We start from the raw sequence: 71,651 nt of genomic DNA, 5'->3' as shown, positions 1-71,651 counted from the left end.
TGACAAGCTCAAAATACGTGAGACAAAGCCTTACCATCTTGCTATTAAGGAGCATTCTGGCTGTACTTCTTTCAAGACAGATTTGTTCATCCTTCTGGCAGTCCGTGGTATATACAACATTCTACACCAAGCCCATAATTCAAATGCTTCAATTCTTTGGTCTTCCTTGTTCATTGTCCAGCTTTCATACACACATGAGGCGATTGAAAACACCATGGCTTGGGTTAGGCCCACCTTAGTTCTCAAAGGGACATCTTTGCTTTTTAAAACTTTAAAGGGATCTTTTGCAGCAGATTTGCCCAATGCAATGCATCATTTGATTTCCTGACTGCTGTTTCCATGGGCATTGATTGTGGATCCAAGTAAAATGAAATTATTAAGCTTCACAGCATTCTGGCTGTACTTCTTCCAAGACAGATTTGTTGGTTATATACATATGTATAAATGAATCTACGTGTCCATGTGTGTATTCATATATATATAATAAACCTCATGGGACAAAGTTATGGATACCTCTTAAACATAGGGTTTTCTAAATTTGAAGGATTAGGACTATGGCCTTGTGGGACGTCTTGGTCAATCGGCATAACATAGTTCACAAAGCATACGTTCTAGGTCTTAGTGTGGGGAGTAGTGTCTGGGGTCTTAAAAGCTTGCAAGCAGCTATCTAAGATACAGCTATCAGTCTCCACTACTCTGGAGGAAAAGAGAGAGAAGGAAACCAAAGACTCAGAGAATAAGCTAGTGTACAGGATTAATAGCCTGCACAAACCATGGCCTCATCTACCCTGAGACCAGAAGAGCTAGATGGTGCCTGGCTACCACTACCATTCTGATCAGGGCCACAATAGATGAGCCCTGATAGAATGAGAGAAAAATGTGGAACAGAACTCAAATTCTTAAAAAGTCAGACTTACTGAACTGGTAGAGACTGGAGGACTCCCTGAGACTACTGGCCTGAGATACTCTTTTAAGCCTTAAACCAAAACTCTTCCCTGAGGTCACCTTTTTAGCTAAATAACAGATTGGCTCATAAAATAAAGAATATCACCCACGAGTACTGCACGCCTTTAAAAAATCATCTATATTGGACTAAATACCAAACCAAAAACCAAACCCAGACCCGTCGAGTCGATTCTGACTTGTAGGGACCCTATAGGACAGTAGAACTGCCCCATAGAGTTTCCAAGGAGCACCTGGTGGATTTGAACTGCTGACCTTTTGGTTAGCAGCCGTAGCTCTTAACCACTGTGCCACCAGGGTTTCCCATTGGACTAAATAGTCAACAATTACTCTAAAGCCAAAATAAAGGATAAGAGGACAGGGAAACCAGATTAAGGGAAGCAAAACATCCAGAAGGGAATGAATGAGAACGTTAACACATTGTGAAAAGTGTAGCCAATGTCTCTGAACCATATATGTACTGACTAGATGGGAAGCTAACCTGTTGTGTAAACTTTCACTGAAAACACATTACGGTATTATTAAAAAAAAAGACATAACAGAGAAATCTTTTGTCTACTTTGCCCATTTTCCCCCAGTGGTAACAAGGTCCCTGGGGGGTGCAGTTTGTGCTTGACTACTAACCTAAAGTTTGACAGTTTGAACTCACCAAGCGGCACTGTGGAAGAAAGGCCTGGCGACCTGCTTCCGTTAAGATTACAGCCAAGAAAACCCTCTGGAGCAGTTGTACTCTGTAACTTGTGGGGTCGCTCTGAGTTGGAACTGACTTGATGGCAATGGGCTGGGTTTTTTTTTCTTTTGATTATAGTATAGCATCATAACAAGAATATTTACATTTATACGATTCACCAATCTTATTCGGAATTCTCCAGTTTTACCTCCGTGTGTGTGTGTGTGTGTGCGTGTGTGTGAAGTTCTGTACACTTTACCACCTGTGTAGTTTGGTGTCTCCACCATCATGGTGAAGACGCTGAATACTTCCCACACCACAGGGATCCCTTGCTTTACCTTTTATAACCACATCTGCCTCCCTTCTGCCTACCTCCCAACCCCTTGGCAACCACTGATCTTTCCTCTATTCCCAAAGCTGTGTCATTTCAAATATGTTACATAAATGCTCTCATGCGGTCTGCACCCTTCTCCAATTGCTTCTTTTCACTCGGCGTAATTCCCTGGAGATTCATCTGAGTTACTCTGCTCATTCTCTGTGGTCGTTGAGCAGTGTTCCATGGCATGGGTGGGCCAGCGTGCTAACTGTTCACCTGTTGGTGGACGTCTGGGTTGGTTCCAGCTTTTGGCTATTAGAAATAAAGCCGTTACGAACCTTCATGTCCAGGTTTTTGTGTGAGCATAAATTTTCATTTCTCTGAAGTGAATGCCCAGGACTGCAATTACTGGGTCACCTGGTAGTTGCATGCTAAGATTTTTAAGAAACTGCCAAACTGATTTCCAGAGTGGCTGCACCATTTTACTTTCCCCCCAGTAATACGAGAATGATTCCAGCTTCTCGACACCCTCGTCGGCGTTTGGTGGGGGAACTGAGGCTCAGTGAGTGGAAGCAGAGTCCCTCCTGCTTGTGTCCCAGTCCACCTCTCCCTGGATGGTGGGACCCTCCCTCCATCTCTAACATTCCCAGTGAGGGTGGCTCCTGGTAGGGGAGGGTCTCCCATAGGCATCCCCCACCAAGGCCACCGGAACGCCCTGTCCAAGGGGAAGCTGCAAGGGTGAGGGTGAGACCATCTGTCTGGCACCTAGGGGTCCAGAGAGTACCCGCACCCCCATACTGCACACTGGCCACTGGGTGGGGGGCAGGAAACCTCTAAGAGGGCGGGAGACTGGAGCCACCTTCCTTGAATCCTCTCACCCAGGAAAGGAGAATTCATCCCTTCTGACCGTCATGCAGATCACTGGGTATTGGTGATTACCACACGCGCACATGGATCCTGCTGGGGTCCTGCTGGAAGGGGCAGGTGTCCAGGACTGAAGCCCTCCCCCTGCCAAACAGAAGCCGGCTTCCTACCACCTCTGTGTCTGGCTCTGCTGGAGCGATGGCAGAAGAAGGATTTTCTCTTTGCACCACCATGCTGGTTTGAGGTGCCAGTTGTCTGTGAGAGCCCTAGGCAGGAGAGGGCCCAGGTGGGCACAAAGGTATAGATGGTAGGGATATGCCCCGACAGAGCTCACAGTGTGGTGGTGGGGGGCTGAGGGGCCTCGAGGGGTCCTGAGCAGGTGGGAGAGCCTGGGGCAGAGGGGCGGGCTCGAGGGGCCTGTCACTAGGCTGCTTTTCAAGTTCCAGCTCCAGGAGCTACCCGTTGCTATTGGCCCCATGGGGAAGGTGGCCAGCTCCCCCTTTAAAGGTAAGGATACTGAGGCTTAAAGGGGAGAAGAGGAGAGGGCTGCCCCTCGCCTCAGGCTCTGTGCTGGAGGGGAGAGGCTGGCTGGGCCCCAGGGCAGCGGTGAGAGCGGGGGCTTTGGGGTGCAGTTCTGCCCCCCTAAACGGGAAAGTGGACTGTGCACGCCTCCACCAAGCTGCTCCTCCTGTGTGAAATGGGCTGATCAGGATCATGACAGCGATGGAAACTCACCTGCTCAGGTGAGCCAGGGCCGACAGTGAGGGAACCTGAGGCTTAGTTGGAGGGCCGTGCTGGGTGCCTTAGGGATTGGGGAGAGCCACTGCCTGCTGGGGTCCAGGTTTCAGACCTTGAAGGACCCCAAGAGGCTGCATCAGCTGGTCTCCTGGATGCAGACAGGTGAAGGCTTTAATGCCAGTTTTGCAGAGGGAGCACCTGAGGCCAGGGAGAGGGGTGGCATCTGGCCCCAGGTGGAACCCGGGGAGGCTCCCTGGACGCAAAGGCCAGGGTTGCCCAGGGCCCGTGGTGGCTGCTGCTACCCCAGCATCTTTCTTTTCTTTCAGGGGTTTCCTGACCCCCAGCTTCTCACTGGGGAGGCTTTTTGGGGGAGACTGCCACCTCTGCCTGCTGACTTAATTCCTGTTATCTCTCCCCCCCCCCGCCCCAAGCTGCTGCCCTTACCTGCAGGAGAGGGGCAGATGTGAAGTGTTGGGGGGTGGCAGCCCCTGGGTGGTGGCGGGAGCTGACTTTGGGCTGTGTAATACCCAAAATGAGGTCCCTGGGTGGTGTAAACGGTTGACGCGCTCGGCTGCTAACTGAACGGTTGGTGGTTCAAATCTACCCAGAGATGTTTTGGAAGAAAGTCCTGCTGATCTACTTCCAAAACACCAGCCGCTGAAAAGCCTGTAGAGGACGATTTTGCTCTCACACACGTGGGATCGCCATGAGTCGGGGTGGACAGCAAAGGGTTGGCTTGGTAATGCCCAACACATGTAGGTAATGAGTCACTCCTCCAACTGGAGACTCTCCATGGGACCAGCTCTGTCCCCTCTGCCTTGACCTCTTGCTGCCTCTGACCCCACCCTTCTGCTGTTTGAAGCTCCTGCCAGTCTATGCCAGGCCCCTTGCCAGGCATTTTGACCCCTCTGCCTGCTCCCCCGAGGCCGCCTGTGTGCTGTGTCTCAGGGATCTTCCTGGTGGCTTCTCCTCTCCCTGTACCCTCTCAGATTCTCCAGGGGGCTCTCCAGCCATCTCTCTAACCTGGACCTTACCTGGACCCCCCCCCCCCCGCACCGAGCCACATTGTAATAGTGTCCTGGGGCTACAGAGTACCACAAACTGAGTGGCTTAAAACAACAGAAATGTATTTTCTCATGGCTCTGGAGGCCAGAATCTGAATTCGGGGTGTGAGCAGAGCTGTGTTCTCCCTGAAGGCTCTACAAGAAGAGCCTTCCGTGCCTCTTCCGGCTCCTGGTAGCCCAGGTGTCCCTGGCTTGTGGCTGCCTCGTTCCAGTGTCTACCTCCATCTTCACGTGGCATCTCCCCATTGCATCTCTGTCTGTCTCTTCCCCCCTTATAAGGACTCCACTCAGATGGGATCAGGGCCCACCCTAGTCCAGTGCAAACTCCTGTGAACTAATTGCATCTGCAAAGACCCTATTTCCAAATATGGCCACGTTCTGAGTTTCCAGGGGTTAGGACTTCAGTACAGGGTTTTTGGGGACACAGTTCAACCCACAACACACATGCATTATGCAACACTTGTATCTCCATGTGGAGGTCCACAGGCCCTCAGCTCATTCCTAACCGAACCTGCCATCGTCCTGACTGCTCTCCTGTCCTCCTCTGGTGTCGCCATCTCAGCCCCCAACGCTGGACACCGGGCATCATGTTTGACCTCCTCCCTGCATCCATCAGCCCTCTTCCCAGCTCCATCCCTCAGCTCAGGCCTCGCCGTGCTCCCCTGCCCTCCTCTGCTTCCTAGCTGCTCAGCAGCCTCCACTCTCTCCACATATGAGCACAGTTGCCTGTGGATGGTCTGCTCAGACCGTGACGGGGGCAAGGACAGCCGGGGAAGACTACTGCCTTTGGGCAGGTGGCCTCAGTTTCCCAAATCTTGCTTCTTAAAAACAGATGCTTACTCTCTGATTTTCTCAGGTCACCACCAAAAAATCTGATATTTGAAACTGTTCTGTGAACCTAAAAGGGCAAGAGACATTTTAGAAGGGACGCAATAATAAATGTTTGTTGACTGGAAGGAGGAAAGGAGGAAGGACGGAAGGAGGAAAGAAGGAAGGGAGGAAGGAAAGAAGGAAGGATAGAAGGATGTGAGAAAGAAAGGAAGGAGGAAGGAAGGAAAAATGGGAAAATAGATGGAAGGAAGGAAGAAGAGAAGGAAGAATGGATGGGAGAAAGGAGGAGGGAAGGAAAGAAGAATGGATGGGAGGAAGGGAGGATAGAAGGGTGGAAGGAAAGGGGGAAAGGAAAGAGGGAGGGTGAGAAGAAAGAAGGTAGGGAAGGGGAAGGGAGGAAGAAAGAAAGGAAGAGAAGGAGGAAGAAAGGAAGAATAGATGGAAGGAAGGAAGAAGGAAGGAAGGATAGGTGAAAGGAAGAAAGGAGAAAGAATGGAAGGATAGATGGAAGGGAAGGAAGGAAGGATGGAAAAGAAGGAAGGAGGGATGGATGGAAGGAAAGAACAAAGAAGGGAGGGAGGAAAGATGGAAGGGAGGGAAGTAAGGAGGAAGGGAGGAAAGAAGGAAGGATGAAAGGAAAGGAAAGAAGGATGGAAGGAAAGAAGTAAGAAGGGAAAGAGGAAGGAAGGAAAGAAAAGTGGGAGGGAGAGAAGGAAGGAGGGAGGAAGGAAAGAAGAAAGAAGAAAGGCAGGGAGGAAGGAAGAACATGGGTGATAGTGGGGGTGCTGGAGGGCTGTTGGCTGGTGCCGCAGGAGAGTTGGCAGGGAGGCCAAGCTGGGTGGGTGCAGTGGGCAGCATGGGGGTGGGTGGCTGGGTCATGAGGACACTCTGCTGCGTGTCTCAAAGGCATCCTGCACCAACCAGAATCCCTTTGAATCTTTTGTTTCCAGCTTAGGTTCCCCCAAGAAGGTTTCCAGAGGTTTTTTTGTTTGTTTTAAAAGAAGGTCCAAAACACCAAGCAAGGACCTGGGTGGGGAAACCGAGGTGTGCGAACCCAGGCTCTGAGAACCTTCCAAAGGCACAGGGGCTGCTGATGGAGAGAGAGGTTCGTCTTTTTCTCACCTTCCATTTTAATAATATTCCAAGTGTTAATTAAAGCCTTTGTGCTCCTTTTGAAATACTGGCAATTATAAAGATGAATAATTGCATAATAAATATTAATTTCCATCATCATCATGAGGCCCAGAAGCACCCTGCTGTTAAGTGAGAATTTAGCTCTTTCCACTCCTGGGGTGGGGGTTGGGGGGGACTTCCACAGCCCATAGGGCTCCCAGAGGCCCAGTGCTGTGGTGGTCAGCAAGCTGGGTGGGTAGCCAGGGGCCCGAAGTCCACCCTGCTTCTGCAGCTGTCTCACCCTATGACAAACGGCACGCTACTTCCCTTCTCTGGGCCTCATTTTCCCCAAGTGAACAATGACAAAGTTGGAACGGATGATCACAGCCAGTCTAGGAGGTGACCAGAAGTTTCCGAGTTTTTAAGATTGCTTTGTTGTTGTTGTTGTAGTGAAAAAAAGAATATATATATATATATATATATATATATATATATATATATATATATATATATATATATATATATATCAAAACATTGCCAATTCAACGATTTTCACATGCACGGTTCAGTGACATTGCTTATGTTCATCATGTAATGCAACCATTACCACCAGCCTTTCCCAAACTATTCCACCACCATTAATAGAAGTTCAGTGTCCTCCAGGGTAAGATCCCCCCTTTCCCCCTGCCTTCCACCCCTGGTAACCAGTAATAAACTTTGGTCTCTGTACATTGGCCTCTTTCGGATAAGTGGGATCATACCATATTTGTCCTTTTATGACTGAAATTTCACTCAGCATCACCCATGTTGTAGCACATGTCAGGACTTCATTTCTCTTCATGGCTAAGTGATATCCACAATGGTTGGAGCACTCAGCTGCCTAACCAAAAGCTCGGTGGTTTGAACCCACCACCCATTCCTCGGGAGAAAGATGTGGCAGTCGGCTTCCATAAAGATTTACAGCCTTGGAAACCCTATGTACAGTTCTACTCTGTCCTGTAGGTTTGCTATGAGTTGGAAGTGACTAATAGCGATGGGTTTTTTGTTTTAATATTCCATCGTGTGTACGCACCCCATTTTGTTTATCCATTCATCTGCCGATGGACATTTAGGTTGTTTCTACCTTTTGGCTGTTGGGAAAAGTGCAGCAATGAGCACTGCTGCTGCTTACAGGTCTCTTGTCTATACACCTAGGAGTGGAACTGCTGAGTCAGATATTAACTCTGGAAACCCTGGTGGCGTAGTGGTTAAGTGCTATGGCTGCTAACCAAGAGGTCAGCAGTTTGAATCCGCCAGGCTCTCCTTGGAAACTCTATGGGCAGTTCTACTCTGCCTATAGGGTCGCTATAAGTCGGAATTGACTCGATGGCAATGGGTTTGGTTTTTTTTTTATATTAACTCTAACTTTTTGAAGAACCACCAAAATCTTTTCCACAGTGACTGCACCAATCCAAAGCAATGGATGAGGGTTCAAATTTCTCCACACCTTTGCCTACACCTGTAGTTTTCCCCAGTTTGTTGTAATCAGGTCCAACTCCATGTCTGGAACCCCCAACTCTCAGCAACAATCCCTGAGAAATCCATTCCCACACAACTGCCCCGTCTACATCATCCACTCCCAGCTTGCTTTCTCCCTATGCTGCCTTGTCTTTCTTCCTGGCCCTTGCCACTGTCCGATCCCGTATGCTACAGCTTTGCTTACTGTGGCTTCCCACACACTGGATCCAGAACCTTCCGAGGGCAAGATCATGTTGTTCACCGCAGAACCTTCAGCACCAAGGACAGTGCCTGTCATTCAGGAGACAATGACTGTTGAATAAATCATGATACTCCTCGGCCTGTGCACAGCAGAAAAACAGCTTCAAGAGCTGTGTTTCTTATTTCATCCTCATGAAAGCAAAACTGACAACTCGTCTGCCTCCAGTGAGAGCAAGTGTGGTCATCATAACCCACTGTCAGGAAAAAGCAAAAAGGCACTGAGGTAAAACATACCCAAACAACTGCAAAAAATGAAAGGCTCACTCTGTCTGGTTCTAATCCATCAAAGAAATGAGACCTTGAACCTGTACCATAAGTTGCTGTTTCTCCTAACGTTCTCCCTGGCTTTTGCAAAGCTTAGTGTCTGAAGATACGTGGCAACCTTTGACAATATGATGATCATGTAAGAAAATCATGATTTTTCCATCAGCAGTGAACTCAGTAAGCTTATGATCTCATGTCTTGCTTTTTCCTTTAAATCCTGTTGTCTTTTTTATTTGGTGAGCCATCCTTCCTAAATTTGCACTCCCTTGAAAATCTTTGGAAGTAAACAACTCCTCTAAATGTCTTCCTTTCATAGCTGAGGTTCCACTGGGATGCTAGGTTGGTTCTGCCAGAGCTGGCAAGTGCCTGGCCTGGAAGGGCTCTTTGTGTCTGACATACCGTCCTGGGTGGACCTCACACAGCAGAGCAGGGCGGCAATTCTCTGTGTGTTTGTGCATCCAACAGTTTCTTGTTCTGAAGAACAAGGCTGCTGTATTCCCATATTGGGAAACTGATTTTAATGGGCTGCCTTGTTCTCTGCTGGGGAGCAGAGGGGAGGGAGTTGGTTACCGTTATGGACTGAATTGTGTCCCCCCAAAATATGTATTGTAAATTTTAACCTTTATGCCTGTGGTTTTAATCCCATTTGGGAATGGGCTGTCTTTGTTATACTAATGAGGCAGGATTAGTGTAGGGTGTGTTTTTGAGTCAATCTCTTTTGAGATACAAAAGCAGAGATGGGGGAAGGCTGGTGCCAAGATCTCCATGGAACCAGGAAACAAGTGACAAGGACCTTCCCCCAGAGCCTACAGAGAAAAACCCTGCCTGAGAGCTGGTGCCCTGAATGCGGACTTCTAGCCTCCTAAGCTGTGAGAAAATAAATTTGTTTGTTAAAACCATCCACTTGTGGTATTTCTGTTACAGCAGCACTAGATGACTAAGACAGTTACATACTATGTTTGTTATTTTATTTTATTTTTTTTGCTTGTCTTGAGAATCCTGCTATTTCCTGGCATTAGTGACACCTGTCACTTTGTGGTGAGGTCCCAAGACACTGGTTTGGTTGGGTTGATGGCCAGTCTTGACCGTGGGCTTGGGAGGCCATTGTGTCTCATTCCACAGCACATATTAATATATTGTCTTACCTTTTTAATCATGCAAAGACTCCTCCGTGTTGTCTATCGCGTTTACATGTTCCTATGAGTTAAAGTCACTCCAGAAGTAAGTATTCTTGTCCACTGGGACAGAGAGGAGCCCTTTGAGGCCCTTTGGGTCTTGTTGACCTTCCTATTTCTGTAGCTGCAGCAGCCGACCAGTGAGATTTGTGTTGTGTGCTTACTTCTGACTCCCGGTTAAAGTCGTAAAACTGAAGGTATGAGTTCTCTTTGTGTGTAAAGGAAACAAGCATTTTTTTCCTCCTTGCTAAAAGCAAGTTCTTACCCTTCTCTGATAACCTTGGTAATGACAATCCTTTTCTTAGCTGCGGGCTGCTTGCTAACTCCTTGTATCACAACTATTGGCGATCAATTGGTAATAAAAAAATTGGCTTTTTTTTAATGCACTTTAGGGATTTCTAACACAGATTTCTATTAAAATGAGATGTTCTAATATTTTTTAAAATGTTAGAACTGTTTCTTCATACCTTGGAGGAGGTTTGCTTGGTTTGCGTAACAACTGTTTGAATGGGGCCAAATGTGTGTTGGGTGGGAAAGAACACTATTGGCTGGTCTGGAGCTTAGTGGCCTTGTAAGAAACCTCAGGTTCTGAGTGTTGTGATGTTCCCTCTCTCCCCTCTCGAGATAGGGACATTCCCTAGAGGTAAACAAACGATGTGAGGGAAGCTTCATGTGCCGACTACAAGGTGTTCGTATCTGCTTCTCCCTTCATATCTTCACAACCCTGGTTAGGAAGAAAGGGAGAAGTTAAGGTTAGCGTCCCCTCTGAGGGGGGCTGAGTAGGCAGAACTCTGAGAGGGTCTCCAACATTCTCACCGCTGGTGTGTAGCACCCCTTGTCACAGTTACTCAGTTAAACACCAATCTAAATGCTGCTGTAAACAGAGTTTGCAGGTGTAGTTAAGGCTTCATATTAGTTGGCGTTAAGAAAGCTATCCTTGGTGGGCCTGATATAATCAGGTGAGCCCTTCAAAGGGCTGGGCTCCCTCAAGGTGTGAGTGACTTGATGTGAGGAAAAATCTCTTTGCTGGCTTTGAAGACGATGCAGCCATGTGGTGGGGAATGTAGGCGGTCTTTAGGAACAGAGGCCACCAGCAGGGAAACTGGGACCACAGCTCTATAATCGTGGAATTGAATTCGACCACAACCAAGTGAGCTCTGAAGAGGCTCCCAAGTTCCAGTGAGAATGTAGCTGACCAACACATTATTTTTTCCACGCCATACCTGGACTTCTGATCTGCACAACCGTGAGCTAGTAGATGGCTGTTATTTAAAACTGCCAAATCTGTGGTCATTTGTTACACAGCCTAAGAAACTGATAAAGGAGCAGTGACTTGGCTAAGGTCACAAAACCCTGTTCCCATCACCCTCCCAGGCCATGGCTCTTTCTGCTCAGCTGAGATCAGTTTTGGACAGCACCCTCCTCCCCATCATCGAAAGTGGCACCCATGGTCAGCAGAGACTCCTCAGATACAATGGAGATTCAAGGCTTGGCCTCTGTAAGACCAGGCTGCAGGATCTGATTCCCCTGTGGCCAGCCTTGCCAAGTTAGGTTCTGTTTCATGTGGAAAATGGACACAGAGGCGGACAAGGACCTCCTCCCCGTGTAGGCGCAGTGAGAAGGTGGGATGCCCAGGTGTCTTTGGGGTTTTGTGATGTCAGGTCTGGAGGGAAGGGGTGGGGAGGACAAAGTGCACATCAGGATTTCCCAGGGAAGTCTGGGATGGAGGAGGCACAGGAGCAGCCGTGATGGGTGAGGGTGGGGTAGGAGGGAAAGGAGGATGGCAGAAGAAGTCTTGCTGAGGTCTAACGTATTTGAGAAATGGAAGCCAGGAACTGGGTTGTTTTGACATTTTTTTTGTTGCTGGCCTGAGCTCTGTAGGCACAGGGTCACTCAGAGACTGGACATCATGGGTCATGGCGTCTAAGTATCACAGATTATAAAGGTGGGGAAGCTGGCTGAGTCTTGGAGCCCACAGGGGTTTGTTAGGTGTGGATATTGTGTGGGGCGTTACAGGGAGAAGGGCACAAGCGTGGACTGGAGGGGTGAGAACGGCTGGAAATGGTGAGAGTTTAGGTTCAGATAAGACCTAGGGAGTTGGTTAGGGAGACATGGTGGGAGAGGTCAGCAGAGGTCAGGGCTCGAGGGCTCTTAGCCAGGTGTTACGGATTGAATGTGTCTCCCACACCCCAAAATATGTGTTGGAATCCAAACCCCTATACCTGTGGATATAACCCCATTTGGGAATTGGGTCTTCTTTGTTATGCTAATGAGGCCACATACCCACTCACTTTTCAGATATAAACAGATCAGGCACAGAGACAAGCACACTCAAGTGGTGGAAAGATAGACATCAGGTGAAGTGCCCCAAGGACCCAAGGAACGCCGGGGCTACGGAAGCTGAGACAAGGATTTCCCCTCAGAGCCGATAGAGAAAGAGCCTTCCCCTAGAGCCAGCACCCTGAATTTGGACTTTTAGCCTCCTAAACTGTGAGAAAATAAATTTCTGCTTTTAAAACCAACCTCTTGTGGTATTCCTGTTACAGCAGCAATAGGTAACTAAGACAGTTAGGTATTAGGTAACTAAGACAGTTAAGTATTAGGTAACTAAGACTATTAGGTACTAGGTAACTTAGACAGTTAGGTACTAGGTAACTAAGACTATTAGGTATTAGGTAACTAAGACAGTTAAATATTAGGTAACTAAGACAGTTAGGTACTAGGTAACTAAGACAGTTAGGTACTAGGTAACTAAGACAGGTACTAGGTAACTAAGACAGGTACTAGGTAACTAAGACAGTTAGGTGTTAGGTAACTGAGACAGTTAGGTATTAGGTAACTGAGACAGTTAGGTATTAGGTAACTGAGACAGTTAGGTATTAGGTAACTGAGACAGTTAGGTATTAGGTAACTGAGACAGTTAGGTATTAGGTAACTGAGACAGTTAGGTATTAGGTAACTGAGACAGTTAGGTATTAGGTAACTAAAACAGTTAGGTATTAGGTAACTAAGACAGGTATTAGGTAACTAAGACAGGTATTAGGTAACTGAGACAGTTAGGTATTAGGTAACTGAGACAGGTATTAGGTAACTAAGACTGTTAAGTACTAGGTAACTAAGACTGTTAAGTACTAGGGAACTAAGACAGTTAGGTACTAGGTAACTAAGACAGATACTAGGGAACTGAGGTGGTTAGGTACTAGGTAACTAAGAGAGCTAGGTAATAGGTAACTAAGATAGTTAAGCACCAGATAACTAAGACAGGTACTAAGTAACTAAGACAGGTACTAGGGTACTAAGACAGTTAGGTACTAAGTAACTAAGACAGTTAGGTACTAGGGAGCTAAGACACTAAGGCACCAGGCCCTCCTGGTGCAATGGGGAGCCATGGAAGGCATAGAGAAGGCCAGGTTTATGCAGGAGAGTGGCTCCTGTATTGGCCGTGAGGGTGATAATCCAAGAATAGACCAACAGGTAAGGCTCACAGAGGTGGGGAGACCAGTGAGGAGGGAGCTGCAATGGTCCAGGAGAGAAAAAATGGTTGCCGGGCCACTCTACCCTCCCCTGGCCCTGGCTCAACCCTTCACAGCATCTCCTGGGGGGCCCAGGGGAAGGAAGAGAAACTCTCTGGGTGGGCCCTGGCTGCTTGGATATAGAGTGACCATCCTGGGGGTGGGCCTCAGCTCTGAGATTTGTGAGCGGTCACTTCACCTCCCAGAGCCTCAGCTTTCCTTATCTGTAAAATGGGGATAAAACCCACTCCTCATTCACTGTGAGAAGATGGGTGGGAAAGTGCTTTGCAAACTGTAAAGTGGAGACCCTGCACCACCTGGTTCTGTGGCTGCTCTGGCCTCCCCTCCCCCTGCTGGCCCTGGGCCTCAGCACCCCAGTCCATGGCCCTTTCCTTTCCATAACTGCTCCTGCGGCCTCTGGCTGTCTCCCTCACGCAGGGCTGGCTCCTCCCACCCCTCAGCTCTCAGCAGCACACCCGTCATTTGAATGACATATCAAGTATGTTTCACTGTCTGTCTCCCCTGCTTGCACGTTCCACAAGGCCAGGGCCACTTGGCTTGACTTCCCATCATGACTTGGACAGTGCTTGGACACCTGTGGAAACAAATGCACCAGCTGGGTTGGTAAGATCCCACCTATTTCAGCTTGCATTGCATTTAGAAGGGCTCCCAGGTTCCCATCAGCTGAGAGCCAGGGGTTGTGGAGACCTTCCAGCCACGGGGAGGTGGGGCCCTGGATGAGGACCCCAGCCCTTGGAGCTGGCTAGAACTGGGATCCCCTTCCGTTTCTGCTGTCTGTATCCCAGCCACCTGATGTTTTCCCACCAACGGCAGGAATCAAGTCTTGGGGGCTTTTGAAGGCACAGAGCTTATTATTCCCAAGTAATTAAACCACAATTTGCATCCCTGTCTCTGCTGGGACTGACAGCATGGGCCCTGCTCACCCAGAACAACGAGGCCAGGGCAGGGGCTGCTGGCTGGCTGCTCTAGAGCCCACAGCCCCTCCCTGGGCTTCAGTGACCTCCTCCAAATCCCGTCAGCTCTGCCTTCTAAATACACCCCCCTGCTCAGCTTCTCCGTGGCCGCCCCCTGGTTTAGCCACACCTGGGTTATTGCAGTGGTCTCCTTACTCCCTCCACCCTTCACCCCTGAGACTTCCCTCCACGCACTGGTCAGAGCAAGCCTGTTGGAACATAAGACACGTCCTGTCCCATCAACCGGAACAGCCTCTGAGTGCTCCCAGCACAGAGCCAATGCCAAAGGTCTCACCTTGGTCAGCAGGAGCCTTCATCATGGTCTGACCCCTGGATGCTGGCCTCTTTTCTCTCCCCCTGCCTCTGCTGCCTCCCATTCAGCCCTGGCTATTCCCCAGGCAGGCCAGGCACAGAGCCACCCCAGGGGCTTTGCACTGGCTGTGCCCTGTGAACTGCCAGGGGGATGTCAAGCCCTCTCACCAGGCTGAGGTCAAGGGGAAGGAGCCCTTGCCTCCTTCGTGGCCAGGGTGGGGTACCCCTGAGTACCCCAACAACATGCTCAGAGAAATTCCCTGCTCGGCTTCTCATTTCCACCAACCACTTCACCTCCAGGAGAGATGCTTGGGGTTGAAAGTTCAAAAACAGACTTCCTTTGGAATTTGGAGGGTACCTGGAAGCTATGGGTTGTTTATTTTTAAACTAGATCTTTGGGAATTCTGCTGATCAGAGGCAGACAACTCTACAGTGCTATCCTTATCCATACAGCAATATACACCATGTGACATCACTGTCCCCTGGAGTTCCACTTGCTAAGCACCCTGGATCAAAGTGTCCGGGGCAGGGACTGGCTGGTTGACCACTGCTGAGTCCCCTGTTCTGGAACAGGCCTGGCACCTTGAAGGGCCCAGTCTTGTCTCTTGAGTAAATGGGTGATGGAACCCACAAAGCAGGCTCCTTGACGCCTCCATCTCCATCATCAGCGTCACAGAATCTAAAAACCTCGTTGGCTTGGCTACCATTCGTTGAGTGTGAACTGAGGGCTGGCAGGGGCAGCTCTTTGTGCCTGTGGCCTCCGGCTCATCCTCACCACAACCTGTGGGGTGTGAATTACCATCCAGTTTACAGTTGAGGAGGAGCCCTGGTGGCATAGTGGTTAAGCGCTTGGCTGTTAACTGAAAGGTTGGTGGTTAAAATCCACCTGCTGCTCCTCGTGAGAAAAATGTGACTGTCTGCTTCTGTAAAGATTTACTGCCTTGGAAACCCTATGGAGCAGTTGTACTCTGTCCTGTAATGTCACTATGGATCGGAATCTACTTGCTGGCAATGGGTTTACAGGGAAGGAGGGTGGGAGAGGAGCCGGTGGAAGTATGGGTGAGTGTGCTTGCTTTGTTGGTGTTAGTTGTTTTTAGGTGCTGTTGAGTCCATTCCGACTCACAGCGACCCTATGTGCATCAGAACAAAACACTGCCCGGTCCTGAGCCATCCTCACAATCATTGTTATGCTTGAGCCCATTGTTGCAGCCACTGTGTCAATCCATCTCGCTGAGGGTCTTCCTCTTTTCTGCTGACCCTGTACTTTACCTTCTCCATGATGTCCTTCTCCAGGGACTGATCCCTCCTGACAACATGTCCAAAGTGTGTAAGACGCAGTCTCCTCATCCTTGCTTCTAAGGAGCGTTCTGGTTGTACTTCTTCCAAGACAGATTTGTTCGTTCTTCTGGCAGTCCATGGTGTATTCAATATTCTTCACCAACACCATAATTTAAAGGCATCAATTCTTCTTTGGGCTTCCTTATGCACTGTCCAGCTTTCACATGCATATGATGCAATTGAAAATACCATGGATTGGGTCAGCCACACCTTAGTCCTTAAAGTGATATCTTTGCTTTTGAACACTTTAAAGAGGTCTACCAAGCATGGAGGATAGACATTTCTCACTCTTGGGGGCTGTATGAGTGTCGGAGGGCTGCTGTAACAAAATACTACAGAGTGGGTCGCTCACAAGAACAGAAATTTGTTTTCTCACTATCCTGGAGGCTCGGTATCCAAGATCAAGGTGTCGGCCATGTTGGTTCCTTCTGAGGCTCTGAGGGAGAACCTACCCCATGCGTCTCTCCTAGCCTCTGTTAGCTCCCAGCAATCCTTGTTCTGCAGCTGTATTGTCATATGGTGGCCTTCCTTTGTCTCGTCTCCCTTTTATAAAGGATTGTTATTGTTGTGTGCCGTTGAGTTGATTCTGACTCACAAAAAAAAAAAATTGCTGTCGAGACTCATAGCAACCCCACGTGACAGAGTGGAACTGCCCTATAGGGTTTCCTACACTGTAATCTTTACGGGAGCAGATGGCCAGGTCTTATCTCCTGCGGAGCTGCTGAGTGGGTTAGAACCTCCAACCTTTAGATTAGCAACCAAGCACTTAACCACTGTGCCACCAGGGCTCCTTCTTGTAAAGGATTAGGACCCACCCTGCTCCAGTATGCCCTCCTGTTAACCTAACCGAAAGCATCTTCAAAGACCCTATTTCCAAACAAGATCACGGTCATCGGTACCACGATTAGGGCTTCGACTCAATCCATAACTCAATCCATAACAGGGATTATTACCTGTAGACTGCGAACCTGGGTAGTTGTGCTGGAAGGGCCCCAGAGCCAGGTGCCTGCCCCCTGCACCCATCACCCCAGCCTGGCCCCATTCTGCTGTAGTAAAACCTGCAAAAGGCAGAACCTGTGTAAGGTGGAAACCTGTCAGAGAAGGAAAACTAAAATATTTCCCACTAATGGAGAGCAATAGAAAAGTGGTTAACTGCACTCTGTGAAAGGCGGAACACTTATGAGACCTGGAATAACACAGCAGTCCTGGTGAGGTCTGGCTCTCACAGGCTTTTATCCCTCATGGCTGAGGTACTGGGCCTGGGTGATCTTGAGGGCCCAGGAGACTTTCCGGAAGCCTTTGCTGAGGAGACAGAGGGTGGGGGTGGGCTGTGTTTGAGTCCAGACTGTACTCAGGAAGCTGCTCCAGTCCCCAAGGCAGGGCTGGGTGGGATCTAAGTGACAGGAGATCCCCAACGCAGGATGTACGGAGCTGCCCCCCGGCCCTGGGCAGGGTCTGAGCTCCTGTGTGCTGCATTGCCAGCGTCCCTATTCCCATCTCCCAAGGTGGCATGGCAGGGCCGGGCCTGTCTTCCCTATGTTGGGGGAGGCAGGAACAGCTGCTCCAGTGGGCTGTGAGTGTTTACCCGCTAAACCAAGCACCGGTCGCCATGGCAACCTGCCGTCTCCCAGCAGGCCCCACATCTGCTGGCACCTGGTGCCTCTCATGCCTGGGCTCATCCTGGCCCACAATGTGCCTTTGAGCTGGTTCTCCAAGATTCCAACCCACGTGTGGGGAAACTGAGGCTGGAGGAGGTGAGGGGATCAGCCCAAGGCCTCAGGGTGAGGCAGTGGCCTCCTGGCTTCCAGTATAGGCAGCCGGTCAGCACAGAGGGCCTTCCTGATGGTGGCCCCCCCACCCCACATCGGCCCCTTGGACTTGGCGTGTCCTGGAAGCCCACATGTCATTTGGGGAGAGGCCTCAGCTTGCTGCCCTGATGTCCCATAGAGGCCGGTGTGGGACCTGCTGGGGTGCACAGACGGCTTCCTGGGCCAGGGCCGTGTCCCCGAGGAGACAGGAAGTCACACAAGATTGGCGGTCCCTGCAGGTGCAGCGAAAACGAGGTCCAGCCACACCTGGGCCTGGGGCAGGCAGGGCAGGAGGTACAGTGGCCTCACTCTAACCAGGACCCTGGCTGGGTGACCTTGTGCAGTCACCTAACTTCCTGAGCCTCAGCTTCCTCATCTGTAAAAAGGGTATATTAATATCGACAGCGGCCTTTTTAGGGCTGATTTAAGGACTAAGTGAAAAACTAAATGCTTCCCTCACCTGATTGTTTCAGCCTCCTGGCTTCATGTCCTTGTTCCTCCCTCTCTCCCACCCCCCAACATTCCCCAGCCTCTCCTCTGGGCTGTTTTTTTTTTTTTTTCCCTCACCTGATTGTTTCAGCCTCCTGGCTTCATGCCCTTGTTCCTCCCTCTCTCCCACCCCCCAACATTCCCCAGCCTCTCCTCTGAGCTGGTCCTGCTCTGCAGCAGCCTGGGGGGCTCTGCTCAGCTGGCTGTGTGCCCCCAGCGGGCCCTCTCCCTCCCTCGGCTGGGCTGTTCCTGGGTCTCCGCAGAGGGACAGAGCGGCCCCAGCAGCTGGGCCTGGCCCCTCCTGGCTCAGGAATGCCCTGGTGGCCTCTGTTCACCCAGACCTACACTCACCAGTAGAACCGCCAGGGGAGGGTTGGCCAGTGCACTGGACTGTCCCATCTATGACCTCCTTCCAAGCCAGGGGCAGCCCAGGGTGGAGGAGGAGTGTGGGGGGAGGGAGCAGCCATTGCTGAGCCCCCAGCTCCTCCGGGTGGGGCCGAGGCAGGACCTGTCCCTGGTGCTGTCTAACGCACATACTTGCTGGCCAGAGTCCTGCTGAGCCAAAGAGGTTCGAGGTCACTGTTGGGGGCTGGGCCCTCTGAACCAGGCTGAATGTGAACACGCCTTCCTCTGGGGTGTGGGGGTGGGGTCTGTGTCCCCTCCCCTTGAGGTCTGACAGTGCAGGCGGCACACAAAGTCACAAGCCAAAGGGGCCAACGAATCTGCTTAGGAATCTGTACAGCTCTCAAAGTTGCCTAGCAAAGTGGTGATGGTGGTGGGGGGGACACCACCCTCCCCGGGGCAAGTCTTGGCTCTGCCCCTTGCTAACAGTGAAGCAATTCTGAGCGGGTCACCTGGGCTTCTCTGAGCAGGTTACCTGGCTGGCTTTGGGCTCAGTTTGCTCACCTGTTAAATGGGGGTCATGACATGGGCAGTAAAAGAGTCCATGAGAAGCCTCACACCGTTCTCAGCCTCAGTGTCTCAACTGACCCATGTGCTGGAAGGCCAGCCCTGGACCTGCCCCAGTGGGCAGGATGCAGAGGAACACTTGGTAGTGGTAACCTGGTTCCCACTTTAGGGGCAAGTAGACCTGCCCCAAAGAGGTCTAGCAGTGCAACATTTAAGTTCTCAGCTGTTAACTGAAATGTTGGTGGTTTGAACTCACACAGAGGCTTCTTAGAAGAAAGAATTGGTGACCTGCTTCCATAAAGATTACAGTCTGAAAGCCCACGGGACACTCTCCTCTGTCACACGGGGTCACTATGAGTAGAAATTGACTCAATGGCTGGCACCTAACAACCACACAACAACCCTGCCCCCTGGCTAACTGAGACCTGAGGAGTCAAACCAGATCAGCACTGCCTTCTCCCTGGATCCCTGGGGTAAATTCTATCCCGGGGGCTCCTGGGCGGGGGTCCATCATACAAACCAGGCACTGGCAGGTCATCTGTCAGCCCTCCCCTGGGCCCAGGCACACTGGGTCCCACCACGGCTGTCCTTGCTGTGATTAGGGAATAAATGTAGAAGTGTATTTTAAACCAGGGGAGAAACAGCAACCAGGATAACGCCTGGATGGTGCCGGGGGATTGCAGCCACTAGCTAGAAGCTTCTGGTGCTCTCCGGGGTCCCCCATCCCTGTAAGCACCCCCCACTTCCCCAGCTCCAGCAGTGGGAGACTACAGTGTGCTCAAGCGTGAAGTAAAGTCGGCCAGGGCGCAGGCCCAGCGCTGTCACAGACCTGGTTTCCTGACACTAACTGCCTGCCCTATAAATGTCAGACCGTCGATTAAACGACCCTGATGAAAGGGCTGTTCCATTAGGCAGAAGGGCAGAGCATGGCTCGGTGGATAAACACAAACAGGCCTGCTGATTGCTTCCGCCCACGGAGCAGGGTGACATTTGCGTCATAATTTGGTGGTCTCCTAGGAGAAGCCATGAGCAGGAGCGTGGGTAGCAATCAGGAAAAAATAAAAATCTGAAGAGCAGCACAGGTGGTCCACGCAGCTTGGCCCATCGAAGGGGGCCTCTGAGGACAGGTAACAGGGACCTGGGGGGACTCTGGGGACAGGTAACAGGGACCTGGGGGGCCTCTGGGGACAGGTAACAGGGACCTGGGGGGCCTCTGAGGACAGGTAACAGGGACCTGGGGGGCCTCTGGGGACAGGTAACAGGGACCTGGGGGGACTCTGGGGACAGGTAACAGGGACCTGGGGGGACTCTGGGGACAGGTAACAGGGCTGGGGGGACTCTGGGGACAGGTAACAGGGCTGGGGGGACTCTGGGGACAGGTAACAGGGACCTGGGGGGCCTCTGAGGACAGGTAACAGGGACCTGGGGGGCCTCTGGGGACAGGTAACAGGGACCTGGGGGGACTCTGGGGACAGGTAATAGGGCTGGGGGGACTCTGGGGACAGGTAACAGGGCTGGGGGGACTCTGGGGACAGGTAACAGGGCTGGGGGGACTCTGGGGACAGGTAACAGGGCTGCGGGGACTCTGGGGACAGGTAACAGGGACCTGGGGGGACTCTGGGGACAGGTAACAGGGCTGGGGGGACTCTGGGGACAGGTAACAGGGACCTGGGGGGACTCTGGGGACAGGTAACAGGGCTGGGGGGACTCTGGGGACAGGTAACAGGGCTGGGGGGACTCTGGGGACAGGTAACAGGGCTGGGGGGACTCTGGGGACAGGTAACAGGGACCTGGGGGGCCTCTGGGGACAGGTAACAGGGACCTGGGGGGACTCTGGGGACAGGTAACAGGGCTGGGGGGACTCTGGGGACAGGTAACAGGGACCTGGGGGGACTCTGGGGACAGGTAACAGGGCTGGGGGGACTCTGGGGACAGGTAACAGGGCTGGGGGGACTCTGGGGACAGGTAACAGGGACCTGGGGGGCCTCTGGGGACAGGTAACAGGGACCTGGGGGGCCTCTGGGGACAGGTAACAGGGACCTGGGGGGCCTCTGGGGACAGGTAACAGGGACCTGGGGGGCCTCTGGGGACAGGTAACAGGGACCTGGGGGGACTCTGGGGACAGGTAACAGGGCTGGGGGGCCTCTGGGGACAGGTAACAGGGACCTGGGGGGCCTCTGGGGACAGGTAACAGGGACCTGGGGGGCCTCTGGGGACAGGTAACAGGGACCTGGGGGGCCTCTGGGGACAGGTAACAGGGCTGGGGGGACTCTGGGGACAGGTAACAGGGACCTGGGGGGCCTCTGGGGACAGGTAACAGGGACCTGGGGGGACTCTGGGGACAGGTAACAGGGCTGGGGGGCCTCTGGGGACAGGTAACAGGGACCTGGGGGGCCTCTGGGGACAGGTAACAGGGACCTGGGGGGCCTCTGGGGACAGGTAACAGGGACCTGGGGGGCCTCTGGGGACAGGTAACAGGGCTGGGGGGACTCTGGGGACAGGTAACAGGGACCTGGGGGGCCTCTGGGGACAGGTAACAGGGACCTGGGGGGCCTCTGGGGACAGGTAACAGGGCTGGGGGGCCTCTGGGGACAGGTAACAGGGCTGGGGGGACTCTGGGGACAGGTAACAGGGACCTGGGGGGACTCTGGGGACAGGTAACAGGGCTGGGGGGACTCTGGGGACAGGTAACAGGGACCTGGGGGGACTCTGGGGACAGGTAACAGGGCTGGGGGGACTCTGGGGACAGGTAACAGGGACCTGGGGGGACTCTGGGGACAGGTAACAGGGACCTGGGGGGACTCTGGGGACAGGTAACAGGGACCTGGGGGGACTCTGGGGACAGGTAACAGGGCTGGGGGGACTCTGGGGACAGGTAACAGGGACCTGGGGGGACTCTGGGGACAGGTAACAGGGCTGGGGGGACTCTGGGGACAGGTAACAGGGACCTGGGGGGACTCTGGGGACAGGTAACAGGGACCTGGGGGGACTCTGGGGACAGGTAACAGGGACCTGGGGGGACTCTGGGGACAGGTAACAGGGCTGGGGGGACTCTGGGGACAGGTAACAGGGACCTGGGGGGACTCTGGGGACAGGTAACAGGGCTGGGGGGACTCTGGGGACAGGTAACAGGGACCTGGGGGGACTCTGGGGACAGGTAACAGGGCTGGGGGGACTCTGGGGACAGGTAACAGGGCTGGGGGGACTCTGGGGACAGGTAACAGGGCTGGGGGGACTCTGGGGACAGGTAACAGGGACCTGGGGGGACTCTGGGGACAGGTAACAGGGCTGGGGGGACTCTGGGGACAGGTAACAGGGACCTGGGGGGACTCTGGGGACAGGTAACAGGGCTGGGGGGACTCTGGGGACAGGTAACAGGGCTGGGGGGACTCTGGGGACAGGTAACAGGGCTGGGGGGACTCTGGGGACAGGTAACAGGGCTGGGGGGACTCTGGGGACAGGTAACAGGGCTGGGGGGACTCTGGGGACAGGTAACAGGGACCTGGGGGGACTCTGGGGACAGGTAACAGGGACCTGGGGGGACTCTGGGGACAGGTAACAGGGACCTGGGGGGACTCTGGGGACAGGTAACAGGGACCTGGGGGGACTCTGGGGACAGGTAACAGGGACCTGGGGGGACTCTGGGGACAGGTAACAGGGCTGGGGGGCCTCTGGGGACAGGTAACAGGGACCTGGGGGGACTCTGGGGACAGGTAACAGGGCTGGGGGGACTCTGGGGACAGGTAACAGGGACCTGGGGGGACTCTGGGGACAGGTAACAGGGCTGGGGGGACTCTGGGGACAGGTAACAGGGACCTGGGGGGACTCTGGGGACAGGTAACAGGGACCTGGGGGGACTCTGGGGACAGGTAACAGGGACCTGGGGGGACTCTGGGGACAGGTAACAGGGCTGGGGGGACTCTGGGGACAGGTAACAGGGACCTGGGGGGACTCTGGGGACAGGTAACAGGGCTGGGGGGACTCTGGGGACAGGTAACAGGGACCTGGGGGGACTCTGGGGACAGGTAACAGGGCTGGGGGGACTCTGGGGACAGGTAACAGGGACCTGGGGGGACTCTGGGGACAGGTAACAGGGCTGGGGGGACTCTGGGGACAGGTAACAGGGCTGGGGGGACTCTGGGGACAGGTAACAGGGCTGGGGGGACTCTGGGGACAGGTAACAGGGACCTGGGGGGACTCTGGGGACAGGTAACAGGGCTGGGGGGACTCTGGGGACAGGTAACAGGGACCTGGGGGGACTCTGGGGACAGGTAACAGGGCTGGGGGGACTCTGGGGACAGGTAACAGGGCTGGGGGGACTCTGGGGACAGGTAACAGGGCTGGGGGGACTCTGGGGACAGGTAACAGGGCTGGGGGGACTCTGGGGACAGGTAACAGGGCTGGGGGGACTCTGGGGACAGGTAACAGGGACCTGGGGGGACTCTGGGGACAGGTAACAGGGACCTGGGGGGACTCTGGGGACAGGTAACAGGGACCTGGGGGGACTCTGGGGACAGGTAACAGGGACCTGGGGGGACTCTGGGGACAGGTAACAGGGACCTGGGGGGACTCTGGGGACAGGTAACAGGGCTGGGGGGACTCTGGGGACAGGTAACAGGGACCTGGGGGGACTCTGGGGACAGGTAACAGGGCTGGGGGGACTCTGGGGACAGGTAACAGGGCTGGGGGGACTCTGGGGACAGGTAACAGGGCTGGGGGGACTCTGGGGACAGGTAACAGGGACCTGGGGGGACTCTGGGGACAGGTAACAGGGACCTGGGGGGACTCTGGGGACAGGTAACAGGGACCTGGGGGGACTCTGGGGACAGGTAACAGGGACCTGGGGGGACTCTGGGGACAGGTAACAGGGACCTGGGGGGACTCTGGGGACAGGTAACAGGGCTGGGGGGCCTCTGGGGACAGGTAACAGGGACCTGGGGGGACTCTGGGGACAGGTAACAGGGCTGGGGGGACTCTGGGGACAGGTAACAGGGCTGGGGGGACTCTGGGGACAGGTAACAGGGCTGGGGGGACTCTGGGGACAGGTAACAGGGCTGGGGGGACTCTGGGGACAGGTAACAGGGCTGGGGGGACTCTGGGGACAGGTAACAGGGACCTGGGGGGACTCTGGGGACAGGTAACAGGGACCTGGGGGGACTCTGGGGACAGGTAACAGGGACCTGGGGGGACTCTGGGGACAGGTAACAGGGACCTGGGGGGACTCTGGGGACAGGTAACAGGGACCTGGGGGGACTCTGGGGACAGGTAACAGGGCTGGGGGGCCTCTGGGGACAGGTAACAGGGACCTGGGGGGACTCTGGGGACAGGTAACAGGGCTGGGGGGACTCTGGGGACAGGTAACAGGGACCTGGGGGGACTCTGGGGACAGGTAACAGGGCTGGGGGGACTCTGGGGACAGGTAACAGGGACCTGGGGGGACTCTGGGGACAGGTAACAGGGACCTGGGGGGACTCTGGGGACAGGTAACAGGGACCTGGGGGGACTCTGGGGACAGGTAACAGGGCTGGGGGGACTCTGGGGACAGGTAACAGGGACCTGGGGGGACTCTGGGGACAGGTAACAGGGCTGGGGGGACTCTGGGGACAGGTAACAGGGACCTGGGGGGACTCTGGGGACAGGTAACAGGGCTGGGGGGACTCTGGGGACAGGTAACAGGGACCTGGGGGGACTCTGGGGACAGGTAACAGGGCTGGGGGGACTCTGGGGACAGGTAACAGGGCTGGGGGGACTCTGGGGACAGGTAACAGGGCTGGGGGGACTCTGGGGACAGGTAACAGGGACCTGGGGGGACTCTGGGGACAGGTAACAGGGCTGGGGGGACTCTGGGGACAGGTAACAGGGACCTGGGGGGACTCTGGGGACAGGTAACAGGGCTGGGGGGACTCTGGGGACAGGTAACAGGGCTGGGGGGACTCTGGGGACAGGTAACAGGGCTGGGGGGACTCTGGGGACAGGTAACAGGGCTGGGGGGACTCTGGGGACAGGTAACAGGGCTGGGGGGACTCTGGGGACAGGTAACAGGGACCTGGGGGGACTCTGGGGACAGGTAACAGGGACCTGGGGGGGACTCTGGGGACAGGTAACAGGGACCTGGGGGGACTCTGGGGACAGGTAACAGGGACCTGGGGGGACTCTGGGGACAGGTAACAGGGACCTGGGGGGACTCTGGGGACAGGTAACAGGGCTGGGGGGCCTCTGGGGACAGGTAACAGGGACCTGGGGGGACTCTGGGGACAGGTAACAGGGCTGGGGGGACTCTGGGGACAGGTAACAGGGCTGGGGGGCCTCTGGGGACAGGTAACAGGGACCTGGGGGGACTCTGGGGACAGGTAACAGGGACCTGGGGGGACTCTGGGGACAGGTAACAGGGACCTGGGGGGACTCTGGGGACAGGTAACAGGGCTGGGGGGACTCTGGGGACAGGTAACAGGGACCTGGGGGGACTCTGGGGACAGGTAACAGGGACCTGGGGGGACTCTGGGGACAGGTAACAGGGACCTGGGGGGACTCTGGGGACAGGTAACAGGGACCTGGGGGGACTCTGGGGACAGGTAACAGGGCTGGGGGGCCTCTGGGGACAGGTAACAGGGACCTGGGGGGACTCTGGGGACAGGTAACAGGGCTGGGGGGACTCTGGGGACAGGTAACAGGGCTGGGGGGACTCTGGGGACAGGTAACAGGGCTGGGGGGACTCTGGGGACAGGTAACAGGGCTGGGGGGACTCTGGGGACAGGTAACAGGGCTGGGGGGACTCTGGGGACAGGTAACAGGGACCTGGGGGGGACTCTGGGGACAGGTAACAGGGACCTGGGGGGACTCTGGGGACAGGTAACAGGGACCTGGGGGGACTCTGGGGACAGGTAACAGGGACCTGGGGGGACTCTGGGGACAGGTAACAGGGACCTGGGGGGACTCTGGGGACAGGTAACAGGGCTGGGGGGCCTCTGGGGACAGGTAACAGGGACCTGGGGGGACTCTGGGGACAGGTAACAGGGCTGGGGGGACTCTGGGGACAGGTAACAGGGACCTGGGGGGACTCTGGGGACAGGTAACAGGGCTGGGGGGACTCTGGGGACAGGTAACAGGGACCTGGGGGGACTCTGGGGACAGGTGGACAGGTAACAGGGACCTGGGGGGACTCTGGGGACAGGTAACAGGGACCTGGGGGGACTCTGGGGACAGGTAACAGGGCTGGGGGGACTCTGGGGACAGGTAACAGGGACCTGGGGGGACTCTGGGGACAGGTAACAGGGCTGGGGGGACTCTGGGGACAGGTAACAGGGACCTGGGGGGACTCTGGGGACAGGTAACAGGGCTGGGGGGACTCTGGGGACAGGTAACAGGGACCTGGGGGGACTCTGGGGACAGGTAACAGGGCTGGGGGGACTCTGGGGACAGGTAACAGGGCTGGGGGGACTCTGGGGACAGGTAACAGGGCTGGGGGGACTCTGGGGACAGGTAACAGGGACCTGGGGGGACTCTGGGGACAGGTAACAGGGCTGGGGGGACTCTGGGGACAGGTAACAGGGACCTGGGGGGACTCTGGGGACAGGTAACAGGGCTGGGGGGACTCTGGGGACAGGTAACAGGGCTGGGGGGACTCTGGGGACAGGTAACAGGGCTGGGGGGACTCTGGGGACAGGTAACAGGGCTGGGGGGACTCTGGGGACAGGTAACAGGGCTGGGGGGACTCTGGGGACAGGTAACAGGGACCTGGGGGGACTCTGGGGACAGGTAACAGGGACCTGGGGGGACTCTGGGGACAGGTAACAGGGACCTGGGGGGACTCTGGGGACAGGTAACAGGGACCTGGGGGGACTCTGGGGACAGGTAACAGGGACCTGGGGGGACTCTGGGGACAGGTAACAGGGCTGGGGGGACTCTGGGGACAGGTAACAGGGACCTGGGGGGACTCTGGGGACAGGTAACAGGGCTGGGGGGACTCTGGGGACAGGTAACAGGGCTGGGGGGACTCTGGGGACAGGTAACAGGGCTGGGGGGACTCTGGGGACAGGTAACAGGGACCTGGGGGGACTCTGGGGACAGGTAACAGGGACCTGGGGGGACTCTGGGGACAGGTAACAGGGACCTGGGGGGACTCTGGGGACAGGTAACAGGGACCTGGGGGGACTCTGGGGACAGGTAACAGGGACCTGGGGGGACTCTGGGGACAGGTAACAGGGCTGGGGGGCCTCTGGGGACAGGTAACAGGGACCTGGGGGGACTCTGGGGACAGGTAACAGGGCTGGGGGGACTCTGGGGACAGGTAACAGGGCTGGGGGGACTCTGGGGACAGGTAACAGGGCTGGGGGGACTCTGGGGACAGGTAACAGGGCTGGGGGGACTCTGGGGACAGGTAACAGGGACCTGGGGGGACTCTGGGGACAGGTAACAGGGACCTGGGGGGACTCTGGGGACAGGTAACAGGGACCTGGGGGGACTCTGGGGACAGGTAACAGGGACCTGGGGGGACTCTGGGGACAGGTAACAGGGACCTGGGGGGACTCTGGGGACAGGTAACAGGGACCTGGGGGGACTCTGGGGACAGGTAACAGGGCTGGGGGGCCTCTGGGGACAGGTAACAGGGACCTGGGGGGACTCTGGGGACAGGTAACAGGGCTGGGGGGACTCTGGGGACAGGTAACAGGGACCTGGGGGGACTCTGGGGACAGGTAACAGGGCTGGGGGGACTCTGGGGACAGGTAACAGGGACCTGGGGGGACTCTGGGGACAGGTAACAGGGACCTGGGGGGACTCTGGGGACAGGTAACAGGGACCTGGGGGGACTCTGGGGACAGGTAACAGGGCTGGGGGGACTCTGGGGACAGGTAACAGGGACCTGGGGGGACTCTGGGGACAGGTAACAGGGCTGGGGGGACTCTGGGGACAGGTAACAGGGACCTGGGGGGACTCTGGGGACAGGTAACAGGGCTGGGGGGACTCTGGGGACAGGTAACAGGGACCTGGGGGGACTCTGGGGACAGGTAACAGGGCTGGGGGGACTCTGGGGACAGGTAACAGGGCTGGGGGGACTCTGGGGACAGGTAACAGGGCTGGGGGGACTCTGGGGACAGGTAACAGGGACCTGGGGGGACTCTGGGGACAGGTAACAGGGCTGGGGGGACTCTGGGGACAGGTAACAGGGACCTGGGGGGACTCTGGGGACAGGTAACAGGGCTGGGGGGACTCTGGGGACAGGTAACAGGGCTGGGGGGACTCTGGGGACAGGTAACAGGGCTGGGGGGACTCTGGGGACAGGTAACAGGGCTGGGGGGACTCTGGGGACAGGTAACAGGGCTGGGGGGACTCTGGGGACAGGTAACAGGGACCTGGGGGGACTCTGGGGACAGGTAACAGGGACCTGGGGGGACTCTGGGGACAGGTAACAGGGACCTGGGGGGACTCTGGGGACAGGTAACAGGGACCTGGGGGGACTCTGGGGACAGGTAACAGGGCTGGGGGGCCTCTGGGGACAGGTAACAGGGACCTGGGGGGACTCTGGGGACAGGTAACAGGGCTGGGGGGACTCTGGGGACAGGTAACAGGGCTGGGGGGCCTCTGGGGACAGGTAACAGGGACCTGGGGGGACTCTGGGGACAGGTAACAGGGACCTGGGGGGACTCTGGGGACAGGTAACAGGGACCTGGGGGGACTCTGGGGACAGGTAACAGGGCTGGGGGGACTCTGGGGACAGGTAACAGGGACCTGGGGGGACTCTGGGGACAGGTAACAGGGACCTGGGGGGACTCTGGGGACAGGTAACAGGGACCTGGGGGGACTCTGGGGACAGGTAACAGGGACCTGGGGGGACTCTGGGGACAGGTAACAGGGCTGGGGGGCCTCTGGGGACAGGTAACAGGGACCTGGGGGGACTCTGGGGACAGGTAACAGGGCTGGGGGGACTCTGGGGACAGGTAACAGGGCTGGGGGGACTCTGGGGACAGGTAACAGGGCTGGGGGGACTCTGGGGACAGGTAACAGGGCTGGGGGGACTCTGGGGACAGGTAACAGGGCTGGGGGGACTCTGGGGACAGGTAACAGGGACCTGGGGGGACTCTGGGGACAGGTAACAGGGACCTGGGGGGACTCTGGGGACAGGTAACAGGGACCTGGGGGGACTCTGGGGACAGGTAACAGGGACCTGGGGGGACTCTGGGGACAGGTAACAGGGACCTGGGGGGACTCTGGGGACAGGTAACAGGGCTGGGGGGCCTCTGGGGACAGGTAACAGGGACCTGGGGGGACTCTGGGGACAGGTAACAGGGCTGGGGGGACTCTGGGGACAGGTAACAGGGACCTGGGGGGACTCTGGGGACAGGTAACAGGGCTGGGGGGACTCTGGGGACAGGTAACAGGGACCTGGGGGGACTCTGGGGACAGGTAACAGGGACCTGGGGGGACTCTGGGGACAGGTAACAGGGACCTGGGGGGACTCTGGGGACAGGTAACAGGGCTGGGGGGACTCTGGGGACAGGTAACAGGGACCTGGGGGGACTCTGGGGACAGGTAACAGGGCTGGGGGGACTCTGGGGACAGGTAACAGGGACCTGGGGGGACTCTGGGGACAGGTAACAGGGCTGGGGGGACTCTGGGGACAGGTAACAGGGACCTGGGGGGACTCTGGGGACAGGTAACAGGGCTGGGGGGACTCTGGGGACAGGTAACAGGGCTGGGGGGACTCTGGGGACAGGTAACAGGGCTGGGGGGACTCTGGGGACAGGTAACAGGGACCTGGGGGGACTCTGGGGACAGGTAACAGGGCTGGGGGGACTCTGGGGACAGGTAACAGGGACCTGGGGGGACTCTGGGGACAGGTAACAGGGCTGGGGGGACTCTGGGGACAGGTAACAGGGCTGGGGGGACTCTGGGGACAGGTAACAGGGCTGGGGGGACTCTGGGGACAGGTAACAGGGCTGGGGGGACTCTGGGGACAGGTAACAGGGCTGGGGGGACTCTGGGGACAGGTAACAGGGACCTGGGGGGACTCTGGGGACAGGTAACAGGGACCTGGGGGGACTCTGGGGACAGGTAACAGGGACCTGGGGGGACTCTGGGGACAGGTAACAGGGACCTGGGGGGACTCTGGGGACAGGTAACAGGGACCTGGGGGGACTCTGGGGACAGGTAACAGGGCTGGGGGGCCTCTGGGGACAGGTAACAGGGACCTGGGGGGACTCTGGGGACAGGTAACAGGGCTGGGGGGACCTTATGGTCGTTCTTCAAACTTCATAGTTTCTTTGTCATCCGTCCATCCGCTCACCCACCCACTTATTCACCCACTCGTTCATTTTTCACCCACCCATCCATCCATCCATTCACGCATCCATCCACTAATCCACCCATCCATCCACCCAGTCATTAATTCAGTCAGTCAGTAATCTATCCACACGTTAATTAACTCATTCAGCCATTTACTAATTCTTTTATCCATCCCTCCATCTGTGAATTCATTCGTCTATTCACTAATTCATTCATCATTTAATCCTTTGCTAATTCAGCCAACCTCTCATCAGCAAGCCCTCTGTCCTCACCCTATTCTCTTCACCCTGCTGGCACTGACGTCCAGAAGACTCTGTTTCTGCTATGGCCCTCTAAATGGGGCTTTATTCTATCCCTCACCCCCTGGGCCTGGACAGGAGCTACAACAGGCATCCTCCTTGCTTCATGCTGGTGCTTGCAGATCGCTGTCCTTCCTTCCTTCCTAAATCCCTGGCTTTGAATGTCAAAACACTAGAGGGTACAACTCACCGTCCCCTGGTTGTCACTCCCTGCCTGGCCTCTGCCAAAGGTTTTTCCCTCATCTCTGTGACCTCTGGTGTTGCTCCCCCATGCCCAGCCTTGGGCCTCTTCTCTCCTCACTCCTGGGAAGCCTCATTCAGCCTCCTGGCTTAACACCTCCCTAGGGCATCCTGAATCCCTCTCTCCAGCACTGACCTCTCCTTTGAATTCTAAGCACAGCCACCCAACTGCCAAATCAGTGTCCCCACTCCGAAGTCCAGAAATGAACTCCCAGTCACCCCTCCAGCCCCACTGTGCCCCTAAACCTGCTCCATCCTTCCAATGACTCAGGCCAAAAATTTGGGGGTCATCCTTGACTCCCCTCTTTCTCCAGCATCCACAGCCAGGCCATCGGCAAATCCTGTCGGCCCCCTCTTCCAAATACAGCTGGAATTGGACCCTTCTCCCTGCCCCCACTGTTACCGTTCTGGTCCAAGTCATCCTCATCTCCTTCTTGGATTGTTGCCACAGCCCCAGATGGGACTTCCTGCCCCTCCCTTGTCCCCTGTGGTGCTCTGCGCCAAGGCAGCCATCGACACCCTTTGTACCTGCGTCAGATCTGGTGTATCTCCATATTGTTCAGCTTCCACCAGGTTCTCCATGACCTGGACTCGTCATCTGCCCAGTTCAATTTGTGTTCCGTAATAAGGAGTAGCCTGCCTGTAAGGTGACATTTGAGCCAAGAGGCTGGAGAGAGGAGCAGTGAGCTGTGCTCTGTCTGGGGGCCCTGTGAGGACTCTGGCCTTTACTCTGAGCCAGGTGAGGAGAATCAGGGGGCTGTGACTTGCAGCTGTGCTGTGACAGCAACACGGGCTGCAGCTGTTGGAGAGAGGCAGCCACGGGGCCGGGGACAGTCGGGGACCAATGATGGGGGCTCCGTCCAGGCCGGGGGTGTGGACTGGCTGGAAATGGCTGGAGTCTAGATACATTCTGAAGTAGAGCCAAGAGAATTTTCCAAGAGATTGGAAGTGGGGTGAGTAAACGGAGGAGTGGAGAATGATCCCAGGTTTCCAAGCTGACCAACAGGAAGGGCGGAGCTCCACTTTGTGAGATGGGGAAGACGCGGAGGGAGCGGGTTTAGGGGGATGATGGGAGCTCCTTCTGGACATTCGGCGGGGCCTCCAGAGGCACCACTGCTGGAGTCTTTATCCCTGAGCAGGAGAGGTGGCCAGGGGCTGGGCGGGGTGGGAAGCTCACCATGCAGGCTCTGGCTCACCTGTCGCCTGACTTGTTCAGCCATACTGTATCTCCTTGAGCTGCTGCAACAAAGTACCACTTACAGCAACAGGCATTCTTGCACAGCTCTGGAGGCCGGAAGTCCGAAGCCAGGGTGAGTGCAGGGCTGGGCTCTTTCCGAAGACTCCAGGGGAGGGTCCTTCCTCGCCTCTTCCAGCTTCTGGTGGTTCCTGGCCACCCTCGGCGTTCCTTGGTTTGTAGTTGGGTCACTCTCTCTGCCTCCATCGTCACATGGTGTCTCCCTGTCTGTGTGTCTGTCTCCTACAAGGACACCAGTCATTGGATTAGGTAGACCCTAATCCAGTATGGGAGCCCTGGTGGTGCAGTGCTTAAGAGCTCGGCTGCTAACCAAAAGGTCGGCGGTTCAAATCCACCAGCCACTCCTTGAAAACCCTATGTAGAAACAAAGTTCTACTCTGTCCTGTAGGGTTGCAATCAACTCAATGGCAACTGTTTTTTTTTTTTTTAATCCCACGTGCCTTTAACTTGGTCACATCTGCAAAGACCCTCTTTCCAAACAAAGTCACATTCAGGGGGCCCAGAGGTTAGGAAAGGAGCCCTGGTGGCTCAGTGGTTAGTTCAGCTGCTAACCAGAAGATCAGTGGTTCAAACCCACCAGCGGCTCCGAGGGAGAAAGATGTGGCAGTCTGTTTCTGTAAAGATTACAGCCTTGGAAACACTATGGGCCAGTTCTCCTTTATCACGTGGTGTCACGGTGTCGGAATCGACTTGACTGCAACAGGAATGGGGTTATGAATTGGACATGCATTTCTGAGAGGAACAATGCAACCCACGACAGCGGGTTAAGGTGAAATGAAAGCTAAGAAGAGCGTAACTCCGATTCCCGTACCTGCAGCTTCTGAAGAAGCAGTGGGATCGCGACACCCCCACATTCTTCTTGCCTGTCCCAGGTGGTCACCTTCACGTGAACTCTGGAAAACGCAGGTGGGCAGAGAGGGTCCCTTTCTTGCACTTGCCCCCAGCGTCTGGAGGGTGTGTCTGCCTTTGCCAGGGCGTGGCTGGTATGGCTGACAGTTGTGGGATGGCCCGCACTTGGTAGGGGTGTCCACCAGCGCAACAGCCCATGTCCAGGGGTTGGGTTCCTTCTGGTCCACTGTGTCCCCCAGCAGCCCTTCTCTGTGGTGGCCCCAGCATTGGTGCAGCCTGAACCTCGGGGCGGGGGGCTGGGGAGGAAAGAGGGTCCTCTCTGACCTGCAGCCCCTGGTAAGGACAGCAGGTACCAGCTGGCCTCTCCTCAGCCTGGGGGCTCTGTTGGCCTCCCTGGTAGCCTGGTCACCAGAGAGGACCTCTGTGGGGGTCTTCACTGTGAAAATTCCTGGATGCAAGTACAGATATACTGCGGGCGGGGGGTGCTGAAGCCCCTCCACTCACCTACTGGGTATGAGCCCACCCCGGGTGAGCTGCCAAGATGCCATTTTCATGGCACACCCCCCCCACCACAAGGGCCTGGCACGTAGGGGCCCAGCAGTTGTTATCATTAGTGTTGTCGCTGCTGTTATTGAGGTGACAGGAGGCCTGGGCTGCCCATCCACTCTGGCCCCGTGAGGAGCCTGAGGGTTTAAGCTGAATGAATGGTGGCCTGGTGGCTGGGAGCACAGAGAGGAAGGGTGAGGAGGAGACGGCTGTTGCCAAGGCCACAAGGTGGGGATGAGGAGAGAGAACGGGGCGTTTCTGAGGATCTGAGAAGGCCGGAGGGGACTGCCGGTCAGCTGGGTGGGGCGGGGCGGGGGTGGCCCAGGTTTCTGTGCAAACAGGGGGCCGGGCTGTGAACTTGGCCCCACATTCACTCCCCCACCCGCTACAGGGCCAGAGCCAGGCCGTCCATCCCAAATTGGCCATGACCATCCTCTGCGTGAGGGAAGCACACCGTGGCCGTTTCCCAGTGTCCTCGGTTCAAGTGGCTGTTGTTGTTGTTGTTAGGTACCGTTGAGTTGATTCTGACTCACGGCGACCCCACGTGACAGATTACACCTGCCCCATAGGGTTTTCTAGGCTGTGATCTTTACGGAAGCAGATCGCCAGGTCTTTCTCCCCTGGGGCTGCTGGGGGGTTTGAACCGCCAACCTTTGGGTTAGCAGCGGAGCACTTTACCACTGCACCACCAGGTCTCCTTTGGTTTAAGACCGAGGCCTTAAACTGGCCTCCAAGTCCTTCTTGGCTGCCATCTGACCTGTCCAGCTTCTGTGCCCACCTCCCCTCCCCTCCCCTCCCCTCCCCTCCCCTCCCCTCCCCTCCCCTCCCCTCCCCTCCCCTCCCCTCCCCTCCCCTCCCTGTCCCTTCCACCCTGGCCCTCTGTCGGTTCTGGACCTTTTCATGCCCACCACTCAGGGTCTCCGAAGCATGGCGTGAGAGGCTGGGTCTCTGGGTGCCATGCCTCATTGTGAAGGCACAAGGGGGCCCACACCAGGTGACCTGCACCTGTTGGGCTGGGAGTCAGCCCAGCACCTGTGAGATTTTTCGTTCTGGGATTGTTACTGTTTTGACTTCATGGGTGTCTAAGGATGAAGGAGGTGAGGTGTAGGATGGTAACTTGGTGGCTGTGGTGTCGCCGCCCCTCAGTCTGGTCTGAAGGACAGTGTTTGTGTCCCAGGAAACTGGCGGTGAGGCTGGACTGCTAGCATCTTCTGGGTAACCAGGACTGCTACGTAATGTGCTGGGCTGCATGCGAAATGAAAATGTGGGGCCCTCGTTCAGAAATTAAATTATAAGAACTTCAAGATGGCAATGGCAGAGCATTGAGCCAAGTGGGGCCCTTTTGAGCCTGGCCCTGGGTGACTGTGGGGTCACACACAGTGAAGCGGCCGGGCTGGGGGGATCAGGGCTTTCGGTGGGAGCAGGGGAAACGGGAGCAGAGAGGTGGCTCAGAGAATCAGAGAAGCCGACCTTGTGGCTCCACGTCACATCATCAAGCTTTGGTGCTGGACAAAAACCTCTCCTTCCTTTCGGCCTATTTTAGGCTTGATCTGCCATGAATATTTGATCAGGAAATCATTTTTCTCCATTAGACGCTGGAGGTTGAAAGCCTTGCTCAGGCAGGGGGCTGGGAGTCAGGCATCCCCTGGGCAGCCATGGAGGGGGCTCTCCAGCCTGGAGAAGAGCTGGGAGGGGTTTAGTCCTCAGGTGAGCTGATTCTGGGGGGCCACGGGGACAGAGTCCAGCCAGCATGAGGGGGGAGCCCTTCCCAGTAGGCTGAGAGTGGCATAGGCTGGCTCCTGGGAGTACAGGTAGGGCGGTGGAGGCGGGGGGCAAGCTCAGGGTAGAGGGGGTCATAGGCAGGGATGGGGTGGCCAGACCTCAGGGTGGAGGGGGTCATGGGCAGGGGTGGAGGGGTCAGAACCAGGGTGGAAGGGGTCATGGGCAGGGGTGGGGGGGGTCAGACCTCAGGGTGCAGGGTGTCATGGGCAGGGGTGGGAGGGGCAGGGCTCAGGGTGGAGGGGGTCATGGCCAGGGGTGGGTGCGCCAGGCGTCAGGGCAGCGGAAGCCAAGTGGCCATCATGATTCCTTCCAGGTGATTCCTAAATGTACCTTTATGACCAGCAGACCCGCATTGTAAAAGATATGCTCACAAATGCCTTCTGCATAAACAAGTCCTTCTAGAAGAAAGCGCTGAGTTAGACATCAGCTTATATCCACCTCAGAATCTCCCGGATGTCAGTATTTCCATGTCAGTGGAAGACAGGAATCGATTCTTCGGTAGTTCTCTGCACGCGACTCCCCTGGCGCAGCCCCAACGTCAGAGGGGCACTGACAGCCCCTCAGCCAGCCTGAGTTGGCCTTCAGGGCTCGTGGTTTGTTTCTTCTCGCGCCGCCTGGGAGGCAGGACTGGTTTGACCCCACTTTAGCAGCCTGAACACCTGCCCTGGGCTGCAGCCAGCAGGGTCCCTGTGCCTTGAGGCCAGCATCCCAGAGAACCCAGTCCACCCCAGGGTCAGAGGGCAGCGTTAGCTCTCAGGCAGGCATGTCTCCTGCCAGGATGGCTCCGGCTGTGTCTATTCCGGAATGTCTCTCGAGACTGGAGGCACATCAGGCTGCTCTGCTCAGCTCCCAGCCATCTGGCTCTAGAAGGAGGAGGGGACTCTGCTGTGGCTCCCAGCAGCAGTGGGCTTGCCCAGCTGGCCACTGGGTGGTGCATGGTATAGTGTACCCCTGGGTGGTGCGTGGTACAGTATACCACTGGGCGTTGCATGGTATAGTGTACCCCTGGGTGGTGCATGGTATAGTGTACCCCTGGGTGGTGCATGGTACAGTATACCACTGGGCGTTGCATGGTATAGTGTACCACCGGGTGGTGCATGATATAGTACACCACTGGGTGGTACCTGGTACACTGTACCACTGGGTGGTGCCTGGTATAGTGTACCCCTGGGTGGCTTGTGGTATAGTGTACAACTGGGTGGTGTGTGATATAGTGTACCCCTGGGTGGTGTGTGGTATAGTGTACCCCTGGGTGGTGTGTGGTATAGTGTACTCCTGGGTGGTGTGTGGTATAGTGTACCGTTGGGTGGTGTGTGGTATAGTGTACAACTGGGTGGTTTGTGGTATAGTGTACCCCTGGGTGGTATGCGGTATAGTGTACCCCTGGGTGGTGTGTGGTATAGTGTACGACTGGGTGGTATGCGGTATAGTGTACGACTGGGTGGTATGCGGTATAGTGTACCCCTGGGTGGTGTGCGGTATAGTGTACCCCTGTGTGGTGTGTGGTATAGTGTACGACTGGGTGGTATGCGGTATAGTGTACCCCTGGGTGGTGTGTGCTATAGTGTACGACTGGGTGGTATGCGGTATGGTGCACCCCTGGGTGGTGTGTGCTATAGTGTACGACTGGGTGGTATGCGGTATAGTGTACCCCTGGGTGGTGTGTGCTATAGTGTACGACTGGGTGGTATGCGGTATGGTGCACCCCCGGGCGGTGTGTGGTATGGTGCACCCTTGGTTGGTGTAGATCACCAGGACTTTCTTCCAAGACACCTCTGGGTGGACTTGAACTGCCAATGTTTCAGTTAGCAGCTGAGGACTTTAACCTCTGCATCACTTGGGCTCCTTGATCAGCCTCTATTGCTGTCTTAGGTGTGGTCCAGTTGGTTCCGACTCATAGCGACCCCATGCCCAACAGAAAGAAACACTTCCCAGTCCCGTGCCACCCTCCCAATTGTTGCTATGCTCGAGCCCATTGTTGTAGGCGCTGTGTCAATCCATCTCTCTGAGGGTCTTCCTCTTTTCCACTGACCCTGTACTTTACCAAGCATGATGTCCTTCTCCAGGGACTGATCCCTCCTGATGACATGTTCAAAGGATGTGAGACGCAATCCCGCCATCCTAGCTTCTAAGGGGCATTCTGGTTGTGCTTCTTCCAGGACAGATTTGTTCACTCTTTTGGCAGTCCATGGTGTATTCGGTATTCTTCTCCATTTCAAAGGCATCAATTCTTCTTCGGTCTTGCTTATTCATTGTCCAGCATTCGAATGCATATGAGGCAATTGAAAACACCATGGCGTGGCATCTTTGCTCTTCAACACTTTAAAAATGTCTTTTGCAGCAGATTTGCCCAATGCAATGCATCTTTTGATTTCTTGACTGCTGCTTCCGTGGCTGTTGATTGTGGATCCAAGTGAAATGAAATCCTTGACAACTTCAGTCTTTTCTCCATTTATCATGATGTGGCTCATTGGTCCAGTTGTGAGGATTTTTGTTTGCTTTATGTTGAGGTGCAATCCATACTGAAGGCTGTGGTCTTTGATCTTCATCAGTAAGTGCTTCAAGTCCTCTTCACTTTCAGCAAGCAAGGTTGTGTCATCTGCATAATGCAGGTTGTTAATGAGCCCTCCTCCAATCCTGATGCCTGTTTTTCTTCACACAGTCCAGCTTCTCGGATTATTTGTTCAGCATACATGTAGAATAGGTACGGTGAAAGGATACAACTCTGACACACACCTTTCCTAACTTTAAACCATGCTGTATCCCTTTGTTCTGTTCAAATGACTGCCTCTTCATCCATGAACAGATTCCTTCCGAGCACAATTAAGTATTCTGAAATTCACATTCTCCACAGTGTTATCCATAATTTGTTATGATCCACACAGTCGAATGCCTTTGCATAGTCAATGAAACACAGGAAAACATCCTTCTGGTATTCTCTGCTTTCAGCCAGGATCCATCTGACATCAGCAATGATATCCCTGGTTCCACGTCCTCTTCTGAATCCAGCTTGAATTTCTGGCAGTTCCCCGTTAATGTACAGCTACAGCCACTTTTGAATGATCTTCAGCAAAGTTTTGCTTGTGTGTGATATTAATGGTATTGCTTGATAATTTCTGCATTTGGTTGGATCACCTTTCTTGGGAATAGGCATAAATATGGATCTCTTCCAGTTGGTTGGCCAGGAAGCTGTCTTCCCAATTTCTTGGCATAGAGGAGTGAGCACTTCCAGCGCTGCATTCGTTTGTGGAAACATCTCAATTGGTATTCAGTCAATTCCTGGAGCCTTGTAGTTCATCAGTGCCTTCAGTGCAGCTTGGACTTCTTCCTTCAGTACCTGAAGGTTCCCGATCATATGTTACCTCCTGAAATGACTGAACATCGATGAGTTCTTTTTGGTATAGTGACTGTGTATTCTTTCCACCTTCTTTTGATGCTTACTGCATTGCTTAATATTTTCCCCATAGAATCCTTCAATGTTGCAACTCGAGGCTTGAGTTTTTTCTTCAATTTTTTCAGTTTGAGAAATGCTGAGCGTGTCCTTTCCTCTTGGTTTTCTATCTCCAGGTCTTTGCACATGTCGTCATAATCCTTTACTTTGTCTTCTCGAGCCGCCTTTTGAAATCTTCTGTTCAGCTCTTTTACTTCATCATTTTTTCCTTTTGCTTTAGATACTTGAAGTTCAAGAACAAGTTTTGGAGTCTCTTCTTACATCCATTTAGGTCTTTTCTTTCTCTCTTGTCTTTTTAACGACCTCTTGTGGCCTCTAAAAGCTGAAAAAATGCAAGGAAATGGATTCTCCCCTCAAGCCTCCAGAGCAAACCAGCCCCACCAACTCCTTGGCTTTAATCCAGTGACGCTGATTTCATACTTCTAGTCTCCGGAACTATAAGAGAACAAAATGGGCTGTTTTAAGTCACTAAAGGAGCCCTGGTGGTGCAGCAGTTAAGCACTCAGCTGCTAACTGAAAGGTTGGCAGTTCAAACTCAACAGCCACTCTGAAAGATGTGGCAGCCTGCTCTGGAAAGATTATAGCCTTGGAAATCCTATGAGGTAGTTAGTTCTACCTTGTCCTGTAGAGTTGCTATGAGTCGGAACCTACTCTATGGCAGTGGATTTTGAGTGAGGGAAGTCACTATCTTTGTGGTCATTAGTCACAGTAGCCATAGGAAATGCAGATAGCAGGGAACACTACAGGGGACGGGAACACCAGAAGATTTTCTCCCCAAGCCCAGACCCAACCCGCCTCGAATCCTGGCTTGTCACTTAGTAGCTGTGTGTTATGGGTCAGCCACTGCTTTCTCTGAGTTTCAGTTTTCCTTTGAACAAAGGAGACACAGGAATGACCTTCCAATGGCAAGGTGGCTGAAGCGGAGTACCAAGCTTCTGAGGTGTGTCGTTGTTGTTGTTAGGTGCCAGTGAGTCAGTTCTGACGCATAGCGACCCCATGTATAGTAGAATGAAGCACTGGCCCAGTCCTGTGCCATCCTCACAGTCATTGTTATGCTTGAGTCCATTGTTGCAGCCACTGTGTCAACCCTCCTCATTGGGGGGTCTTTCTCTTTTTCTCTGACCCTCTACTTTACCAAGCATGATGTCCTTCTCCAGGACTGATTCTTCCTGACAACATGTCCAGAGTATGTGGGATGTAGTCTTGCCGACCTTGCTTCTAAGGAGCATTCTGGTTGCACTTCTTCCAAGACAGATTTGTTCCTTCTTTTGGCAGTCCATGCTATATTCAATATTCTCCGCCAACACCCCAATTCAGAGGTGTCAATTCTTCCTCAGTCTCCTTTATTCATTGTCCAGCTTTCACATGCATAGGAGATGGCTGAAAACACCACGGCTTGGGTCAGGTGCGCCCTAGTCTTCAAGGTGACATCTTTGCTCTTCAACACTTTAAAGATTTGCCCAGTGCAATGCGTCTTTTGAGTTCCCGACTGCTGCTTCCATGGGTGTTGATTGTGGATCCAGGTAAAATGAAATCCTTGACAGCTTCAGTCTTTTCTCCATTTTCCTGAGGTGTGGTGCCCCCCATAGACATCAGCCTCCCCTACAACCCAGTTGAGAAACCAGGGGTTGAAATGTTGTTGTGAGTTTCCATGGAGTTGATTCTGACTCGCAGCCACCCCATGTGTGCAGAGCAGAACTGCTCTGTAGGGTTTTCCAGGCTGTGATCTTCTGGAAGCATATTGCTAGGCCTGTCTTCTGAGGCGTCTCTGGGTGGGTTAAACCTTTCAGCTAGCAGTAGCCCTGCCCTTAACCGTTTGCCCCACCTGGGGACTCTTATGGGCTAGATTAGCTTCCCCACAGCAGGTGGGTTCTCTGTAGCCCCCTGCCTGAGAGGGGCCAGGTGGGAAGGACCATCGTCACCGGCCATCCCATCCTGCCCCCACCGAGCCACTGCAGGGCTGCCTGCTGCTCTGCTTCTTCCCTTTCAGCCTTTCCGTCCCATCTGCACACCCAGTGGCCAAGTGGGATGCCTGCTGCCAGGTGGAACTTATAAAGGTGTAACAGGAAGGGAGCGCGCTGGCTCCCACACCTGGCTCTCGTACCTGGAGGCCAGTATTTTCAGCTCTGAGTTGTTGCAAATGTGGCTTCTGAGAGTTGTAGTAACAGTATGGAGGTGTAGTTGCCTGGGGAGACGAGTTGTTTGAGGGGCTGCGAGGGACATCCCCGGGTCTTGGTGCCTCCAGGAAGCGAGGGTGGGGGCTGGGCTTGTTCAGGTCACCTGCTGGCACCAGGCAGGATGCAAATGGACAATTTTTATCTCTCAGTTCACTGAGGCAGGGGGTTTGCTGGTAGGCAGATAAGGGTACTGTCCCCAGCTTTGGGGATAAAGCCCTCCAACACCCGGTGGGGCCAGGCCATTTGGTTTTCACAGCAGGCCGATGGGGGTTGGGGGGTTGTGATTGTCCTACTCATTCTGAAGCTGGATGTGGCAACTCAGAGGGTGAGATGGGCTGCTGGGGGCCCAGCAGCTGGTCAGCTGGTCAGCTGGTGTGTGACCCAAGTATGATGTTTCAAGGCCAGGTGGTGTAACAGAATGCTGAGCAATGAGGAAACTCTTCACTCACATAATGGGACCCTCCCACCTACCACGGGGACAAAAGCCTACTGCCTGGGCTTGGGTCCCGCATCTGCCCCTCACTGCTGCTCTCTCAGCCTCAGTTTCCTTGCTGTACTATGGAGACACAATGTTCTTTTCCTCCCTGTGTTGGAATGAGATGAGAGCCCATGGGGTCAGGCCATTTGGTAGCATTGGGTGCCTTCCCTTCCTGGTGGTTTTTGGGATCCTCCTTTTACCTGGTCTCCCCTCCCTCAGAGCTCGGTGTCCATGGCAGCTCCCCAGGTCCTCAGACCACGCTGGAGATTTCCTCCTGCCCTTCGGCTAGCATCGACCCAAGTCTGGTTCACAGATGCTCCCAGTCCCTGATTGGTGTCTGTGTGCTTCAGGCACTGAGGAAGGTGCTAGGTAACAGGAGGGTGGCAAGGAGTGTGCAATTGCTCCACCAGCCCAGGAGTGAGGAGCTCAGAGCTGTGCGTTAGAGGCCCCTGATCTTGCAAAGGTCTGGGGATTCCCACCTTGGGGTTTTTCACCTCCAAGGGTCTTAGTCCTGGGCCCTGTGGGATTTTCATCTCCCTCCCCTCAAATCCCCAAATCTATCACTGGACGGAGCTGAGCTGTTCTTCCTCTTTGGTTCTGTCGGAGCCCCCAGGCAAGGCCATGAGGAGACCCACCATCCTACCGTCAGTGGCCTTGAGGGGTGGGCTTTGCAAATCCCGAGCTGTCCCTTCCTGGAGGAGCTGCATGGCTGGCTTTCGGCATAACCTCCCTTTTCCTCCCTTCCTGTGGTCCCGATGATGCCCTCTCTTGGTGTCAAGATCTGCGTGGTGCTTTCTCCGCCTGGAGTGACCGCCAGCCTCACCTGGCAGCACCTCATTCCTGGTCTGGCCCTGCCCCTGCACAGATCAGCAGGAGGCCATGGCAGCCAAGCCCCGGGATCCTTACCACCTAGACTGCACTCCAGCTTCTGGTGGAGCCAAGGCCCTGCTCCGTGAAGCCCCCTGAGGTCCAGAGCCACAGCCTTTTTGATCCACTTTCCTGGGAGGCTGCCCCTTGCAGCTGGTGTGGTGGAAGAACCAGGAACCACACAGACCTGAGCAACCTCTTTCTCCCTCTTACCCTTCCACCCTCCCTCCTTCTTTTCTTCTTTCTTTCACTATCGTTTTTATAAAGCTAGAAAACAGTTGCCATCGATTTTAACTCATGGTGACCCCGTGTACGTCAGAGTAGAACTGTGGTCCATAGGATTTTCATGGCTAATCTTTCAGAAGTAGATCACAAGGCCTTTCTTCAGAGGTGCCTCCGGGTGGACTAGAATCTTCAACGTTTCAGTTAGCAGCCGAGCGTGTTAACTGTTTGCACCACACAGGGACCCCTTATAAAACTATTCATGCTCGTATCACTCAGGATAACCTAGGTTGCACAGCTGTAACAAACAAGCCCCAAGGGTCGGTGACTTTCAAGTCCTCTTCTCTGAAGCGAGAGCTTCATTTCTCACACTTCATTAGCTGAAGCAGGCCATGACTACCCCTAACATGAAGGGGGACGGGAGTACAATTCTGCCATGTGCTGAAGGAAAAATCTGGAATACAGTGAGCAGCCCACATGGCCACACTCATCAAAGAAGATACAAACAGAGCGGAAATAAAACAAAACAAAACTGAAGGTATAGAAAGCAGCCACATCACACCATCCAGAAGTAATCATCCTTAATACGTTGTTGTTAGTTGGTTGCAACTCGTAGTGACCTTAAGTACAACAGAACGAAACACTGCCTGGCTCTGCACCATCCTTACAATCGTTGTTATGTTTGAGCCCATTGTTGCAGCCACTGTCAATCCATCTCATCGAGGGTCTCCCTCTTTTTTACTGACCCTCCACTTTACCAACCTTGATGTTCTTCTCCAGGGACTGGTCCCTCCTGATAACATGTCCAAAGTATGTGGGATGATGTTTCCCCCTCCTTGCTTCTAAGGAGCATTCTGGCTGCACTTCTTCCAAGACAGACTTGGTCTTTCTTCTGGCAGTCCATGGTATATTCAATGTTCTTCACCAACACCACAATTCAAAGTCGTCAGTTCTTCTTCGATCTTCCTTATTCATTGTCCAGCTTTCACGTGCACACGATGCGATGGAAAACACCATGGCTTGGGTCAGGCGCACCTTAGTTGCCAAGATGATATCTTTGCTTTTCAACACTTTAAAGAGGTCCTTTTGCAGCGGATTTGCCCAATGCAATGTGTCTTTTGATTTCTTGACTGCTGTTTCCGTGGGTGTTGATTGTGGATCCAAGTAAGATGAAATCCTTGACAACTTCAATCTTTCTCCGTTTATCATGATGTTGCTCATTGGTCCAGTTGTGAGGATTTTTGTTTTCTTTATGCTGAGGTGTAATCCATACTGAAGGCTGTGGTCTCTGATCTTCATCAGTAAGTGCTTCAAGTCCTCTTCACTTTCAGCAAACAAGGTTGTGTCATCTGCATAATGCAGGTTGTTAACGAGTCTTCCTCCAATCCTGATGCCCTGTTCTTCTTCATATAGTACAGATTCTTGGATTATTTGCTCAGCATACAGATTGAATAGGTATGGTGAAAGAATACAACCCCAACACACACAACTTTTCTGATTTAAAAGATGCAGTGTTCCCTTGTTCTGTTCCAATGGCCATTTCTTGATCTATGTACACCCTTAATTATGATCACCCTTAATTTCTGGACAAATGAAGAAACAGATTGACTTTTATGAAAATAGTATCTCACTACAGAAGAGTTTTAATGAAGCATTATGTTTAATTTTTATATTTAAGCAAAATTAAGACCCTGAAGCGAAACTGAAGGAGTTGTTAAACTTCAAATAAATTCTTTCTTAAAAGGTCTCTTTGTGATTGAAAAAAGAGCTTCTAGAAAACATTAAGGGATTGAAATGATTATAGATATTGCCTTGCCAAAACCAAAAAACCCATTGCCGTTGAGTTGATTCTGACTCATAGCGACCCTGTAGAGCAGAACAGCCTCGTAGGGTTTCCAAGGCTGTAATCTTTACGGAAGCAGACTGCCACCTCTTTCTCTCGTGGAGTGAGTGGCTGGTGTATTCGTACTGCCAAACTTTTGGTTAAAAAGCCGAATGCTGAACCACTGTGCCACCAGGGCTCCTATATAGACTTATCTACTCGCCAAAGAGCCCTCGTGACACAGTGGTTAAAGCACTCTGCTGCTATCGAAAAGGTCAGCAGTTCAAACCCACCGGCCACTCCTCGGGAGAAAGATGTGGCAGTCTGCTTCCGTAAACCCACTGCCATCGAGTTGATCTCGACTCACAGAGACCCTATAGGGCAGAGTGGAACTGTCCCATAGGGTTTCCAAGGCTTCCATAAAGATTTATTATTGTTTTGACATTGTTTCAGTTTATGACATTCACATTCTTCTCTGTAATCACAGTTCCTGTAATTGTTAGTGTTAGTTGCACAGTGAAACCCATGAGAGCTGGATCGATGGGACTGCCTTGTTTTTCCGGGTCTCGCAAGCTTTCTGCCTTTGACAGAATATGGTCTTACCAATTTTCTAACACTAATTTTAGTGGAAAATATTTGAGTTTTTCTTCTGACAAGTTTCTGCCTTACACAGTGTAATAATGGCTTGAGGGTGGTATCTGACCTCCTTCAACCACACAAGGAGGAAGGAGAGCCAAGATCAACAGCACAAGACTGACTCCTATGAAGCGGAGGTCAGACATACCTCCTCTCTCCGCCGTCTTCAACAGTTCTGACGGCAACCATCCCCCCCCATGGCACTCTCTACTCCTCTGCTGGGTTCGATAATTCATTGCAGTGGCCACATAGAACTCACAGACCACACTCACTATTATGGGCTTTATTAGGGAAGTAACAGGGTTCAGGCTCAGAAACTCTCAGGACACAGTTCTTCCATCAGGACAGCCTCTTCCCAGCTGTGCTCACAGGCACGCCTCTCCCTGGCCCTCAGTCTCTAGCCAAAGGCACTCAGCTTTCTCTCTCTGTGGGCCAGGAAGCCCACCACGCCGTCCCCTGCTGCTGGTCTCTCCCTCCTTGTTGACAGTGGGCCCTTCCTCCTTCTGCTCTGGAGTTGGCTCTCTTCTAAGGCAAAACTGACCAATCCCCTTGGTAGGCCACAGTTACCCTATCACACAATCACCTGGGTGGGAATTACAAGACCATGGCTAGAAAAGCCACACACAAAAGTAACTAATTGTACCACACACAGATTACAGCTTTTGCAGGTTTTACTGTATATTTAAATCAATTAGATGTTCACCAGCCCTTTAACTGGGTGGATTTATTGTAATTTAAAATATTTTTTTTTCCCACAAAAGGCTCATATATGCATGTCCACTCAGTTCTTTCTGCCAGTTGCCTGTATTTACAAAGCACCCCAGATGTGAATAATCTCCTCAAGTCACACTTTTTTTCCCCAGAACCTGGTGCTTCATGATCTTATCCACTGGACTGTGGCTGTGGAGAAGCCGTAGACAGGCAATTCTTTTCCTCTTGTAAACACTTATCTTTTTCATCCCAAATGCTTGGAGGAGTCTCTATCCTTGGAATCCCTGCTTTGCTAAGAAATATGTGTGGAGCATTCTGCTTCAGATTTTCCTGGAACACGGAGTGCTGTTTTGAATTTTGGATTCAGTTCTTTCTTCATTTCGAGGAATTTCTCTTACGTTCTATGTTACTGCATCATCCATAGCATTCATTGGTACGCTGAATCAGGGACACCAATTGTCCTTATGTTGTACTGTCTCCTTGATCCCTTTAGCTTTGTCATATGCAACCACTGTGATTAAGTTTTTTTCGTGCATCAGTACTTTGATTTTTATCAGCGTCTATTCTGTTCACTTATTCATTCACCACACATTTATTGAGTGTCTACTATTTGCCAAGCACCTTCCTTAGTATGGGGAAATAGCAGTGAATAAGACAGATAAAATCTCACTCTTGTAAATTGTAGGGGGGATAGGTGATTAGTAAAAGAAATACGTCATAGAGTAGGTGAAAAGTTGATAAGGGATATGAGGAAAATAAAGCAGGGAAGGGGGAGGGGTGGCCAGGAGGACCTCACTGAGGAGGTGACATTTGAGCAAAACCATGAAAGAGGTGAGGGTGAGGTTCTTTGTGGTTTCTAATTTATTAGGTCCGTTTCCTTAGGTTTGAGATTTCCCTTTTCATCTCCTTCTGTTGTCTTATTTTCTCACATGTGAGGTCTTGTTTGGTAGAATTCACATTCTTAGTCAGTTGTTCTACAGCGTGAAGCAGCCAGGATGACTCTCTGTCTGTCTCTTCGCTGACTCTTATTTGGGTTGGGCGGTCTGTCTCTCTCGCACACAGCGCTGCTTCCTTTCTGGATGCCGTCTGTTTGCAGTGTTGCCATGGCACCTTTTCATCTTGCTCTTGCTTGAGCAGCTTGGTTGGATTGTCTATTTGTTCTGGGATATTGGCATCTTTGCTTCCAGTTTCTCTCTTTCTCTTTTGCTTTGCTTTGAAAATTGCATCACACTGTTTACAAAAAGACATATACTTCCCAGGAGAGATGTTGGGGGTGTCTCTGTGACTGTCTCCTGGGTTTTTCCAAGCTCATATATTTCTCTTTAGCTTTTGTACATGTTTTTTGGCTGTAGCCCCTGCCCCGAAGCACAGCAGAGGTGATGCTATCTGGACTGGAAAAGCTGGCCTTGTTTTCTCTCCTGAAATGGAGTTTAATGTCTACACTGGGATTCCCCACCTACATAGGACCCTCCTGTGTCAGTGGTGGCAGGGGGTTCACAGTATGATTTGCAGCTCTAGAACCTTGACTAATTTAAAGAGACTCAGCCCTGCTGTCCACTTCTCTCTTCCTAGGCCCCCTACCACAGCCACATCCACGCCTCTTCAGACAGAACAGGAGGAAGGTCAGAGAGCGCCCAGTTGGTATTTCCAAGATTTGCTTTGTTCTAGATTTTCTGAATGAAGAGGCAAGAATTGTGACATTTGGAGCCTTTGAAATTGCCCACATCCTTGCTTTGCCTCCTTTATGGGGAGCCCACTTAGAGCAGGACCCCACAGTCACTCGTGATTTTGACGTTTCACATCTCTCCTGGAGGCATGAGGTTCTGGAAGGTGCTCACCCCACTGCCCCTCCTGTCTACAAGTGAGCAAAGGGCCCTGGTCCTGGGCCCTGGGCTGTGCACCGATCTGCCATGTGACTTTTGGTGGCTGTCTTGCCTTCTCGGTGCCTCGACTTCCCCACTTGCTCGTGAGGTGGCTCATTTAGACGACGACTTGGGTTAGGGTTGCTATGAGTCAGAATCAACTTGATGGCCGTGGGTTTGGTTTTGGGATTTGGGGTTCTTCCAGCTCGTTTGGTTACTTATGAAGAGAACAGAAAAGTTGTCAGTACAAATTTCTTGTTATTACTGGGTGTCTGTTATTGCTGGATAAAACCCATGTTGTCCTTCCGTCTCAGCTGATAAATAAGAGCTCTGTCCTTGTTCACGTTCCAAGGCCATAACAAGCCAACCGCCCCCTGAGGCATCCTCTCCCTCTTGCTCTTTGGGGGAGGAGGGGGAGGAGGAGGAGGAGGAGGAGGAAATGAAACTGCTGGTTCTGGTTCTGACTCAGTTCTGTGAATGTTCACCCAGGCCTGTCCTCGAGGGAAGTGGACAGAGGCAACTCCACCATTGTGGCGGGTGTCAGGGAGGAGGCGGCCTTTTAGAGGGGTCTTGAATGATGCTTTAGATTTGCATAGTCAGGAATGGCAGGGGAGGAAGTCCAGGCAGAGGGAGCTGCAGGAGCTGAAGCCTGGAGGTGTCCAAGATCAGGAAGGTGGGCCACACCTAGGGTTGCCATGGGAAGTTTGACCCAAAGATTCTGGTATTTAATGACCCAGTCTAAGCCCCTTCTCCCTCACTTTCCTTTATTGTAGACACTGGAAATCGATACTCTCAAGTTTCCAGCCTCCCTTGCACCTAGGCCCAATCAATGAGAGGTAGGCAGAACTCCCTTGGGAGAACTTCCTTCTTTTCATAAAAAGGTAAATTGTTCTGAGGAGATAACTTGTCACTTTCAGCTTTTGCCCCTTCTCTTCTTTGTGGAACGTGGATGTGATGTCTGGATGCACAGCAGCCATTTTGTGACCACAGAGAAGAGTAGTGCATGCGCATGTTTGCTCGTGCTCGCCCATGCGCGTGCGTGCGCGTGCACACTCACACACACTGAGAATGGCAGTGCAGGAAGCCAGAAGGAACATGGCCTTGATGACCTTCACAAGTACCTCACCTACCCTGAACTGTCCACCCCTGAGCATCGGTGCTGGGGGATGAAGTATGCACAGGGGCTGCTGGGGTGCAGAGAAGCCCTGATCCATCCTGTGGGGCGGGGGGAGGGAGGAAGGGTTTTGGGAGCAGTGGTACCGAAGGCTGTTTAGGGCTCAGCCAGGCTCTAAGCCTCCCCCAGTCGCTACCATCTCCTTCTCCAGCCCTGGGTCTGCTCGCTGGGGCATCCTCACTGTCTGGCCAGAGGAAGACACTGGATTCATTTCTGCTGCTTGAGGGAAGATTGGTGGGGGCAATGGCAGGATAAAGAGCTTGGGAGTGTGGCCTGGGGAAGCCTGTGCTGGACCAGCAGGAAGACGTTGCAGCCTGCTGACCATGGGGTAGGACACCGGCATCTGAGCTGGACGTTGGGATTCGGGAGCAGAGAGAGGGCGACCGGAGATGGAGGGAGAAGAGGCCTGCCGAGGGCAGTCCCTGTGTACGGCTGAGGTGGTGGCCAGGGGAGGGGCTGAGAGGGGACCAAGAGGACCTTCACAGTGTGGGACCTGGGGGGTGCTGTTGCCCCCACTGCCCCTCCCGCCCCTAGGAAGGCCAGTGTAAGTGGACCCAGAGTCACTGGGGCCCAGCCCACACCAGGAGGCCGGGAGATCCGCTGATGTCTGCACAGACATGGATCTTCCATGTAGAATCTCGTAATTACCCTGTAAGCGCAGAACACCGTCGGCTCCCCTGAGATGTACAAACCGCGCCAATAATGAGCTCTGCCGCCCGAAATGATTTGTTTCCGGGGTTGGAAGTAATTTTCATTCTGGGAATAATTAACTCAAGGACCTGGAAAAAGCAATCTGAAAATGGGAAAGGTGGTTGAAGAGTCTGTTTGAAAAGGACCATTAACAAAGCCAAGTGGAGAGTGAGCAAGTAGGGAGGCCAGACGGAGCCCCCCACCCTCCCTGTCCCTCCCGCTGCCCGCCCTCTGTTGCGCCACAGCTTTCGCTAATGGCTCTGCTCCCCAAATGCGCTCCTGCGGTGGGCGCTCGCTCAGGGAGCAGAGAGAGCCTGGGGCGTGGGGCCAGAGAATGTGGATTTGAATCCTGACACAGCATCCACAGGGCAAGGGACGTGTCCACTGCAACCTCTGAGCTGTCTGGTGTACAACAGGGAGAGTGTCCTACCACAAGGTGTCAGGGACAAGGGTCACATGGGACTGTGCATGTGATGTAGAGCCTGGCCCATAGGCGCTGCTGTTCCTGGGAAAGCGGAACTGTGGTTGGGTGGAGAAAGGAGTTAAGACGCATGGGGACAAGGCAAGGTCTGCACTTCCATTCTAGCCACTTTCCCAGCCAACCACGGGGCCTCGGACAAGCCATTTAACATCCCTGGGAAAACGTGGAACAGGGTAGTAAGAGCAGGGCGGTTCAGAGGTGAGATGACACGTGAAAGTATCTGGCAATCTGTAAAGTGCTGTCCGCCTGTGTTTTTCAAATAATAATAAACCAACACCCTAATCACTACACCCTGCTTGCCAGGCCAGCTCCGCCTTGTCGTATTACCCCAGTGGTTCTCAAAGTGGGGCCCCTGGGCTGGTGGGTATGAGCTGGGAACTTGGTAGCAATGCACATTCTAGGGCCCCACCCCAGACCTACTGAATCAGGAGCCCCAGGGGTGGGGCTGGCAGTCTGTGTTGAACCAAGCCCTCCAGGGGTTCCAATGCCTGCTCATGTTTGGGAACCACTTGTTGTGTGTTGGCTTCCCCTTTTCCTGCTCAGAGTGGCCAAACACACTAGAGTCATGACCCTCTTCCAAGCCTCCCCAGAGCCCGCCACTCTGAGAACAGGGGACTCACTCATTGCCCCAGCTGGCAACCAGGCTGGCTCCTGCCCTCGAGGACACACTCTTGGCTGCAGAACCCTTAGAGATGGCTGATGCTTGTCATTGTCTTCAAGCCCGGCTCCTGCTCAGGGCAAGGCTCTCCTGGCTGAATGTCTCCTGGCATGGGGTCCAAGGGGACCTCATCTTCTCTAAGGACCCTTTTTAATAGGATCCTGATTTTCTTGTTGCAACTTCCCACCCCACCATGACTCTGGGCAGGTCCCATCCTTCTGGGCTTCAGTTTCTCAATCTGCATGGTGGGAACTCAGTCTTGGAGGCTCCCCAGCATCTCCTCTGTCTCTGTAGCATCCCTCTGGGGTCTTATCTCAGGCCTGCCTGACAGTCACAGCCTCGGCGAGGGGAAAAGCTGACGCCTACAGGCACCCACTATTGTTTGCTGGCTCGCTAAGGGCTCTGTGTAACAATTACAGTGGCCGCCATTTACTGAGGGCTCTGGGTCAGGCACAGGGCCAGGTACCTCCCGTCACAACACACCCAAGAAGCAGGGTTTTGGTCTGCATTTCACAGATGAAAGACAGAGGCTCAGAGAGGTGGATGACTTTCCTGAGGTCACACAGCTGGGATTTCAGCCCAGGTGGGACGACCCCACCACCTGTGCTGTTAGCTCTCTGTGATGATGCCCTGGGGCCTTGGGGGAGCTCCCATTTCCCCAGGAGGGTGGTCCATCTAGTGGGGGGCGAGACGGGATCCCCCAAACTTTGCACTCCTTTCTGACAGACCTCAGCTGGGCCACACAGGCATAAGTGACCTCACAGGTACCCTGGGCCCCATCCCAGCTGATTTACCCAGCACACTTCTGCTCAGGGCCTGCCAACAGCCCTGCCCCATCCTGGATGGGCAGGCCACCAAGGCTTTGGATGCTCGTAGAGTCAGCAAGAAGCTCTTTCTTCCAGCAGACCTGGCCACACAGACCCTCCCCAGACAGGCTAGCTCCACCCCAGCTTCCTCGTCCCAGGGCTGGGGGCTGCACACCTCACCCCCCTCTGCTTCAGCTGCCCTGGCTCCCCTGGGTCCTCCCACACACCAAGCTCGCCTGCCTCAGGGCCTTTGCACTTGCTGTTCCCTCTGTCTGGGATGCCCCTGACCAGGTCTCGTGCTGGTTCCTCCTCTTTCAGGCTCCTCCCAAATGTCACCTCTTGAAAGGTCTTTCCTGGTCGCCTCACCAAGCAGCCCTCACCCCTCCTGTCTCTCTCACCTGTTACTCAGTTCTATTATTTTCTTGGAGCTCTGGTGGTGCACCGGTTAAGCATTTGGCTGCTACCAAAAGGTTGATAGTTCGAATCCACCAGATGCTCCTTGGAAACCGTATGGGGCTTTTCTAATCTGTCCTGAAGTGTTGCTAAGAGTCGGAATCGACTTGCAGGAAATGGGTTTTTTTTTTTTTTTTTCATTCTCTTCTTGCACCTATCAATAGATGCGATCTTAGTCATCAATGTTACTGTCCTCTCCTCATCTCCCTCTTCCCCCCCTTCTTCGTCTTCTTCCTCCTCCCTCTCCTCCCCCTCCTCCTCCTCCCCCCATTCCTTCTCTCCTGTCCCTCTTCCTTCTCCTCTAACTCTTCCTCCTCGGCTTCCTCCTCTCCCTCCTCCTCCTCCTTCCTCTCCGCCTTCCCCGGCAGAGTGTCCACTCCATGAGAAGGTGGTCCTGTTCACACCAGGTCCTTGGTGCCTGGAATCAAGCCTGTGCGTAGCAAGTGCTGAGCCCATGTTTGCTGACGGGTGGGACACATACAGCTGGAGGTCACATGATGTGGGGACATGCTGGCATCAAGCTCCACTGCAGTGAGTGAACCTGGCAGGCCACAGCGCCTCCCTGAACGTCCACGGCTACCAATACCATCCCTACAGCAAGGATTCGGCCACGGCAAGGATGGGTCCTGTCTGCCCAGAGCAGGCACCGGTGGCCAGCATCCCCACCCCTGCCTGAGCCGACAAACGGAGCCCCTTCTGGCAGGGGTTCGGCCTCCTGTCACGGCTTGGGTGTCAGCACGTTTAATTTGATGTAGGGGACATCTTCTCGACTTTCTTGGTGGTGTTAGCACTGACGGTCTATTTCCTGCTTAGTGCTCTGCGCTGGCTGGCATTAATGTAGAAAAATTAGGACCATTAGGGCTATGTTCGGAACAATCTCTTGGCACCGCAGTCCCTGACACGTTAATTAAACTTGATAAATGCTCTTGTCTAAAGATAACTTTTGAACAATGGATCCCAGTTGCCCCCTTATTAGTTGGAGACATGCTTGGTAAATTGCCAGAAGCATTGGAGCTCCCTGGGGCTTGTGGCTGGGACTCTGAGGGGGGCTGGCAGGCCTGGTGCCCGGGAAAGCTGCTCACTCTGTGGTACCAGCTCACAGGGATGGACGTGACACTGCTGTGGGTGCACCCACTCCTGCCCCTGAGTTTCTTGTTGGGGAGGAGAGAAGGACAGATGTCCCGACCCCGCTCCAGGGAGGAACCCTGACTAGCTCATAGACCTAGGTACGCTTTTTCACAAAAGCTTTTAAGCTCAGCACCCTAGCCCGTCACCATAACAACCTACATCCCATAATGAGCAGGAGGAACACCATCAGGAGAGATAGGAAAGCTACAAAGAGAACTTTTGCTCCCTTGGAGTTGTCAGTGGGGGCGTCCTGTGGTGTTATCTTCAGCTCCTGCCCCCTCCCCGCCCCCAGCCTGAGAAAGCCTGCAGTGGAAGAAGCTGCTGCCAGGATCTCAGCAACGGGAACCTGGCCTTCCCCGTCCCGGCATCAGGAACACCTGAGGTCACATCTCTGTAGCATGCTGACCTGTCTAACTGTACCCCAGGGACCATCCGAGACTGCCAAGTACGAGGGTCACCGGGGACACCCAGCTACCCATCTGTCAGCTTGCTGTACTGTGGTGGGCTGCGTGTTGCTGTGATCCTGGGGCACCCATGGTGGACAGCTTTTGGGAGAGCTTCCAGACTAAGACAGGCTAGGAAGACAGACCTGGTGATCTGCTTCCAAAAACCGGCGATGGAAACCGTGTGGCTCACAATAGGACGTTGTCCCGTATAGTGCTGGAAGATGTGCCCCCCGGCTGGAAGGCACTGGCTAAAACAATGGACTTGAATGTACCAACGATTGTGAAGACGGTGCAGGACCAGGCAACATTTCCTTCTGTTATGCATAGGGTCACCATGAGTCGGAGCCAACTTGATGGCAACTAGCTACAGAGACCCCCAGAGGGAGACTGAGGGCTCTGATGGGAGCAACAAAAGGGGAAGGAAGTGGGTGGGTTTGCGGTCACTAAGACCTTTGTCTTCGCCCAGCTCCTTCGGAGCAGCCTCTTTTTAGCTGCCCCAACAGGGCATCTGTGGCTTTGGCCCCCCGTCCTAGAGCTGCTCCCCCAACCCAGGTGAGGCAGATGGACTGGGGTTCGAGTCCTGCCTCCTTTACGAGATGTGTCGAGGGGTGGGGGTAAACCTCTTCCCTCCCGAGCTTGGGTTTCTCACCTGGCCCTGCCTCCCTCAGGAATCAAAGAACCAGTGGAATATTCCGGTGTCTCTGCCCAGCATAGTGGCATGCTGTGGCCCTGGCAGGGCTGCTCAGGAGAGGTGGACCCAGCCCGGCCCAGTGCACGAAGGAGGAGATGATCTCGGCCAGGAGACTGTTGCTGCAGCCACACCACCCCCAGCCTGCTCAGTTTACACAAACACGGCGGATGGTTCCGGAAACAAAGTGGCCCTTCGCTTTTGGAAGAAGCCGCCAGCCCCAGTGGGCCAGGTTGCTGTGGTCACAGCCAAGTCTCCAGAGAGATGAAGAGACCTCATGGTGCAAGGAGACTGGGCCAGCTGGGGGTCTGGTGCTCCCCCACCCACCTTTAGGTCCCGACCTCCATACCCCCTCTGCCCCACTCTCTAGTCATTTCTCTTATCTCTCCACTTCGTTTACATGCTTCAGCCACACTGCCCTTTGCTCCCACATCTGGGTGGGGCTCTTGCTGTTCTCACGGACTTTGCAGATGCTGTTCCCTTTGTCTGAGTTGCCCTTCTCTCCTTCTCATGCCTACTAACTTGTAATTATTTATATCTCCAGTCCAAACTCACTTCCTCAGGGAGGCCTTCCTTGATCTCCTGGCCAGGTCAACCCTCCTGTAGGCTCACTGGTAGGAACTGAGTTGAGCTGCTGGGAAAAGAGGCCCAGTCACAGGGGCTCAAGCAAATTAGGGGTTTATTCTCTTCCATAAAAGAAATCTTGGGGTCAGCAGCCTAGGGCTGGGATGGTGGGCCCACAAAATCATCAGGGGTCCAGAATCCTTCTGTCTTTCTTCTGTGTATCCTTAATGTGTGGCTTCTAGCCTTAATATTGCCTCATGGCTACAAGGTGGCTGCTGGAGCTCCAGTCATCTTGTCTGTGTGCCAGGCAGGAAGAAAGAGAGGGGAAAAGGACAAAGGCGGTACCTTTCTTAGGTGAACCAGTCCCCTTGAACAACATGTCCTGGAAGTTACACCCAATGACTTCCATTGGCCACCCTGGTTGCAAGGGAGGCTGGGACATATGATCTTTTAGTTGGGCTCATTATGGCTCCAATGAAGACGAAGTGACTTACGGAGGCTGAGGGGAGAAGAGATATTGAGCAGGCCCTTAGCATTCTCTATCACATAGGCTCTCATAGTCTTGAATAAGTAATTCTCTCTTGCGGATATAAAATTGTAATTTTATATTTATTTGTGCGTTGATATTTTTTTAATGACCATTCCCCGCCCCCCCTCCCCCTGCAAAACTGTACGCTTTGTGAAGCAGGGTTTTATTGTGTCTTCTATACCCCCCAGTAAACAGTATACACATAATAAAGATTTGTTGAATGAATGAACCAACCACCTTGCTGTGTGTCCCTAGGCAGCCTCCTTTCCTTCTCTGGGCCTCAATTTCCCCATCTGTAGCTTGATAGGATAGGATCAGGTCATCTCTAAGCCTCCTCCTGCTTCTGGCCTCTTGGTCTTCCCTTTTCTGAGAGCTGCTCTGAAGATCAAACAAGGGAGAGGAAGAGGGAATGAAAAATTATTAGGCACCAACTGTGTGCCAGTCCTTGTGCAGGGCAACAGGATCTTGGAGATGAATCTGACAATGACCTGGCCTTCATGAAGCAGGTAAGCACAATGCCGCCAGCTCTGGACACAGGGAAGCTCGGCCTGTGGGAGCCCAGAGGAGGCACCTGGCCTGATGGAGGGTCAAGGAAGGCCGCCCAGGGACTTGAATGATGGCGGGGAAACACCAAAGAGAGAACTTTCCAGGCCATGGGAACTGCCTGTCAAAGGTCCTAGGACAGGAGAGAGCATAGGACATATTCTGCTGGTGTTGCCCTGAGTGGAGGGCAGAGGAGTGAGGTTGAGACCTGAGGGGGAACTGAGGGCCCTCAGGCAGCAGGGAGCCATGGGCAGGTTTAAAGCAGGGGAGTGTTATTCTCAGAATTGTATTTATAAGGAGCAAGCTGACTTTGCTGTGAAGGCCGGCCTGGAGGATCACAGGCTGAGGCTGGGACACTATGCCAGGCTTGACCCAGGGCTGTGAGGTTTTGAAAGTCCCCACCGAGGCAGCTTCCGCAGCACTTGGGAACCAGATGCAGGTGGAAGGGACTTCATGGCTTGTTTTCAAAATGTTTCTAAGCTCCTTACCTCACTCATCCTCCAGCCAGGTAGCCTGGGAGGCAAGTATCTATGTTAGACTGCAGTCAGGGCCCCACTTCTTCATCCTCTCTGTAGCCACACCTTTTTGCTGTGTACTTTGCAGTGCTTTCTCACTGTGCTGGGGTGGCCTGCCCTACTTCTGACCCTGGACTTGGCCTTGTGAGGTGCTTTGGCCAATAGAAGCAAGCAAAAGCGATCCTGTGTCTGTTTTGAGGTTAGGTTTCAAGAGGTTTTACCTTCTGCTTACCCTCTTGCCCTTTATCGGTGCCATGAGAACACCCCTCAGCTAAGCCTGCCAGAGGGTGAGCGACACATGACCCCATTGCTGACAGCCAGCCAACCTCCAGAAGCATGGGGAGCCCAGCCAGACCAGAAGAACTACACAACACAGCCCAGCCAGAATTGCTGACCTGTAATCCCCTGGGTTTTGGGGTGGTTTGTTGTGCAGCATCATTGTGGCACTAACACTATATCTCCATTTTAAAGTAGAGGGCAGGGGCTTCCAAGCGCTCATGGCCAGACTGTGGGTGAGCCAGGCTTCGGGCCCAGGGACCCTGACTCTAAGACCCGGGTGCTTCACCCTGCCCTGTGTGTCTTCCCAGCACTGGTCTTGGTGGCCTTGGCTCATGGGCAATGAGGAGGGGGTGCTGCCCATCTTCCAGGCTGCAATGGCACAGAAGGGTTCCGAGTGGCTGCCCTTTGGCCTGTCTGCCCTCCAACCCCCACCACCCCACTCCTGCACCAGCCCCTCCCCAACCCGCTCCTGCCCTGGGGTTCCCCCTGAGCCATGAGGAGTATCATTATCTTAAAGTCACAGCAGTCAGGTCTTAATTTGATTCTGGACCCTGTCTCAGAGCATAACTAGCTCATACTTGGGAGGTGGGTTGCATTAGAATTGTCTTGCAAAGCTGGCACGGTCAAGGAAAATAGTCCTGGGGTTTACGAGGACATGGTGGCATTTGTGACCAACGGCAATAGCACTAATGTTCCAATAATCAGGCACCGTGCAGTTTTGTATTTGTAACTTCACCTGTTCAGAGCAGATCCACTTGGGCCTTGTTATTTCTGTTCAGGCTGGCAGCAGGTATGCAGACAGCCGGGGTGGCCCTGGTGGCCTGCGGGGCTCGTCTGAGTGCCTGCTCGCTGGCCTGTACAGCCTCCCTTCGCTCGTCACCTCCGGGAACTCTGCACTGCAAGCAAAGAGCCAGAAGTAAGCCATGTGGCTTGAGCTCCGGTTCTGCCTTTTACTTGCTATGCAACCATGGGCAACTCGCTTCCTTTCTGTGGCCTTGGCTTTGTCATTTGCCATCTGAGGGGCTTGGCTTTGGTGGCATCTGAGACTGGGAGTCCAGGAAAGTGGACCCTGAGCTGGACACGAGGTACATGGACTCAGACCTGGCTGCAAGGACATCACAGGCTGATGGAGGGAACGGACGCAAACACAGGCAGAGGTGGAGGAGTTACTCCATCTGGGCAGGGGTCAGCAGGGAGGACTTCCCGGAGGAAGCAATAGCCAAGCAAAGGAGTGGGTGCCTTTGAATTGATTCCGACTCATAGCAACCCCATGTGACAGGGTAGAACTGCCCCACTGGGTTTTCTTGGCTGTAATCTTTATAGGTGCATATCTTCAGTTCTTTCTCTGGAGCTGCTGGGTGGGTTTGAACCGCTGGCCTGTCGGTTAGCAGCTGAGCACTTAACCACTGCACCACCAGGGCTCCAGGTGCCTCCTAAGGGGTAGGAATTAAGCATGCTAGTGTGCTTGAACGAGCCAGGGTGGTGCTGGGGGGCAGCCATCTCGTCACTGGTGCCCACTGTCCCACGTGGGCCCCCTGTGCATAGCGGGGCCCTGAGCTCTTTGCACCCAGGGCATTAGTGTGGGCTCTCCCATACCTGCCACGCCCTCGCCCCTCTTCACCACCTTGCAGAATGGCTCCCCATGTGTTCATCCTTCCCACTCCTGTCTCCTGCTCCATACCCTGCTCCCCAAGGACAGCCCGCCTACCTTCCTGCCCTGGGGGGCTGAACAGTGGGACACTGGGACCCAGGCTTGGGCCCTGACTGCCAGGGTTCAAGCCCTGCTCTGCCCCTCCCCAGCTGTGTGCAAAGTGTCCCTGAAATGAGGGGGATGATCATAGCTTGGGGTCATTGTGAGGATCCAGTGAGCAACGGGAGGAAACTTCTCAGTCAGACACAGCCGTGTCCGCTGTGTAAATCCTGTTCCTAATGTCTGTCAGTTTGTCATGCTGGGGTGGCTTACATGTTGCTCTGATGCTAGAAGCATGGGTGATGGCCCCACGGCACACCTGCTCTTCTGGGAAAAGGCGGCAGCCCCTGGCCACAGCCGCCCTGAGGCTCAGGGCCTCTCTGTCCAAGCCCCTGTCACTATCCTCCATCCCTCCCAAGCCCCCTGCAGAACCTGCATTCATTGACCTTTTCTCTCCGGCTGAGTCTTGGGAGGGAGGCTGCTATTTTTAGCATCTCCAATCAGGCCCGCCTTGTGCCTGGCTATTGTTAGCATCTCTATCAACACTCAGGAAATGATGGGTCCTTCAGGAAAAAAAAAAAAAAAAATTTTTTTTTTTTTTTTTTTCCAGAAAGGGATGAGATAACCATCCCAGAGGTCACGGTCACCTTTGCATAATGCTCACCGAGGGTGGGGTCTCCCACCCTCCTCCGGCCCTGGCCCTGGGCACAGACCACTCGGGGATGAGTCAGAGACAGACCCAAGGGTGGGAAGGTAAATGAAAACTAATGAGCACCTCCTACGTGCTGCTGTGGTTGTTACTTGCTATCAAGTCTCTCCGACTCATGGCCACCCCATGTGCAACAGAACAAAACGTCGCTCGGTCCTGCGCCGTCTTCATGATCATTGCTATGCTTGAGTCCACCTTTGTGGCCCCTGTGTGTTTTGAGTGTCTTCCAACCTGCAGGCTCATCTTCCAGCACCATATGGGGCAATATTTTGTTGTGAGCCATAGGGTTTTCAAGGGCCTTTTTCCTAGTCTGTCTTAGTCTGGAAGCTCCGTTGAAACCTGCCCACCATGGGTAATTCTGCTGGTATTTGAAATCCTGGTGGCAAAGTTTCCAGCATCACAGCAACACAGAAGCCACCACAGTGTGACAAGCTGACAGACACATGGTGACTGTGCTCGAGACAGGGATTTATTTGCCTGCCCGGCAGCTCTCTCCCCATTTTCTCCTATTTTTTCTTTAAGACGTGTTATAGCTTTAGCTCTTACATTTAGTTCTAGGATCCTTTCGGGTTACTTTTTGTACATGGTGTGAGGTAAGGGTCGAGATGACTTGGAAGCAGTTTAATGCTTGTGAGCCTTGGTTTTAAGCTTTGTTCCAGCATTTCTCTTCCCAGTCTAAGGCAGTTTCCTCATAGAGACATGCTAATCAGTACTCAGTTGAAGAATTGAAGGCAACTCCCCTGAAGATTTCCAGAGCTATTCCTCTGTGCAAACCTGTCTTCCTTGGTACTCTTCCATGCAAATTTTAGCTTCTTTGGCTTCCCTGGATTCTCAACTATACCCCCCCAACTTAGGAAGACTGCCAGACTCTGTCTGGGCTCCCCTGGCTGCATGGCAGCCTGGAAATTCTCTTCAAGCGGGGGAAACCATATAGCTCACCTTGTTGGGGGTCACTGTCTCATACTGCCTGTGGTCCAATGTCAGAAAACCATTGGTTCATATATTTTGTCCAGTTTTTCAGTTGTTTAAGGCAAGAGTAAATCCTAACCAGATGTCAAATTATGTTTTAAAGACATTAAACAAATATAAAAATTAATTTACCTATGAAAATCCACGGCTGTTGAGTTGATTCCCACTCATAGCAACCCCATAGGGTTTCCAAGGCTGTAAATCTCTACAGAAGCACACTGCAACGCCTTTCTCCTGTGGAGCTGATAGTAGTTTTGAACCACCAACCTTTTGGTTAGCAGTCAATTGCTTTAACCACTGCACCGCCAGGGCACCTTCATTTCCTGTGCTTTTCATTCTTTGGTATAAATCCAGAGTTTTTTCTGGTATTCTTTTCTTTCTTCCTGAAAGACGTTACTTAACATTTCTTGTAGTGCTGGTATGTTGGCGATGAATTATCTCAGCTTTTGTGTGCCTGACAAAATCTTTATTTTTGAAAGATTTTTTTTCCACTGGGTGTGGAATTCCCAGTTGACTGTTTTTTCTCTTCATTACTTTAAAGATGCTGCTTCACTGTCTCCTGGCTTGGATTGTTTCTAACAAGAAGTCAGCTGTCATTCTTACATTTGTTCTTCTAACTGTAACACTGGGCTCCCTGGGTGGGCCAAACTGCTAGTGCTGGACTACTAACCAAAAAGTTGGTGTTTGAATTTACCCAGTGGCACTGTGGAAGAATGGCCTGGCAATCTATTTCTGTAAGATTAAAACCAAAAAACCCAAACCTGTTGCCATTGAGTTGATTTCAACTCATAGCAAACCTATAGGACAGAGTAGAACTGGCCCATAGGGTTTCCAAGGCTGTAATCTTTATGGAAGCAGACTCACTGTCACATCTTTCTCCCACAGAGAGGCTGGTGGGTTCAAACTGCTGACCTTTGGGTTAACAGCTGAGTGTTTTAACCACTGTGCTACCAGGGCTCCTTCTCTGTAAGATGACAGCCATTGAAAACCCCATGGAGCACAATTCTCTGTCACACTTGGGGTCACCAGGAGTTGTAAACGACTTGGCGGCAATGGGTTTTGCTGTGTAACATGTCTTTTTCTCCCCTGGTTATTTTTAAGACTTTTCTCTTTTCTTTATCACCTTTTTAAGCAATTTAATTGTGATGCAACTTGGCAGGGTTTTCTTTATTTTCCTTGGAATTTGTTAAGTTTTTGCACCACTAATATAGCTTTCATCAAATTTGGGAAATTTCTGGCCATTATTTCTTCAAATATTTTTTATGCCCCCCATGCCTCACCACTGGAAACCCTGGTGGCACGGTGGTTAAGAGCTCTGCTGCTAACCAAAAGGTCGGCAGTTTGAATCCACCAGCTGCTTCTTGGAAACCCTATGGGGCAGTTCTCCATCCTATAGGGTCGCTATGAGTCAGAGTCGACTCGACAGCAACGGGTTTTCAGTGATGCCCCACCCACCACCCCACTTGTATCTTTGCTTCTGGGACTCAAGCTATACACATGGCCGGCTGCTTGAAATTGCCCACAGGCTCACTGATGCTACGTGTGTTTTACTTTATTCTGTTCTCTTCTTTCATTTTAGGTGGTTTCTATTGCTAAGTTCATGTTCACTAATACTTTTGTCTGTATTGTCCATTCTTCTGTGGACCCCACAGATTGCATTTTTTCCATCTCAGGGATTGTTTGGGGGTTCTTTTTATCTCTTTCATTTCTCTTCCCATCGTGATCATACTTTCCTTGACATTTTTAAACACATGGAGAATATTTATAGTAATGATTTTAAAACCCTGTCTAGTAATTCTATCACCTGTCATTTGTGTGTGTATTTTTAACATCTTGTTTTCTCCTGGTATGGGTCATATTTTCCTGGTTCTTTGCATGCCTGGTAATCTGTGATTGGGTGTTAGCATGCCAGATGTGATGTTTATGCTATTGGGTTCTTGGATTTTTTGTATTTGTAAAAATAAAACGAAAACCAAACCCATTGCCATCAAGCTGATTCCAACTCTTAGTGACCCATTAAGACAGAGTAGAACTGCCCCGTGGGATCGCCAAGGCTATCAATCTTTACGGAAGCACACTGCCACATCTCTCTCCCACAGAGTGGCCGGTGGGTCGAACCGCTGACCTTTTGGTTTGCACTTTAACTGCTGCCCCACCAGGACTCCTTTTTTTTTTTTTTTTTAAATATGTAGAGCTAATTTGTCCCCTGTTGCTCTGGGTGGCTCAAACAGTGAAGCACTTGTCTACTAACACAAAGGTTGGCAGTTCAAATCCACCCCGAGGTACCTTGGAAGAATGATTACAGCCACCGAAAACCCTATGGAGCATAGTTCTTCTCTGACAAGCACAGGGTTGCCATGAGTTGGAATTGAGTTGATGGCAACTGGTTTGGTTTTTTTAATTAGTCCCCACTATTGAGGCAGTAAAATGGAGGCCTGGTGATGCAGTGGTTAAGATCTTGGCTGCTAACCAAAAGGTCAGCAATCTGAACCCACCAACGGCTCCTTGGAAACCCTATGGGGCAGTTCTATTCTGTCCTGTAGGATCACTGTGACTTGGAATCGACTTGATGGCAGTGGGTTTGTTTCTTTCAGTTATTGAAGCAATACCCTTCGGAAGCATCTACCAGATGACCCATGTGTTTGGAGGTCTGTCTTAGTCATCTAGGGCTGCTGTAACAGAAATATCTCACGTGGATGGCTTTAACAAAGAGAAGTTTATTCTCTCACAGTCCAGTAGGCTAGAAGTCCGAATTCAGGGCGCCAGCTCCAGGGGAAGCCTTTCTCTTTCTTTCGGCTTTGAGGAAGGTCCTTGTGATGCATCAGTATTTCCTTGGCCTAGGAGCATATCAGACGCAGGGACCCCAGGTCCAACGGACATGCTCTGCTGCCAGAGCTGCTTTCTTGGTGGTATGAGGCCCCCAACTGTCTGCTTGCTTCCCTTTCCTTTTATCTCTTAAGAGATAAAAGGTGGTGCAGGCCACACCCCAGGGAGACTCCCTGACCTGAGTAAGGGTGGCGTTACAATCCCACTCTAATCCTCTTAACATAAAATTACAATCACAAAATGGAAGACGACCACACAATATGGGAATCATGGCCTAGCCAAGTTGATACACACATTTTTTGGGTGGCCATAATACATGACAAAATCTGTCTTTTGTGACTCATGGGAAATAAATTATTCCTGCCCCCAGGTGAGCTCTGCAGGTTATTCTGGTTGCTCCTTCATGAATGTGGTCTTTGGCCTTGGTGATTTCCTCACACGGGTGAGCTGCTTAGTTGAAGAAGAGCTCTCCAGACTCACTCTCTCAGCAGCTGTCTCCTTCCCAGCACTCTGTCCCCAAATTCTAGCTGCCTTGGCTTCTCTGTACTCTGGACCTCTGTCTCCTCAATGCAATGAGACCGCCCTTGACCTCCCTACACCGCGACCTGAGAATTTTCCAGGAAGTGAGCTGGGGCATTTGTAGGATTCATGTGAATTGAATTGTGACCACCAGAAATATATGTGGTAAATCCTACACCCCTATACCTGTGGTTGTAATCCCATTTGGCATAAGGCTTTTTTTTGTTACATAAAACTAAAACCTGTTGCTGTCGAGTCGATTCCAACTCATAGCGACCCTATAGGGCAGAGTAGAACTGCACTCTAGTATTTCCAAGGAGCCGCTGGTGGATTTGAACTGCCAGCCTTTTGGTTAGTAGGCAATTTCTTAACCACTGTGCCACCAAAGCTCCTCTTTTTTGGTCTTTGTTGTACAAATGAGGCCATATCAGTGTAGGGTGTGTCTTAAGACAATCACTTTGACATATAAAAGAGCAGATTAGGCACAAGCAAGCACAAACGGGGGAAGGTAGATGCCACGTGGAGGTCACCAAGCAAACTGAGAAGAATGCTAGATAAGCTGAGACAAGGGTTTTCCCCCAGAGTGGACAGAGAGAACCTTCCCCTCAAACCAGCACCCCGAATTCAGACTTCTAGACTCCTAACTGTGGGAAAATAAATTTCTGTTCATTAAAGCCACCCCCTTTGATATTCTGCTACAGTGGCGCTAACAAACTAAGATGTAGGCCTCACCTCATTGGTTTCCTTTCTCTTGGGGATCACTGTCCTGCGCTGCCTGTTGTCGAATGTCTGAAAATCATTGCTTCATGTAGAGTACCCAGTTTTTTAGCTGTTTAAGGCAGTGCTAATTCTCCATTGGAACTCTGGTGGCACAGTGGTTAGGCGTTACAGCTGCGAACCAAAAGGTCAGTAGTTTGAATCTACCAGCTGCTCCCTGGAAACCCTGTGGGGCGGTTCTGCTCCATCCTATAGGGTGGCTATGAGTCAGACCATGTTTTTTTATTTTAGGGGTACTCCATCATGTCTGAGAGTGGATTTAATGGTATCTTTTGATGAACAAAAGTCCTTTGTGCTTATGAAATCCATTTCATTGGTTATTTCTTTTATGTTCAGTGCTTGCTGAGTCTGCCTACGCCAAGGTCATGAACGTATTCTCTGCCTTCCTCTAGATGCTTCCAATTTTTAGCTTTTACATTTAGGTCAATCATACATCTTGAATTAACTTTTGTGTGTGGTGTAGTGCATGGATCGGGGGTCTTTTTTCTTTTTAAATAGAGATAGACCGTGTTTGGGCAGCATTTCTTGAAAAGATTTTCCTTTCCCCATTGACTTGCTTTAGTACTTTAGTAAAAAAATCGCTCTGCTGTATAACCGTGGGTTTATTTCTGGACTCTATTCTGTTTCTGTTAAGGAGCCCTGATGGCACAGTGATTAAGTGCTCAGCTGTTAACAGGAAGGTCAGTGGTTCAAACCCGCCAGCAGCTCTTGGGGAGAAAGGTGTGGCGGTCTGCTCCCATAAAGATTACAGCCTTGGGAACCCTAGGGGGCAGTTCTGCTGTGCCCTATGGGGTTGCTATGACTCAGAATCAACTCGGTGGCGCTGTGTTTTGCTTTGTTTTTTAATTCTGTTTCATTGTTCTATTCGTGTATCTTTACGCCGTTATCATTCTGTGTTCATTACCTCGGTTTTATAGTAAGCCTTCATATTGTAAAGTCCAACTTTATACTTCGTATTCAAGATTTTCTTTTAGCTATTTGAGGTTTTCCACATTTCTATATAAATTTTAGAATCACCTAGCTAATTAAAAAAAAATTCCTGCTGGGATTAATGATTTTTTTTTACAGTACAGCTTTGTTGAGGTATAATTGATACATAATGAATGACACACACCCAAAAGGTACAATTTGATAAGCTGGGAAATTCGTATACCTGCGTGAAGTCATCATTACAATCAAGGTAACGAACATCACTGTCCATCCTTGAAAGTTTTCTTCTGACCCTCCCTGTCCTCCCACACCCTCAAGGTATTATTTTTAATGTCATTTTACAATTGTTCGTTATGGTGAATAGAAATTTAATTGACTTTGTTTGTTCCCTTTGTATCCTGTGACCTTGCTAAATTTACTTATTACTAAAGCAGTTTTCCCTCCACCCTCTGTCATCTTGTCATACTGTGGTGGCTTGTGTGTTGCTGGAAGCTATGCCACTGGTATTTCAAATACCAGCAGGTAGCCCCTGGTGGACAGGTTTCACTGGAGCTTCCGGACTAAGACAGACTAGGAGGAAAGCCTACCGACCTACTTCTAAAAATTAGCCAATAAAAACCTAATGGATGACAACAGAGCATTGTCTGGCTTGCTTGCTTTGGATGTGTCATCAGGAAGGATCAATGGCTGGAGGAACAAGTTGTTTGGTGAAGTGAAGGGCCAGGGAAGGTGAGGGAGACCCCCAGTGAGATGGGCTGGCACAGTAGCGGCAACAATGGACTCAAACATGCTGGCCCTCGCAAGAATGATCCAGGTCTGGACAATATTTTGTTCTCTTGTATGTGAGGTTGTCATGACTCAGAGGCAAGTTAACAGCAGCTATCTATCCATCTGTTGTTGTTAGGTGCCACTGAGTTGGTTCTGACTCAAAGTGACCCCACGTACAACAGAACAAAACACTACCCGGTCCTGCACTATCCTCACAATCATTGCTATGTTCGAGCCCGTCTATCTAACTAAAGGGGCCCCGGTGGTGCAGCGGTTAAGCATTTGCCTGCTGACTAAAAGCTCAGCAGTTCAGATATACCAGCCGCTCCTTGGAAACTCTGTGGGGCAATTCTACTCTGTCCTGTAGGGTTGCTGTGAGTCGGAATTGACTCGACTGAAACGGGTTATCTATCTAAAGCAGTTAAAAAAAATTCCTTAGCATTTCCTATGTATATCGTTACATTATCTGTGAATAAAGACAGTTGTATGCTTTTCCCCCATGCTGTATGCATTTTATTTATTTTTTCTTGCTTACTTTCATCAGCCAAGGCGTCCACTATAATGTTGAACCACAGTAGTGAAGGCTGACATCCTTGCTGTGTTTCTGACCTTTGGAAGGAAGGCATTCAGCCTGCCCCAGAACGGATGATGTTAACTGTAGGTTATAGCTAAATCTCCTGGGTGGTCCCCTCCATGTAGTGACTCAGGGCTTCCTCCACTGTGGAAGAGGAAACGGAGCTGGAGCATTGCCCTGGCTGTGTGGTTCTGCCATGTTCCATTGGCAAAACTCAGGAACATGGCCTCGGTTTAATGCAGGAAGCCTAGGAGGAGGAAGGGACGTTTCCCAGTGGCAGGCTCCTTCCTACCCCAGGGCCTTTGCCCTTCTGTGCCCTGTGCTTGAATTGCTCTTTACCTTCTTTTTCTTCTATTGCATTCTATTACTCTCACTTCAAACGTCACTTCCTCAGGGAGGACAGTCAGAAGCTGGTGCAGTGGGGACTAGGACAGAGCTCCGGGGCACAGGCAGGAGAGCCAGGAGGGCTGGAGTCTGCACGTGTGCCTGTCCACGAGGAGGACCTCAGGCCTTATCGCATGACCGGTGCAAAGAGACTGAAGCATTTTCAGCTCAGTGTTGAGAGGATGGGATTTGCATTTGAAAAAGACCTCTTTAATGCCACTCGATGGAGAGCCACTAATGATACTTCTATTTTTAAGAAAGGCCAGCTCCCTTGGTGGTGCCCCTAAGGAAGGGGCAGCCCTGCGTGATGCCAGCTTTAATGAACAATCTTGACTCATCGCAATATTTTACCATGTAAAAGGCTTTGGAGTGCAAAGGCTCCATGTAAAAGGCTTATAAAATATTCAGCCTCACAGCTGTCTCAGCAGAGGGGGCTCTGGCTGTTTCTAATAGGCACCCTTTCATGGGCAGAGCACCCTGAGGATGGGTGGGGCAGAGGGCCCCGAGATGGGTGGGGAGGGCCGTGGATAGGGAGGTTGGGGTTTAATTTAGCAGAGATGGGCAGCCTCGGAATCTTCTTAGCATCTCAACCAAGTTTTCAAGCAAGGCCACCTCCCAAACCAAACCACCTCCTTCATGCCCATGGACCTTCATGAATGCTGACAGTGGCCCAGGCCCTGTGTTGGCTGCTGGGAACACGGAGGTGAGTCAGACAGGATGGTGAGTCAGACATGACCTTGGGCTGTTCCAGCATGATGGGAAGATGGAACCTGGACAGTTACAAGGTGGGGTGATTCTTAGTCCAGGGATAGAAAGAAATGAGGGGATGGTGGGAGCTCAGATGGGGAATAACAGCTTGCAGTGACATAGGAAAGCTGGGTTTTGAAGGATGAATAGGAGTTCACCAAATGTACAAGGTGGATGGAAGACATCCCTGTGGTTGAAAGGAGTTTGCTCATTGGAAAGCATCATTTCACCCTTCTGGGCTCCCGGAAGGACTATGTTTCCCAGTCTCCTGCATTAAGTTGTTCCAGTGAAACATAGTGAAACTGTACACATTCTGGAGGATGGCAGCAGCCCTTGGTATGGGTGTAGGGGGATAAGACATGAGATCTCGGAGAGCTTTGAATGTCAGGCCAGTGAGTTTGGATTCAGCCCTGGAGTCACTGGGAGCCACGGACGGGGTAGTGGGGGAATGACACAGATCTGCAGCTTACAAACAAACGGCTCAGCAGGCGTGAGAGTGGGCTTCAGAGTTGAGAAAGACCCAGCCCTGCCCTCGGGGAGCTCCCAGTCTACATGGAAAGGGGCTGAGTAGTCTGTGTACCCCGGAAGTCGGGTAGTCGTACCTATCTCAGTCCTCTAGTGCTGCTGTGACAGAAATACCACAAGTGGGGGTGGCTTTAACAAACAGAATTTTATTCTCTCATAGTCCAGGACCCCCGAATTCAGGGTGCCAGCTCCAGGGGAAGGCTTTCTGTCTCTGCTGGTTCTGGGGGAAGGTTCTTGTCATCATCTTCTCTGGCCTGGGAGCTTCTCAGCTCAGGAATCCCAGGACCAAAGGATGCACTCTGCTCCCAGTTCTGCTTTCTTGGTGGTATGGTGCTCCTCTCCTCTCTGCTCACTTCTCTCTTTTATATCTGAAAAGGGATTGACTCAAGATACAACCTGATCCTGTAAATTGGGTCCTGCCTCATTAACATAACAGCCTCTAATCCTGCCTCACTGACATTACAGAGGTAGGATTTACAACACACAGGAAAATCACATCAGATGCCAAAATGGTGGACAACCACACAATACTGGGAATCGCGGCCTAGCCAAGTTGACACACCTTTTTGGGGGACACTGTTCAATACATAATAGCACCCCATTTACAGACCAGGAGCTCAGGCTCAGAGAGGTGTGGGGAGTTGCTGGATTACGTGGTGACAAAGGCAGCCTTGAGCTGGCCCTGCTGATCCCTGGGGACTGGTGTTCACACCCTGCTCAGTCCCCTCCACACCTGGGTTGGCCAGTGTGACCTACAGGACAGAGTAGAGGTGATGGCACGTGACTCCAGGGTTAGGTTAGGAAGACCCTGTCGCTCCTGTCAGATTGTTCATGCTCAGGTCACTTGCCCTGGGGAAGCCAGCTGCCCTCATGTGAGCAGTACTGGGCTGAGCCCCCTGTTTCCATTGTTGAGGAACTGAGACCCCTGCCAACAGCCACGTGAGTGAGCTTAGCTTGGAGGCAGACCTTGCACCAGCCGGGCCTTCCTATGACACAGTTCCGGCCAACAACTTGACCACAGCCTTGTGAGTGACCCTGAGCCAGAGCCAACCAGCTCAGCTGCTCCCCATTCCTGACCCCAGAAACTGTGTGATGTAACACATGTGTGTGGTTTTAAGTTGCTGAGTTTTAGGGTCATTTGTTACGAATCTCAGATAGCATTGTTGTGTTGCCATCGAGTCAGCTCCTACTTACAACAGTGAGATGTTCCCTGGTCCTGCATTGTCCTCACAAGTTCATTCTTCTAGCCATTGTGCCAATCTCAGCAAGGGTCTCCCTCAGACCTGCTGGTCCTCTACTTCACCAAACATGATGTCCTTTTCCAGCCACTGATCCCTCCTGATGATGTGTCCAAAGAAAGTGAGTCAGACAAGGTTCTGTTGTACTCCATGGGTTTTTATTGGCTTATTTTTGGAAGTAGATTGCCAGGCCTTTCTTCCTAGTCTGGAAGCTCAGCTGAAACCAGTGCACCATGGGTAACCCTGTTGGTATTTGAAATACCGGTGGCAAAGCTTCCAGCAACACAGTGATGTGTAGGCTATCACAGTAGATGGACAGACAGATGGTGGTGCAGACCATTAACACGTATGGCCTCCTGGTGGCCTTGGGGGAGCTGCTCCCCATTCCATAGTGCATTCATTTCACTTCCTCACTCATTTCTTCACCTCAGCCATTTCTTTAGTTCATTCATTCACTCATTCAAAAACTCTTTACTTAGCGACTGTTCTTTTTCTGGGCCTTGTTCTGGCACCGGGGTCCTTGATGAAAAGCCGATTCTGGCCCAGCCTCCTGGACTGCTGGCAGGGAAGACAGGTATAGTCCTGGGTGTGGTGAGGCCGGGGAGGGAAGGGAGGATGTGGGGAGACAAAGACACGTGGCTCAGGAAAGGACTGGAACACGGAGGGTGGGAGGGAGTCGGCCAAGCCAGGGGCAGGCGGAGGGTGTGTGGGCAGAGAGCACAGCATGGCAAAGGCCCTGAGCTGGGGAGGACCCTTCACAACCGAAGGCCCCGAGGAGGGTGGGAGGGTGGAGGCCAGGGCAGGGGCCAGGATTGGGCCATGTAACCATGGCTGGATGTGGAGAATAAATGAAATACTCTATGCACAGCTCCGGCCCCGCACCTGGTGTACAGCGGTGCTCTCTCAGAGGGGCCTAACTGTCTTCATTAGCAACGTTGTCGGGGCAGTACTGGGGGCGCAGGCATGGAGTCTGACCCATGTCCTGTCTCCCTGCTCCTGGGCCTCAACTTAACTTCACTTCACTTCACTTCACTTCCCTTCCCTCCCCTCCCCTCCCCTCCCCTCCCCTCCCCTCCCCTCCCCTCCCCTCCCCTCCCCTCCCCTCCCCTTCCCTTCCTCCCTCCCTTTTCCTTCCCTCTCTCCCTCCCTCCTTTCTTTCCTTTTCTTTTTTATTTTGAAAAAATATATTTTAACAGGCTTATGTATGTGTGCTGTCGTTAGGTGCCGTTGAGTCGGTTCCAACTCTTAGCGACCCTATCTACCGCAGAAGAAAACACTGCCCAGTCCTGTGTCATCCTCACAATCGTTATACCCGAACCCATTGTTGCAGACACTGTGTCAATCCACCTTGTTGAGGGTCTTCCTCTTCTCTGCTGACCCTCTACTTTGACAAACTTGATGTCCTTCTCCAGGGACTGATCCCTCCTGACAACATTTCCAAAGTATGTAAGACGTAGTCTTGCCATCCTTGCTTCTAAGGAGCATTCTGGTTGTACTTCTTCCAAGACAGATTTGTTTGTTCTTCTGGCAGTCCGTGGTATATTCAATATTCCTTGCCAACACCACAATTCAAAGGTGTCAATTCTTCGTTTTCCTTATTCACTGTCCAGCTTTCGCATGCATATGAAGCGATTGAAAACACCATGGTGTGGGTCAGGTATGTATGTATGCACGTATTTTTAAGCTATCCTCCCCTTTCCCCGCTTTTCCCAGCCCCTGATAACCACTAGTCTACTCTGGTCTCTATCCATTTGCCTGTTCTAGGTACTTCTTACAAGTGAGATAATACAACCTTTGTGTGTGGGTGTGTGTCTGGCTTATTTCACTCAGCATAATATTTTCAAGGTTCATCCATGCTGTAGTGTGTATCAGAACTTCATTTGTCTTTGTGGCTGAGGAATACTCCTTGGCGTGTGTGTACCACGTTTTGTGTATCCATTCATCTGTCTGTGGACACTTGGGTTGCTTCTACCGTTTGGCTTTTGTGAACACCAGCGTCTGAGCACCTGTTTGAGTCCTTGCTTTCAAGTCTTTTGTGTATATACCCAGGAGCGGAATTGCTGACTCCTGGTGGTACTATGGTTAAGTGCTTGGCTGCTTGCTAACCAACAGGTCAGTGGTTCGAACCCACCCAGCTGCTCCATGGGAGAGAGACTTGGCAATCTGCTTACATGAAAACTACAGCCAAGAAAACCGTAGGGGGGAGTTCTACTCTGTACATGGGGTTGCCATGAGTCAGAATCGACTCATTGGCAGCTAACAACAAGGTAATTCTACATCTAACTTTTCGAGGACTCAGCTTGCTTATCCGTATGATGGGACGACAACACTTTCCCTGGTGCCCACAGGGAGAATACCATTGAAGAGGGGGAGAAGCTTTGGAAAGCCCAGACCCCTCTGCACATATGAGGCCTGTCACAGCCCTGCTGTACTAGCCCTGCAGCGGTGGTGTGACCTGGAGTCACC

This window comes from Elephas maximus, chromosome 4, assembly GCF_024166365.1.
Source record: "Elephas maximus indicus isolate mEleMax1 chromosome 4, mEleMax1 primary haplotype, whole genome shotgun sequence".
Classification (NCBI taxonomy): domain Eukaryota; kingdom Metazoa; phylum Chordata; class Mammalia; order Proboscidea; family Elephantidae; genus Elephas; species Elephas maximus.
Note: the sequence above shows the minus strand (reverse complement) of the source record.